The following is a 72089-nucleotide window of genomic DNA, read 5'->3' as shown; positions in this document are numbered from 1 at the left end:
GTGATTCGTTCTTTCGGAATGTTCGTAAGTTGTTTTTTGAACAAATTTTGATGTGATGAAACAGGTTGGTTTAAGAATATTTTCAATGGTGCAATTTTTGAACAATTTCGGTAATATGATGTTCAAAAATCACAATCTGATATCAAAATCGTCATTGTATTGCTCAAAATCGCCCGCCCGGGCGTTTTATAACCTCAAAATCGTCCGCCCGGGCGAAGTTTCTGGAATCAACAGTTCGTTTCTCAATTCACTCGGTGACGCATAACTTTTATGCGTCGTTCCTTAGTGACGCATAAAGAGTATGCGTCGTTCCTTGGTGACGCATAATCATTATGCGTCGTTCCTTGGTGACGCATAAATGTTATGCGCCACCGGGCGATTTACGTAACACACTCTTGAGTCCAGAAACTTGTGATTTTTGAACATTTTTGAAAATTGTTTAAACATATTTCGTTACACTTTGCCCGATGTGGTCGTATTGTGATGTTTGAACATTTTTGAGTGGGTGAAACACGTTTCGGGCATGTGGTGGTATTAAAAATACTTGTCGTAATAAAAAGCATACTAACTGTCAAAATAAAAAACATAACAATTGTCGACTAACATCTCACATATGTTGACACATACACGATAGGTATCACATCAGCCTCAAACACAAATACATAAACATAGTAGTTGATACATAAACATAACATACCACGACTTTACTGAACGGCACCGGCTGAGCAATTTCTTCGGTCATGCCCCTCTATCCCGCAATTTCTGCAACGGCGGGGAGCCCTCGGTTCATCTTCCTCATGGACATCCATTTGATTAAGTATCCTCCTTCTTCTAAAGCGGCCACGCGTTCTAGGAATCAACTGCTGAGGGGTGATGCACAATTTCCATGAAGGTGCAACCCAATACTCTTCGTGTCTTGGTGCATCAAATGAAACTTGAGTATAGTACTGGGATCTCCATGTACCTAGGTAGTACTTCTCATCTATGAGGTCCATCATAACATGACCTCTGTCTCTAGCAACCGCACAAGCATGCGAACAAGGGATTCTCCACATCTGCCACTTACCACAACTGCAACTCGATTCCAAATACCTGACTATTTGAACATTGTTGCCCTTTGACACTCCTTTTACGATTCTTCCTCGAGTTCGGACATGGTACTTCCCAACATCTCGGTCAATGACAGTGATGTAATGTTTTCGCCCCTTTGAGTCATTCTTAGCAAGTTTGTCCCTCGCCCATGGGGTTAATTCACCTTCGGTGTGTTCGATTGTTGTCTTCTTCTCCACCCACCATTTCACCGTCCTCCAAAATGTCAAATCAACCAACGCTCTAATCGGCAACTCTCTCACACCCCTCAAGACGTTATTGTAGCACTCCGACATGTTTGTTGTGGCCACCCCCCACCTAAGTCCACCATCGTAGCACAGTGACCAACATTCTTTTGTAATCCTATTTAACATTCGAACCGCACCACTGTTGACATCATATAGTGCTCGACGTCTTCTGGCAAATTTACGTTCCTGAGAACTTACCCCCAACTTCCATATAATGGCCTTCACATTGGGACCCTTGTGCTTCTTCAACACATTTGCCCTAACATGAAGCAAACAAAATTTGTGGTGTATCTGCGGGGCCCTTGTCATGATTTCAGACTCCATTGCATTCAAGAGTCCTTTATGCCTATCTGATATAATGCACACCTCCCGCTCGTATTTCACCACATGAGTTCTGACATGATCCATAAACCACGACCAACTGTCATTGGTTTCTTCATCCACCACAGCATATGCAATAGGCAAGCATGTCTTGTTAGCATCAAAACCACAAGCAACAAGCAACTTACCTTTAAATCTTCCTCGGAGGTGAGTCCCGTCAACTGTTAACACCGGTGCGGCCTTCTGGAACGCATGTATTGCAGGCCCAAATGCCCAGAAAACATAGTTGAACACCATTGTACGCCTCTGACTCAACAGATCGTTATGCTTCCACTCAACAATTGTGCCCATATTCTGTGACTGGAGTTCCAACATGTAGCTTGGCAACTGCCTAAACGATTCCTCCCATCTGCCGTATACAAACTCTATAGCCTTTCTCTTTGCATACCACGCCTTCTTATAACTGATTAACACACCAAATATGTCTTGAACATCAGCTATTATGGAGAAGACCTTGAAATCGGCACATTGTCGCACATGATGTCGAATCAACAGAGCTATCATTGGGGATGAAAAGTTAGCATGATCTCTATTAGCACGATGGCCTATACAAGTATGTCGATTCTTCCACTTCCTAACTTCCCACATATCGTCATGCGACCTTTGTGTAACCGAAACCTCCCACTTACATTCCCTCGCCTTTTCAGCGTCGGTGGTGCTGATGATGCCTGCCCCTGTTACTGTCGTTCCTGCTGTAAATTTGCATTCAGCATGCCACCTTCTTAGTTTGCTCTCGACAACCTTAAACTGTTTTTCATTCCACAAACTCCACATAGTAATAGCAGTCTTCACGTGTAGCTTGGAATCGAATTTTGTTCCCAACACAATCCGATGCGGCTCATTCTCATTCCAATACAAAAGGCTGTGTTCATTACCACCCACATCATCCGATACTCCAGAAGGACGACTTGGTAATTCACGAAAGAATCTAAACCCACTAGGATTGTATTCCGGAAGTGGTTGTTCACCTTGCATAACAGGTTTACATGGTACTATCTCATCATCAGAACTAGCACCGACATCATCAGCACCATCACTATCACTGAGATCGGGGTCTGCCTCTGTCTCAGATAGTGGCCTTGGCTCAGCAAGATCATCTGCAGCATCGACCTCATCATTCAATCCAACCCCAACATCAGCAACATCTACAACATCTAAAACATCTCGCTGCTCATTCATACTACGATCAAAGCTCATTTGGTCCACCCTCGCAGATGAACCAATACCACAGTCAAAACTCATTTGTTCAAACCTCGCAGATGCTCCAATACCATAATCAACAACTGGTGGGATTTCTGCACTCCTCACCGGTGAATACTCAACAAATAATTCAATACACCCACTTGAATTTTGAGCATTGTTGAACATAAACATCACACTGTCATCATTGCAAATCAGAGAACATGTATAACTCATACCGGAAGCAACGACTATACATTGTCTCCATAATAATTCAATTGTGTGTTGGTTCATATCTATTCCCATCGCATCACAGATCATTGCTACCAATTCAGAATAGGAAACACCTGAATTTAATATGATGGAGCTCCTCGGACGAGGTGGTTCATAACCAATACCCATATGTGGTAGTTGAACTACTCTACCACCCCAATACAAACTCACAAATACTTGCATGATTTCTGCATCAAAGACATTTAACACAACGACAATTAAGGACATTTTTCCTACAAGCCCTAATTTGTATAAATTGGGTCAAACTAACAAATGAAAGCACAATAAACATGAATAATGTCGAATGTAGCTAAATTGATTAACAAATTACCGGATCTTATGGAAAAATCGCCGAAAATCGCCTGAAAACGCCGGAAATCGCCGAGAGAGGAAATGAAAGTGTGTGTATGTTCGTCCTGTGATCTGCGTCTGCCTGGAGGGGGTTAAAAGCCGATTTAACGACGCATAATGTTTGTGCGTCGTTCAATAGCGACGCATAACCCTTGTGCGTCGTTCAATATCGACGCACAATCCTTATGCGTTGTTAAGCGACGCATAATCCTTGTGCGTCATTAATTAACGACGCATAAGGATTGTGCGTCGATATTGAACGACGCACAAACATTATGCGTCACTCCCTCAATTAGAATGAATCTATTCTCCTTCATTATTTTGGAATTCCATTAACTTCTTAGCACAAAAGAAGAAAGAGCTCTTCTTATGAGTGGGGTGTTGTAAATTACCAAACTTATTTTGATTTATTCTCATTTTGCAACCGATAAAATTTCAGCAATGACATTAATCTATACTAATCTAAAGTGACAGTCGGGTGAAATGACACTTTTGCCCTTTTTGAAGAGAAAATATGAAGTTATTTTGTTTACCCTTTCGGTCATTTTGAGAAATGGCAATCATTGGACAGAAAAAGTCAGCTGCTATTGATCAATAGTGGTTTCTCAAATAAGATTAAATTCTTCGATGATGCGAGAGATGGCTTTGAACAGGCTGATAGCGCGAGTTTTTACAGAGTCGAGATTGAGCTGCTGCTGAAGCGCCGGGTTCAGCCGCTCCACAACCTTCGCCGGCTGTTGCTGGTCTTGGCCTGCTGCCACCGCTGCCGCTTCCATAGCTGCCAGCCTGCCATTATATTTTATCGGAGCTCCGACGTTAGCGGTCGGTGTGAATTGAGAATTCCGCTTAAAAAAGCAGCCTTTGTGTTTAAAACTATACTTAATAGAATATCATGTCAATTTGTAAGGGGTAAATACATAATCTATAATCTATAAATATATAGAGGGCAGCTGTGTGCCTATTTACAAGAATGGGAAATATGCCTATTGGCTGAATTTATGGTCGAGTAAGAGAAGTTTTGAAACAATTAATAAAACGCCAAATTGAGTCTGGTGTGCTGTGAAATCTGGACAGAGATGAGAGAGACGACGGCGTCAGTGAGGCCGCGCGTCCTCGGCTGTCTTCTCCGGGCGGCGTGAAATCTGCGAGGGCTACAACTCTTGATTTGGGGGAAATGCGACGGAGTGTGTATGGGCAGTGTTATTGTCTTATGAGATGGTTGATATCCCATTATCAGTGTTTTAACTGGGTATAAATTGTATAGTAAATTCTTTGATGTTTATAGGTAATAAATTGTGATAACTTTTCGTAAATGGAAATATCCATATTTTTATACGATAAAAATAAATAAAATATATATATATATATTTTTATGGGATGGAGAGAGTAGGTAAATTTAATACTTTTATTGTGTATTAAAATTATTTGAAGTTTATATTAAATATAATTTTTCATTCATATTTAGCACATTTTATAAAATGGAAACATCATTATATCCACTTTATTAGTATATCTCTATTTTATTTTTTCTCCACTCAACGCACAAAATAAAAATGTATAAAATCTTGTGGTGCTTCACTAAGAGTGAGACGCACAAAATAAAAATGTTTATAAAATCTTGTGGTGAATGTTTCACTAAGAGTAAGACAGAGGAAGTATATATTTTTAGAATTGTATTCAATAAGTGAAAAATTATGAACTATTGATTTATTGTTATTTTCTAAGTTTGTGTTCCTATTTATGTATATATATGTTTTGTTGATCAAAACTGTTGAGCTATTTATTTATTTATTCAAATTATATGAGTTTTGTCCTCTTTGATCTTTAATTGCACATTTTCTTTATTTGTGTATATTTTATTCTAATAAACTCATACGTTTTGGTCCTTAGACCATCAGCAGTGGGGCGACCTAAGGCGCGCCCTATGGCGCGCTACGTCAGCATTTTTATCCTCCTCCTTCTCCACCTGCAGTGGGGCGCCCTAAGGCACGCCCTATGACGCGCCACATCATCATTTTGTTGTTTTGTTTAATTAATTTAACTGTTTTCAAATAACACGTAACGAGTAAAAAAAACGACTAAATAACAAGCGGCGAAGTTTTAATAAAAAAAAATTACACCATTCAACTAAAAAAAGAAAAAAACTAAGTCGGGCCAATTCCCAACTTCCTACGCAACTCATCGAGTAATGCACGGAGATACTCGGCTTGTTCGGGGTCGGTGCACTTCTTGAGGGCCTTGTGCGTCTGCAACATCGTCCTTGCCATCGACGCTGTAGCTAACGACGCAAACGCGGTGGACGTCTGTACCCGGCCAATGCGCCTCTCCGCTAAACGTAGGGCTATTGGGGCTTGAATCCATTTCGTAGTAATTATGTAAATGTAAGTTTCGAAGATGAAATCGTGTGAAATGAAATATTACAAATGAACGCTATTTATAAAAAAACGAAACCGCGTGCCATCGTCCGCGGCCTTCACAATGGGGCGGACGATCCGCGGCCATCGTCCGCGACCATCGTCCGCGACGTCCGCAATGGAGCGGACGATGGCGCGGACGATGGCCATCGTCCGCGGTTTAAGTCGCGCCCGAAGCATAGGCCGCGACTATCGTGGGGGCAGACGATGAATGGCGCGGACGATGCGCGCCATCGGGCGTGCCATCGTCCGCCCATTGCGGATGGTCTTAGTCACATTTCCTCTTTGTCATTTATTTTATTTTATTCTACTCCACTCAGATCATAAATTAAAGTTGTAAAATATCATTTGCCGAACGTGAAATGCTTCATTTATAGTGGGTTGGGAAGAGTATATTTCTTTGTTTGTTTTTATATACTCCCTACGTCCCGCACTACTCGCACGTATTTCCTTTTTGGGCGTCCCAAGTTACTTGCACTCTTTCCATTTTTAAGAAAAAATTTTCACCTATAGCCGTCATTTTTTACTTTCCTATACACTCATTCCTTAATCTCCGTGCCGAAAAGGAAATGAGCGAGTAGCTCGGGACGGAGGGAGTATAATTTTTTAAGCGTTTTATAGTGTTATGAATACTTATTGTAATTAACACATATTTTTAACCAAACATCATTATATCTTATTATACTTTTTTCTTAAACTACTTCCTTATTATTTTTCTTTAATATTTGAAATCTTATGTCTCGTGCATAGCACGGGTGATAACACTAGTTACTTAAAACCACCACTATATTGGTGATGATAATTTGGCGATTTTGTGCAATAGAGTGATCTCGAATTTCATTCCAACATCTCGACAACAATTTAAACACAAATAATTCAAATTCTTCGACAAAAGGAAATAAAACGAAAACAAGAATACGTGACACGTAACAAAAGCACACCAAAAACAATTAAGAAGCAAAAAAAAGGGCAAACAAATTTGGTGATAATTAGAAAGAGTAATTCTCATATCTAATGGTGCAGTCGACCAGGTCCACCTCGCCGCCGATTTTCGCGGCGCATATGTCCTTCACCGAAGCCCTGGCTGCAGCGAGGCAGTCGGCGCAGTCGTTGTAGGAGAGAGCCGACGAGCATGTGGCGTGGCCGTAGCAGACGTCCGTTATTGAAGGCGACCCAGTGTAGTAATCGTAGCCAGCGTTGGGAGTGACGTTCATCAAATCCGCAAGCACGTATTCGACGTTGTCGGCGTAAGCGTCGTTGGAAGAGTAGGAATTAACATTGCAACGCCATGAATTTATAGAGGTGTTTGGGCTGCTTTCTGCAACCATCAACACACCTACTAATAATGTAAACCCGATTATGGCGGCAAATGGCTTCATTCTCGAACTCGAACACGAACTTGACCTGTGATTCTGTTGTGATTGGTGGACAAGTGAATCATATGGTGTATATATGTAGGAATGGAGTTCATTGGTGATTGCTTCATTCCTTGATTTGTTCCACATTTTGTTTAATGTTTTTTGTCTCGAGTTATGTTACTTATGTATGAATTAATCACCGTTTATAGTTGGAGTTATTCTAATTTTGTGTCGACAAGTTTGCGTCTCTTCCAACTAATTAAAATATAGTCTCTTGTTTTGGGATGCAGTCTAACGACGGCAGAAACTTGTCTCAATCGGAATTTACAATGAAGGCTTCCGGCAATGTGCAAGCATGTATGTCAATTTGGGTTTGAGATCCTTGTTACATACTATTACTCCATATTTTAAACCAACCGTAATTGGTTCATCCGTGACAGATTAGGTGTTTTTTTACATACTTCAGTTGCTTTGTACTCGGCTTTAGCAGGTTTCTTTTACTAAAACAAAATAGTAAATGTAATATTGACACACTAATATGCGAGAGAGACATGAGTAATGAGAGATACGCCTTCCTTCTGCAAATAGAAGTCTCGTTTTTCTATTTTAGCTCATCCATGTATGAGAGTCGCAGTTCATTTCTATTATAAATGGTAAAAGTGTCTCAAATTCCACTAACTCATTCAACTCACATTCCATTTAAAACTAATATATACAATTGCGACCCATATTTCACTTCTTTATTTCCATCCACTTTTCTTACATTTCTTAAAACTCGTGTCGCCATGAAATGAGACTCCTAGTGGCGGACACGGAGAGTAATAACTATAGACATACACGATAATTGTCGTGACTAGTGAGAAGCAACATCGATGTGAAAAAAGTCAACAATGTCGGGAAAGCGACTATGGCACTATGCTATTATTAACATTCTTCCTTGATAACTAAGCATGCTAGTATTAATCATACAATTTTCTTTCGATATTTTTTCTATGCATCTTTAATTATCTCACTTCACGATGAAATTAAATTATATTCCATCTATCCCAAGTTATATGAGGTGTTTCCATTTTGAGCTGTTCCAAGTTATTTGAGTAATACTCTAGTTTTGGTTGTCCCAAGTTACTTGAGTCATTTCCTTTTATAACTAAAAACAAAAGGATGAAATCTCACCTTTTTTATCCTTTCTCTTACTTTACCATCTCTCTCTGCTACTTTATTTAACTTCATTGAACCCACTATACACAACTTTCTTAAATTCGATGCCGAAAGAATGTCCCTGGTAACATGGGATGGAGGGAGTAGATGTTAAAGAAATCACTAATTGATAGATTGTTTTTAGGTTATTTTCCAATAAAGACATAAAATTTTGAAGTTCTTGTATTTTTCTTGAACTTTTTTTTTCAATCCAAACACATGAGATTTCAATTTATTTGATTTTTCCCTGAAATAAAATGGGGGAGAAATCAAAATTGATGTGGTATACTCCCTCCGTCCCATAGAAATAGGCCTTTTAGAGTTGGCACGGGTTTTGATGTATAATTGGGAAAGTCGGAGAGAAGGAGGAAAAGTAGTTGAAATTGTGTAGTGGATGGTGGGACCCATAAATAAGAAAATAATAGAAAAGGGGAAAAGGGTTGTCATAAATGGATATGGACTATTTGTATGGGACGGACGAAAAAAGAAATATGGTATATTTCTATGGGACGGAGGGAGTATTAATTATTATATGTCATCAAAACTTTCGAAGTTTTCTTTATTTACCTCTGAACTTCAAATTTAGTCTCTGAAAAATGCATTTTACACTTTTTATATTCTTGAATTAGGAAAAATATTGTCTCAAGTTTATAATAGTATAAAAAATATCATGTAAAGGGTTTATGGTGTATATATAGGAATGGAGTTCATTGGTGTTTGCTCCATTCCTTGAGTTATTCCACATTTTGTTTAATGTTTTTTGTCTCGAGTTATGTTGCTTATTATGTATGAATGAATGACCATTTTTAGTTGGAGTTATTGTAATTTTGTGTCTCTTCCTATTAATGAAATTCTAATCTCTTGTTTTGTGATGCAGTGTAACAACGGCAGAAACATGTCTCAATACCGGAATTTACAATGAAGGCTTCCGGCAATATATGTCAATTTGTGTTTGAGATTAGTATGATAATAGGCCTCACATTCCATAACTCATTACACTCATATTTTATTTAAAAGTAATAAATACAAGTATGACCAATATACCACTAACTTTTTTCCACCACTTTCTTTAACATTTCTTAAAGTCCGTCCAAAAAAGAAATGAGACTCTTATTCGCGAACAGAGGGAGTATGTTGTTAGGATCGTTAAAATTAGATGCAATATTGACATACTAATATGCAAGAGAGCCATATGTAATGAGAGATAGCAACTATAGATACGTAAAATAATTGTCGATAGAAGCAGCATTGACGTTGAAAGAGTTGACAATGTCGGGAAAGCGGCTATGGCACATTGACACTCTTCCTTGATGACTAAGCATGCTATTAGGCCATCCACAATAGGAATAGCCCAGCAATAGCCCAGCCATAGCCTAGCCACAAACTCCTCCTGCCACATCATCAACACTAAAAATCCTCCTGCCACATCATAAATAGCCCAGCCATAGCCTAGCCACATCATAAATAGCCCAGCCACATCAATAGCCACATCACTAATAACAATTATATAAAAATGAAATAATTAACAATCACACAATATACGGAATTTAATTTACGAGACATATACGGGAAACATTAATAATACTATTAAAATTTTAAAACGTACAATAATTTAAAAAAAGTACAATAATTTAAAAAAATTACAATAATTAACAAAAAAGTACAATAATTTAAAAAAATTACAATAATTAACAAAAAAGTACAATAATTCACTCCTCTACTCCGTCGTCGTCTCCTCCGTCGTTGTCGGCACCATCGCCTCCGCCTCCGCCTCCGCCTCCGTCGCCACCATCGCTTCCGCCTCCGTCGCCGCCGCCTCTACTCCCGGCGGCTTCCCTCCATGCCGCCTCCGAATCCTCCTGCATGCTCAGGAGCAATGTTTGAAGCAAACTCTTCTCCACGGGGTCCACCGCCGCCCGCCATTCGGCCATCGTCTTGACCATCTGAGCGCGCGTTTGTTGACGCGCGAAGAATTTGAGATCCGCTGTGGATTGGCCAAGGGGGGATGCCGACTGGACCTCCTGGAAACCCCCGGCGACCCCCCTCGCCTCCCGTTGAGCCCGATTGTGCCCAACCGGGCGAGTTCGGTGAGCGAACGAACGAGGGGTCGGGACCTCCTGGGCCGTCTCGGGGAGGTCGTGGGAACCACCGCTGCTGCCACTGAAATTACCGGTATAGTTCAGTCGTTGCTTCTTCGGCCAGCCAGCCAGCGTCGACACCTACTCGGAACTTCTCGGAGTCGTTCAGCACAAGATAGCAGTTCCAGTAGGTGAAGTCCTTATACAACCCCTTCAGGAGGAAGGCTTTCTCCGCTATCCTCCTGCAGTCTTCCTCCGTTTGGCCACTGCTCATCATGAGGAGGGCGTTGGTGTACAAGCTCAAAAATCGAGAGACCGCAGCCCTGATTCGGTCCCACCCCTTCCGGCAATCCTCCCTGGTGCATCGCCTCCCCTCCGGGCAAAACCTCTGGTAGGCTGCTGCTATCTTGCCCCACAAGTGGACGATCCTCTGGTTGTTCGAAACGAGAGGATCGTTGCAACCACTCACCCACGCCTTGGACAACGCGACGTTCTCCGCGTCCATCCACCTCCTCCGTACCGAGCTGTCGTCCTCACCCGGCTGCGAGGACTCACCGACCCTCTTCCCCTTGCTTTTCTTCTTTGGGGCGCCATGACCCCGCCCTGCGCCCCCCGTTTGAACGGGAGCATTCGGAACACCGAGAAGATCTAACCCCAAGTCATCGAAGGAGAAAGTGTCAAATTGGGGCAACGGCTGCGCCTCCGTTGGGGTCGATGTGTGCGACGAACCAGTCGAAAAATTAAAACTGGGGCGATAGACGTCCCTCGGCGTCCCCTGTGTCGCCGGGGGATCCCTCCGTCGTCCACTGCGTCGCTGGTATCCCCCCTCCCCCCGGCGTCCCCTGTGTCGTCTGGGATCCCCCGTCGTCCACTGCGTCGCCGGTACCCCCCTTCCCGGCGTCCCTTGCGTCGCCTGTACCCCCCGGGCATCATCTGCATCCTGGGTGCCCACCCCGGCATCATCTGGGCACTGGGGGCCCACCTCGGCATCGCCGGTGTCACGCCCGCATTTCCTAAGGATAGGAAGTACGGTGGACCGCGACTAGGGGAGGAGTAAAGAAGCGGGGAAGAAAGGGGGAACGAGAATATTTGACCCGAAAACATTTAGTAAAAGGAAATTCAATTCAAAACAAAGTACTGTGACGACATTCTTGAGTTAAAGTATTCAGAGTTTTAAATGAAAACATCGTGACGGTTTACAAGCAGCGGAAAAGACCAAAAGACCGATGATGCCGGGTATGACGACACGGCACCATCCAAAAGGTAAAAACACCCTTTGGCTTTAACTGCTCAACATCCGTTCTCCCCATCGCCGCTCAACCTGCACATTAAGAAAACAACATGCAGGGCTGAGTACTTATTGCACTCAGTGGACACACGCCAAAAACATAGTTTGTCATGCCATAACAGTGTAACATTGGGGTTTTGAGTATAATGAAAATAACCCAAGTACACAAAATACATTTCATAAATTCGACTGCGCAGTCATTTTCCGATATTGCCACCCTTATTCCCTCAATCATACACTATCTGATCCAAACCATGACAAGGGGCGTGGCCACACCCCAGGTCATCTAGACCGGCCAACTTGCTCTCAGATGGCACCCAGTCTCGTGTACACTAGCCTGAGGGTTCGCAGCCCAACAGACCCGAATTCGATTAAACATATGTGGTAAACCACTTCAGATAGGTTTCAAAACGAAATAATTGGCAAGACAAACAGTTCACCTCCATAAACATTTCCGGAACAAAGTCCGTATTTAAAGATAACCCACATAAAAGTAGGGTAGAAAAGCCCACCTCGATTGCTTAGCTTTTAAAATAATTCTCTTCAACCACACTTTCCTCGTAAACGATCACCCTTTTGAAAGATAAATAACATCATGATTAGAGTCAGAAGAGACGAGACTTTAAACGACAATGCATGATTCCTACGTGGACGACTTCAACATCTAGCACGTTACACGTACATACACTTAACAACATATTACAAAACAAACACACAAAGTCACACGTTCGAAACACACCCCGCACGCAAACGACGTACCCAAAACGCGCACACGACACACGAACACAGCACTCCAAATCCTGGCATACCCTTACTGTGCAACGGCTCACTTGGCTCGGAAAAGGTTCGGAAAAAGCTCGGAAAAAGGATCGGCGTCTCGGCCTGGCTCGGTGTCTCGGCCGCCTGGCTCGGCACCTCGGCCGACCGTCTCGGCCGCCTGGCTCGGCACCTCGGCCGACCATCTCGGCCGCCTGGCTCGGCACCTCGGCCGCCTGGCTCGGCACCTCGGCCGACCGTCTCGGCCGCCTGGCTCGGCACCTCGGCCGACCGTCTCGGCCGCCTGGCTCGGCACCTCGGCCGCCTGTCTCGGCACAGCTCGGCACCTGTCTCGGCACAGCTCGGCACTTGTCTCGGCATAGCTCGGCACCTATCTCGGCACAGCTCGGCACCTGTCTCGGCACAGCTCGGCACCTCGGCCGACCATCTCGGCCGTCCGGCTCGGCACCTCGGCCGACCGTCTCGGCCGCCTGTTCGGCACCTCGGCCGACCATCTCGGCCGTCCGGCTCGGCACCTCGACCGACCGTCTCGGCCGCCTGCTCGGCACCTCGGCATCTTATGCTCGGCACCTCGGCCGTCTGTTCGGCACCTCGGCCGCTGGTTCCGTGTACACTCACTTTCCTTCAACTTCCGATTCTCAAACCCTATACGACATTCCCACCACGCATTCTACGTTCCAAAACACACCCAAACACCTGGGATCGTCCCTTCAAAACTTCCCACCAGCCTGCCCTAGGCCGGACCCTAGATCTCTCGGCCAACCCACACAAAACCCTTGAGCCAAACACAGATTTTCCCGAGCCATCTCTTGGCCAAACACACCCACATTCATCACAAAAACATATCACTCAGAAACACGCCAATTGCACATGAAAACAACTCCCAAAAACATACAACTCGCGAAACTGCGCAGTTTACTTGCAAAAAATCATAATAAAATCATACGACATCCAATGAAGCTGAAATTTACACACCACACAAAGGACACATTAACCTTTACACAGTTCAAAATTCGCACCCAACGGAGATCGTTTGCTAAGTTAAAAAGGGGTCGGAACCCACTGCCAGTTACTATCAAAAACATGTTCAACACAAGCACATAGCCACAAATCCTACTCAACATCTAACCCATCCAAAAACGTCCTATATGCATGAGTTTTCGAATTAAACAAGGGTTAGGGGTTACCTTCCCCGGATGGTTCAAACGAAACGCAAAAGCTTTACTTCCTTTTCCGACTCCGATTCACGACGAAGGAGGGTATCACCTTGAGGAATCCAAGAAGGTGATAAGAGGGAGTGAAAGGAAGAAGATAAAAACCGAGAGGGAGAAGGAGGGAGACTTACCAGTGAGAGAGAGCAACTTTGCGAGAGAGAGAGGGAGAGATTGAGAGAGTGACCGCAAAGAGAAAAGAAAAGGAAAGGGGAAGAAAAGGATCGGTTATGTGAGGGTGGAGGAAGTTGAGAACATCATGGGGTGATGGGGAAGGGATTTCGAAAAAAGGGGAGGGAGAGAGAGGTTTAAATCGATTAATTAGAATTTTAAAAAATAGCTGAATTAATAAAACCAAATTTTAATTTGTCTAGGTAGAAGATCCCATATCCACAACAATATATAAATCAAAAAATACTTCCACACCATATATTAAAACACAAAATCATAAAAAAATTCATTCTTAATTAAAAGAATAAAATTCCACAAATTTTCGGATATTACATTCCTCCCACCTTAACAAAAATTTCGTCCCGAAATTTGTTAGATCACTCAAACAGCTCTGGAAACCTCTCTCTCATCTTATCTTCTAATTCCCATGTTGCTTCTTCGATTCCATGATTCCTCCACCGTACTTTCACCGAAGCGATTGACTTATTCCTCAATTCTTGCACTCTTCGATCCACAATGGCCTCGGGCTTCTCCTCATAGCTTAGATCGGGATTTAGGACCATCATTTCTTCTTGGTGAACGATGTGTGTGGGGTCATACACATACTTCCTCAATTGTGACACATGGAAGACGTTGTGCACATTTCCGAAGCTTGGTGGTAGGGCCAATCTGTATGCTACCACGCCGACTCTATCCAAAATCTCGTATGGACCGATAAATCGGGGTCTCAGCTTTCCTTTCACTCCAAAACGAGTTATTCCCTTAGAAGGGGAAACTTTCAGAAAGACCTTTTCCCCGACCTCGAACTGTAACTCGGTCCTTCGAACATCCGCATAAGATTTCTGTCGATCTTGTGCCTCCTTGATCCTCCCACGGATTTGTCGGACAATCTCCATCATTTCTTCCACAGAGTCTGGTCCGAGAATTCTTCTCTCACCCACTTCATCCCAATAAAGTGGCGATCTACACTTCTTTCCATACAAGGCCTCATATGGAGCCATCTTGATAGTCGCCTGGTAACTATTATTGTAAGCGAACTCTACCAAGGGCAACACTTCTTCCCAACCCACGCCTCGATCTAGCACCACGGCTCGTAGCATGTCCTCCAATGCTTGTATCGTTCTCTCCGACTGCCCGTCGGTTTGCGGGTGGAACGCTGTACTGAAATTCAACTTAGTCCCCAACTCGCGCTGCAGGCTTGTCCAAAATCTAGAAGTGAATTTAGCATCACGATCAGATGTGATTGTCGCTGGGACTCCATGCAAGCGTATAATTTCCCGAACATATACCTTAGCCAACTGATCGGATCCATAAGTGGCACGAACCGGCACAAAATGGGCAGATTTGGTGAGGCGATCTATAATCACCCAAATCACCGTGTTCCCTCGCTGGGATTTTGGCAGTCCTACCACAAAGTCCATTGCAATATGTTCCCACTTCCATTCCGGAATCTCGAGGGGTTGCAATTTCCCATAGGGCCGTTGGTGTAGCGCCTTTACTTGTTGACATGCTAGGCATCTCTCCACAAATGCCGCAACATGCTTTTTCATACCGTTCCACCAAAACTGTCTTTTCAAGTCCTGATACATTTTGGTGCTCCCTGGATGAGCAGCGTATGGGGTTTCATGTGCTTCTCTCATGATTTCCATCCTCAGGCCTTCATCCTTAGGCACACACAACCTTCCCTTGTATGTGAGACCATTATCCGCTGCCTCACGAAAATTTCCGAGTTCACCCGTCCTCACTTCTGAGCGAATCTTTTCTAGTAACGTATCTCGCCGTTGAGCTTCTACAATTCTGGCTCTTAAGTCGGGTTCCATCACCAACGTGGCTACTATCCCTTCCACAGTCTCGGGCATTCTCACCACTTCCAAGCGCATCTTACTGAACTCTTGGATTATACTCTCTTCGATAGTAAGAAAGGTGGCCAGCTGAGATTGAGACTTCCTACTAAGAGCATCGGCCACTACGTTTGCTTTTCCCGGATGGTAATTTATACCACAATCGTAGTCCTTTACCAACTCGAGCCACCTACGTTGGCGCATGTTCAACTCCTTTTGCTCAAAGAAGTACTTTAGACTCTTATGGTCCGTGTATATCTCACAACGGACTCCATAAAGATGATGTCTCCAGATCTTCAAAGCATGTACCACAGCTGCCAGTTCCAAGTCATGCGTCGGATAATTCAGTTCATGGGGCTTCAATTGTCTCGATGCATATGCAATCACTTTCCCCTTCTGCATAAGCACACATCCCAGTCCCACCTTCGACGCATCCGTATATACCGCATAGTCAGTCTCTGGCTCCGGCACAGCTAGGATTGGTGCGGTGGTCAATTTCTCCTTCAACAACTGAAAGCTCGCCTCACATTCTGGCGTCCAAATCATCTTGACTCCCTTTTTCAGTTGTTGCGTCATTGGCCTTGCTATCTTCGAGAATCCCTCGATGAATCTTCGATAATAGCCCGCCAGTCCTAAAAAGCTTCGGATTTCGTTTTGTGTAGAAGGTGACTTCCACTCCTGCACCGCTTCTACCTTGGCCGGATCTACACGAATTCCATCTGAAGTTACTACATGTCCAAGAAAATTTACTTCCTTGAGCCAAAACTCGCATTTACTGAACTTGGCATATAGTTTCTCGTCCCTTAGAGTTGCTAGGACGGTTCTCAAGTGCTCTTTGTGCTCCTCCTCGTTCTTTGAGTAAACAAGCACGTCATCGATGAAAACCAGGACAAACCGATCCAGGAATGGATGGAACACGCGGTTCATAAGGTCCATGAACACTGCCGGGGCGTTCGTCAGTCCAAAAGGCATTACAACGAACTCATAATGACCATATCTTGTTCGAAAAGCTGTCTTGGGTACATCTTCTCGCCGAACCCTCAGCTGATGGTACCCAGACCTCAAATCCATCTTAGAGAAGACTCCTGCCCCTCGAAGTTGGTCAAACAAGTCGTCTATCCTTGGTAGTGGATACTTGTTCTTCAGCGTTAGTTTGTTTAGCTCCCGGTAGTCGATGCACATCCTCATCGTTCCATCCTTCTTCTTTACGAACAACACTGGTGCTCCCCATGGTGACACGCTAGGTCTAATGAATCCCAATTCCAAAAGCTCTTGCAGTTGCACCTTAAGCTCCTCCAACTCTTTTGGTGCCATTCTATAAGGTGCTTTTGATATTGGTGCCGATCCGGGCTCCAGATCGATCGTGAATTCTACTTGCCTGTCGGGTGGGGGTCCCGGCAATGCATCGGGGAAGACGTCGGGATATTCACTCACTATCGCCACATCTTCTATCTTCCTGTCTTTCTTCTCCTCCCCATTCAAATAAACAAGGTACGCTGGACATCCCTTCCTCATCATTGTAGTGGCTTGCAGCGCAGAGATAATGGACTTGCGTCGGCTCATTGGGACTCCGTGAAACTTCATCGGCTCTTTTCCGGGGGTTTCAAACGAAATTTTCCTTTCTCTACAATGAAGGGTAACGTGGTTCTCCGCTAACCAATCCATACCCAAGATTATGTCTACGCTACCCATCGTCATTACTTGCAAATTATAAGCCACTAAACTGAGTTCACCTATTCCAAAGTTCACACATGCACAAGATCGGGATATATCTATAGCCCCGCCTACCGGTGAGGTCACACTCATAGTGGGTTCGGTCTTAACAGTAGGTAATTCCAAAGTATCCACACAAGACGTTGATATAAAGGAATGCGACGCACCCGTATCAAACAAGACAACTATAGGCATATTTAGAAGTGTGCCCATACCTGCCAAGTTTCCTTGCTCAAAGGTTTCTTTCCCGTTTGCCGGCTGTTTCCCCTTCAAGGCGTAGGCCCTTGCTTGCGATGGTAATCCTTGGCGGCGTTGTTGCGGTGGAGGTGCAGGTAGTGCCTGGGATTGTGGACGGAAACCTAGCTGGTTCTGTCTCGTTCCCGTTCCCATGTGCTTGTTTGGGCAATTTCGGATGTAGTGGCCACTCCCACCACAGTTGAAGCACCTAGGGTCTCGACACTCCCCGGCGTGGTACTTGAAGCACCTTCCACATTGAGGGTTCCTCGGCGGAAAGTTTGCCCTCGGTTGGAAAGTATTCTGTCTCCCGCCATTGTAGGGTGGGTTCCTCATGTGTTGTGGCCTCTTACCACCATACTGAGCCTGGTCACCATCCCACCTCCTCTTCTCTTGGTGGCCCGGCTGAGCTTGTAGAGGTGTCGCGTTTGTTGTTGCCACAACTCTTGGCTTAGGGAGTGCATCTTCCACGTCCAGTGCACAAGTCAAGATCTCCGAGTAGGAGAGTTCTCCTTGACAGGCCAATGCGGCCTTTATCTCATCTCTGAGCCCGGCCCGGAACTTCACCGCCCATTTCTCATCGGTGTCCATCAACTCGGGCGCATATCGTGCCATCTGCGCGAGGGCTCGGTCATACTCGGTTACAGTCATTCGGCCTTGGCTTAGTGTGTGGAACTCTACCACCTTGGCCCGTCTGTACGTCTTTGGAACATACTTGTTATCGATCTCTACTTTAAACTCCTCCCATGTTAGCGCCTCCAGGCGGGCAGGATTCATAGTTCTTTGCCGAGTCTCCCACCAGTAATCGGCAGCACCTGACAGTTGAAAGGTAGCACCAGCAATGCGCTCCCTATCTGTGCACTCCATGACCCTGAAGATACGCTCGAGGCCGCGTATCCACTCTTCCGCTTTGGATGGGTCTCCTTGTCCGTCAAATTTCGGGGGATTCTGCCTTGAGAACGTAACTATGAATCTTTCTTGTTGAGGCGGGGGTGGAGGTGGTGGTGGTGGAGGTGGTGGTGGCGGTGGTGCCTCCACGTGGGGTTCTTGTCGTGGTTGGCGTGCACGTCTTGGCGGCATTCTGATTCAATATCCAAAGAGTGTTACTACAATTCTCATCCAAAATTACCACTTTCTCAAAATTTTCTTATAAAACCTTCATGTAGTATAAGATGCAACACATAGGATATAAATCAAAATCAAAATTCTCATTAAAAGAAAGAAGGCCAACATTGTTCCCAAGAGCAGATCGTACAGAAAGCAAAAACTGAAAAGACAACGAACTATTCTAATTCTAGACTACGACTCTATCATCCTCATCCATAGGCCCTTCCTCCGGGTCTTCGTCGTCGTCCTCCTCGGAGTTCCCTGGCAGAGCCTCCTCATAAACATCTTCATACCCTTGTTCACCCTCGTACATGCTCACATACTTGTCCTGATACACGACCCTCTCTTCCACCTCCTGTGGGGGCTGCTCCTCTCGAGAGTCCACCAGTGCACAATACACGGCTTTCCGAAAGCCAGCCATGTCACCCACCATGTCATCGGTAGCGGGCTCATGCCACGTGTACCTCCTCGCCGTTCTTTCGGCCCACTCCTTCCAGCTATCGGGAAGCAAATCTATTAGCTTCTCAATGCCGTCATGCTCTGTCACTCCGAACTCCTGAGCTGCCCTCCAGAGGGTGTCGAAGTGTGCCACGAACTCGATCAACGGTACGTGATCCTTCTTCCGGTACACTCTATAATCCCTGAGCACCCTCTGTGCCCTGAGTCTATCGCGATCACTCCGTCGCGGGGTTCGGAACATACGCGCCATCTATAGAAAAACAGAAACAACCGCCTCGCGTATAAAAACAGAGTACATAACCGAAGAAGAGAGAGAGAGAATGTGCACGTATCGCTGTTCTAACCCAAACCCGCTGGTGTTCAAAGGCCAAAAGCTCTTATCTATCATAGGTCCAAGAAGCACTAGTGAAATTCTATCACGTCTAAGTTCAAACATTCAAAAGGCCAACACATACTCACATAAAAGCTCACATCAACATTCACGTCATCATATCATCACACATCAGCCACATGCTTTCATATAAGTTCATCATACATCAACAGTTCATAACACCATAACAGTTCATAACTCAAATAATTTCCAACTTTTCCACATCACGTTGTACCCTTCCACATGTCTCAACATTTACTTAAACTTTACATAAAAATCATTTTCAACACCAAAATCACAATTTCCTCCACTTCCATATACTTTCCAAAATTTCGAAATTTTCATTACCTCATTTCAGGTTGAGTGCGATGAGTCGGATGTTGAGCCAATGACACTTTTGAAAACTTACTCCAGTCAGAAAAAGAATTTTTTTGGGTCCAGAGCAGAAAGAGAAAACCTAGGCTCTGATACCACTCTGTCACGCCCGCATTTCCTAAGGATAGGAAGTACGGTGGACCGCGACTAGGGGAGGAGTAAAGAAGCGGGGAAGAAAGGGGGAACGAGAATATTTGACCCGAAAACATTTAGTAAAAGGAAATTCAATTCAAAACAAAGTACTGTGACGACATTCTTGAGTTAAAGTATTCAGAGTTTTAAATGAAAACATCGTGACGGTTTACAAGCAGCGGAAAAGACCAAAAGACCGATGATGCCGGGTATGACGACACGGCACCATCCAAAAGGTAAAAACACCCTTTGGCTTTAACTGCTCAACATCCGTTCTCCCCATCGCCGCTCAACCTGCACATTAAGAAAACAACATGCAGGGCTGAGTACTTATTGCACTCAGTGGACACACGCCAAAAACATAGTTTGTCATGCCATAACAGTGTAACATTGGGGTTTTGAGTATAATGAAAATAACCCAAGTACACAAAATACATTTCATAAATTCGACTGCGCAGTCATTTTCCGATATTGCCACCCTTATTCCCTCAATCATACACTATCTGATCCAAACCATGACAAGGGGCGTGGCCACACCCCAGGTCATCTAGACCGGCCAACTTGCTCTCAGATGGCACCCAGTCTCGTGTACACTAGCCTGAGGGTTCGCAGCCCAACAGACCCGAATTCGATTAAACATATGTGGTAAACCACTTCAGATAGGTTTCAAAACGAAATAATTGGCAAGACAAACAGTTCACCTCCATAAACATTTCCGGAACAAAGTCCGTATTTAAAGATAACCCACATAAAAGTAGGGTAGAAAAGCCCACCTCGATTGCTTAGCTTTTAAAATAATTCTCTTCAACCACACTTTCCTCGTAAACGATCACCCTTTTGAAAGATAAATAACATCATGATTAGAGTCAGAAGAGACGAGACTTTAAACGACAATGCATGATTCCTACGTGGACGACTTCAACATCTAGCACGTTACACGTACATACACTTAACAACATATTACAAAACAAACACACAAAGTCACACGTTCGAAACACACCCCGCACGCAAACGACGTACCCAAAACGCGCACACGACACACGAACACAGCACTCCAAATCCTGGCATACCCTTACTGTGCAACGGCTCACTTGGCTCGGAAAAGGTTCGGAAAAAGCTCGGAAAAAGGATCGGCGTCTCGGCCTGGCTCGGTGTCTCGGCCGCCTGGCTCGGCACCTCGGCCGACCGTCTCGGCCGCCTGGCTCGGCACCTCGGCCGACCATCTCGGCCGCCTGGCTCGGCACCTCGGCCGCCTGGCTCGGCACCTCGGCCGACCGTCTCGGCCGCCTGGCTCGGCACCTCGGCCGACCGTCTCGGCCGCCTGGCTCGGCACCTCGGCCGCCTGTCTCGGCACAGCTCGGCACCTGTCTCGGCACAGCTCGGCACTTGTCTCGGCATAGCTCGGCACCTATCTCGGCACAGCTCGGCACCTGTCTCGGCACAGCTCGGCACCTCGGCCGACCATCTCGGCCGTCCGGCTCGGCACCTCGGCCGACCGTCTCGGCCGCCTGTTCGGCACCTCGGCCGACCATCTCGGCCGTCCGGCTCGGCACCTCGACCGACCGTCTCGGCCGCCTGCTCGGCACCTCGGCATCTTATGCTCGGCACCTCGGCCGTCTGTTCGGCACCTCGGCCGCTGGTTCCGTGTACACTCACTTTCCTTCAACTTCCGATTCTCAAACCCTATACGACATTCCCACCACGCATTCTACGTTCCAAAACACACCCAAACACCTGGGATCGTCCCTTCAAAACTTCCCACCAGCCTGCCCTAGGCCGGACCCTAGATCTCTCGGCCAACCCACACAAAACCCTTGAGCCAAACACAGATTTTCCCGAGCCATCTCTTGGCCAAACACACCCACATTCATCACAAAACATATCACTCAGAAACACGCCAATTGCACATGAAAACATCTCCCAAAAACATACAACTCGCGAAACTGCGCAGTTTACTTGCAAAAATCATAATAAAATCATACGACATCCAATGAAGCTGAAATTTACACACCACACAAAGGACACATTAACCTTTACACAGTTCAAAATTCGCACCCAACGGAGATCGTTTGCTAAGTTAAAAAGGGGTCGGAACCCACTGCCAGTTACTATCAAAAACATGTTCAACACAAGCACATAGCCACAAATCCTACTCAACATCTAACCCATCCAAAAACGTCCTATATGCATGAGTTTTCGAATTAAACAAGGGTTAGGGGTTACCTTCCCCGGATGGTTCAAACGAAACGCAAAAGCTTTACTTCCTTTTCCGACTCCGATTCACGACGAAGGAGGGTATCACCTTGAGGAATCCAAGAAGGTGATAAGAGGGAGTGAAAGGAAGAAGATAAAAACCGAGAGGGAGAAGGAGGGAGACTTACCAGTGAGAGAGAGCAACTTTGCGAGAGAGAGAGGGAGAGATTGAGAGAGTGACCGCAAAGAGAAAAGAAAAGGAAAGGGGAAGAAAAGGATCGGTTATGTGAGGGTGGAGGAAGTTGAGAACATCATGGGGTGATGGGGAAGGGATTTCGAAAAAAGGGGAGGGAGAGAGAGGTTTAAATCGATTAATTAGAATTTTAAAACATAGCTGAATTAATAAAACCAAATTTTAATTTGTCTAGGTAGAAGATCCCATATCCACAACAATATATAAATCAAAAAATACTTCCACACCATATATTAAAACACAAAATCATAAAAAAATTCATTCTTAATTAAAAGAATAAAATTCCACAAATTTTCGGATATTACAGCCGGAAACCCTCCCGGCGGACTATTCCCGGCTGGCATCCCGGGCATCATCTGCTGCCACGGGTACATGTTGTAGTATGGTGGCATCTGACTCCATCCACTTCCCACGGGGACCGGGGGAGTTTGAGCTTGAGACCCGCTACTCCCTGAAGTAGGCTCGTTGTTGAGATTCATTTACCGTTGTTGATCTTGTACATAAATTTAGATAGAGAGAGTACTCGTTAAAACAAGTGGTGCGAATGAAAATGACGTACAAGGCGCGTATATATAGTGTTTCGAAAGAAAAAAAATTCGCGCTAGGCGATCCGGACGCTGCAATAGCGCCGAGCGGATCGCCCAGCGCACCGCCTAGCGCCATGGAACCGCCGAGCGCTAGGCGGTTTTTAATTCCGGAAATGGCTGGGCGGTTGCAATAGATCGCCTAGCGCACCGCCTAGCGCCGGCGCTCGGCTAAGCGGTGCGCTAGGCGCTATTGTGGATGGCCTTAATGATTTGAAATCATATGGAGTAAAATTCTTTTGAAAATTTTTCTACACATCTTTAACTATAGAACTTCACAATGAAATTAAATTATACTCCATTTAATCTTAAATTACTTGAATTATTTTTCTTTACGGCTAAAAATAAAATATCAAATCTCACTTACTTTATTCTTTCTCTTGTTTTACCCTTCTTCTCTCTTCTATAGGAGTATTATTTTATCTCCATTTAATCTACTAAACACAACTTTCTTAAATTTCGTATAAGAAATAATGTCTAAAGTAATATGGGATGGAGGGAGAAACTCTCATAACCCGAAGCATCAGTGGTGTGTCATTGACTTAAGAGTGAATCGATCCTAACATCCTTGGTGAGGAATGAGAGATCGAGTGAATCCAACAATTGGGAAGTCAATAGGCTATCTTGACGAACTGACAGACCGATTAGGTAGAAGAAGGGAAGGGGAGGATTTGAGACTGTAGACGAATCAGATAGACCTTAAGCTTGTGGGGACGGCTGCCCAAAAGTTGCAACTAGTTCAAGCCTTGGTGTTTTTTCTTTAAGTGTTTATTTTCTTTTTGTAAGTCTGTAATATGTCTAGGTCTAGGATTTTTTGTCTTGTTTGTGTCCAGAGTCGGTCATAGGATAACCATGCATTGAAATTTGCCTTATTTCTTTTTCTTGTCTTTCATGCTTGAGGACAAGCATGGTTTAAGTGTGAGCAGTTTGATAAGGCTAATTTCATGCATTGGTCAGGGGATTAATTTCATGCATTTACGGGGTCTAACACATCCTTTTAAGCCAGGTGTGTAGTATAATCAGCCAGGCCAAGGAAGAAAGGAAGACAATTGCCTGGCGAGGGAAATTTGGCGATAAAGTGAACAATTTGAAGAAAAATTACCAGACGAAGGAGATCGCTAAAGCTGAAGGGCAGAATAGAGATTTCTACGAAGGCTTCTAGAATGATCACCTCCGCATCTATATAAAGGAGAGAGCATGCAAGACTGGGAGACTTTTTGGCACTTTTGTTTTGGCTCTCGGTTCACTCGCACACATTCCTACACACTTAGGTCTCGAAATTTGTGGGGTTGTGGGGTTCTCTTTCAATTTTGGTTGTTGTGTAACACCGTCCTCACGAAGGGCGAAGATACAATTTATCGCTTTTATTTCGTTTGTTGCTGCGAATTTCACCGAGCTTCGCTGTTCGAAGCTCGGCTTTGTTGACTGTCGTATTTTCGTTGATCTTATCTACGCAATTTCCATTTTCCGTTATGACGATGATACTTTCGAGTGTGGATGATGTTCGTTTCTAAGTTTATAGTTATTTACTTGAATGGATGCTTTTCGCACTTGATCTGTTGAATTGGAGTAGAATCGTGAATGGATTGTCGTTGATCGGAGCAGATTTGTTGAATCGGAGTCTATGGAGTTAATTTTGGTTGTAATTGGGTTCGGATTGCTTGGATCCGGAGTGGATTAAGCGTCCGACGTGTGGATCTGAAGCAGAGTTGTCTGATTGTGCATGAGTTTGATGTTTCATTTCTGTTTTCTGCTCACTTCGTCTAGTAGAAGTAGATCTGTTGGTTTCCGGTTAATCGTCAGTTTCCGACGTCCGAATTTGTAAGTCCTGTTTGAATCTAGTTATTTACTCTGTTCTCTCCATGTCCGCGTTTAAATCAACTAACGAGAAGCAGATTGTTGTTAGTTAAATTCATAGTTTGTTATTTGCAGCTTTTTCTTCCGTACCTTGCTGTTTTAGGGAGATGGTCCCCACTGCTTGCGTTCTTTCTGTCGAGCTAATTTAGGTAGTTGTTTACTAGGTCAAGGAAATTTGTTTGAGATATTGGAGTTAAGAATATGTTCCAAGCCTGCATGATGTTTATAGTTTCTTAGGGCTAGTGTTAGATTTAATTCCCGAGTCTAGTAATAGTTTACCTCAACCCAAATTTGCGTGGCAGCAACCATTTACCTTCCCAGAGTCTTCTGAATGCCTTCCTACGCGTCCATCTTCGTGGGATCGATCCCCGCTTCCCTGTACTAATACATAGTATAGCGGGTTGAGGGTTTTGAATGCGGAATTTGTGTGTCCGACGACTAAGACTTCTGAGATCCTCAGAGTTCCTAGACCTCGTGATCTAGCGGATTCTCTGGTTTGAGAAGCCTGACCTAGCACAAAAGCACACACGGTTCCATGCACTTTCATCTCTCTATCCTTTCTCCTTATTTTTTTCTTGTGATACTCCATTTGTCCCATAAAAATAGTCTTTTTTTATTAGTATTTTGGTTCGTCCTATAAAATAGTCATATTTCAATTTTAGCAAATTTTCTCTCATATAATGTGTGACTCATTCTCTACTAACAATACTTCAATCATTTTTTCTTTATATATCTCATACTTTACCAATTCGGCATTAAAACTCATACAGTCCGCAAAATCCTTCTTTTTTTTTTGGGACAGAGGGAATACTATTTGAAAAACAATATTTTTTTCACAATATTATTTTAAATTGAATTAAATTATATTTTTCAACACAAAAAGTTACGTTATATCTTTAAAAAAATTTAATGTCCACTACAAACAAAATCTCTATTTACTAATTATCATAATTCCGCTGGTAAAACTGGTTAGCAGCGAATTAACAACAGATCTGCACCGCTGCTAAATACTTTGTTGCTAAATTTTAGTGACACTTGAATCGTGCTACTAATATTTTAGTAATGAATTATCAACATAACGAGTCCGTTGATAAATGTTGGCATAAAAAATGGATAGAAAACTTTACCAACAAACTCAATTGGTTACTAACTGTTAGTAGCGGATTAACAATTCACCAAATCCGCTCCTAAAATTGTTGACATTAAAAAAGGGATCGAAAACTTTAGCAACAAACTTAGTCCGTTACAAAATTGTTAGCAAAGATTAGCAGCACACTTAATCCGTCCTAAAATTGTCGGCACTAAATAGGCATCGAAAACTTGAGTAATATACTCAACTCGCTACTAATTATTAGTAACGAATTAGCGACAATCTTAAATCGCCCCTAATGAAATGTTTTTAAAAAGATCACTGATTGGTATTCCGCTACTATGTTCACACAAGTTACGCATTATTGTTTCAATTATTTGTTTTCTTATCCAACTACAACAAACCAACAAATCAACAAATAAATAATATTAATTTGTAGAGAAAAATAATATAGTAATTGATAACTAATAATGTATTTTTCCAAAAAAAACATGAAGTCTGTAACCATTATAAGTTTAAATGATAATAGTGTGTAAATAAAAAATGGATGTCAATCTTCTAATTCTGCAGAATCATCACGACCAGACTGAGCAGCAGAGTGACTTAAGTGTTGGGGATGACTTGAGTGTTGGAATTGCTGGGGCATGTACTGCTCGATCCTATCTTTTATAGTCTTCACTTCTTGTGTTGTGCCATGAACGATTCATACACACTATCATTGACAGGAACACATTTTTCTGACACCTATTTATCAAAATATAATAAGACTAACATTATTACCAATGATAAATCAACTATAAGAATTTTTATATATATCACAGTTACCAACTTTGGAGCTTTTGCTACAGCATTCTATATCTGCTACTAATTTTCGTTGGTAAACCGACTGTTTTTTTGTAATGGTCACTTTAGTTTATCAAATGATATTATACTCCCTCCGTTTGCTATTAGAAGTCTCATTTGAGTTCGACATGAATTTCAAAAATTACTCTCTCTGTCCCTTCAAATTAGACCACATTTGCCATTTTGGGGTGTCCCTTAAAAATAGACCAATTCCATTAAAGAAACTTTTTCTCTCGAACAAGGTGGGTCTCATTTTTCACTAACAATACTTCAATCATTTTTTCTTTATGTCTCTCTTTTACCTTACCTATTATGCATTAAAACTCGTGCCTTTTCAAATGTTATCTATTTTTTAAGAACGGATGGAGTATAAAGAAAAGTGAGTGGAAAAAGATAGAATGCGAGACCCATTTTTATATATTAATTTAATAATAAAATGTTAGTGGAATTTGAGGTCTACCTACCATTCTTTATAGTCAAAGTGAACCAACACTCCTAATGGTGGATGTACTAAAATAATAAACCGGAACTCGTAATGGTGGAAGAAGGTGGGTACAAAATTATACACATCATATCACACTTGCACAACGTTAGAAATATTGAATTTTCAAACTCTATACTTATTAAAGAGCAAATTGCACAATATTTATATTTTTAAATTATAAAAAATTTAATTATCATATAAATAATACTCCCTACGTCCGCCATTAGGAATCTCATTTCTTGGCGGGCGATGCAGGTTATAAGAAATATTAACAAAAGTGGGTGAAAAAAAGTTAGTGGAATATGAGTCACACTTGTATATATTAGTTTTAAAAGAAATATGAGTGGAATTGGTTAGTGGAATGTGAGACCCTAATATTACCATTTATAGTGAAAGTGAACCGGGACTCTTATTGGCGAACGAACTTAAACGGGAAAACGAGATTCCTATTCGCGGACGGAGGAAGTACTTCATCACATGAAAAAAAGAGGAGAGATGAAAGAAAGAGAAAAGAGAGCTATATTTTTTTTTGGGTAGATGAATTTTAAATTTAAAGATTGTGCTCCGAATGACTCGAAAAGAGAGCCTTATGCATTAGTTTACTCCCCGCACACACACGAAAAGAGAGCTACATTAATAGGAGAGAAGGGGAAGAAAGAAAAAAAAAGTCAATTATGTCATTTTGAGGGCTAGAGATAAAAATGGAAAATTAAGGATGATATTTTTTTTGAAATTCAGTAACTCTGATTACAAAAGGTGCAAAGTGTATTTGAAGGACCAAATTTAAAGTTTATTCTTGAAAAAAATAAAAATATGCTGCTTCGCCTCCGATATCTCTTCTTCGACTCCTTCCACATCAAATCATTAATCATCCCTATCCCGCAGCTACACAATCAAACTAATTTGTGATCTGTACATTATTTTATTTCTTATTAAGTTGATTTTTTATTGGTAAGAAACTTTATGAAGGAAGTTATATTAGCAATGTCTTCTTTGGTCCACCTTAAAATGTCTGGCTCGATATTGCTTATTACTTTTCCGTCCCAAAACAATGTAAAATATTTATGTTTACGACACAAGATTATATGCTAAGTTATTTTACTCCATCCATGTGTTTATAGCGATGAGAAAATAAAGTAATAGTAGAATATAAAAGTGAAAGGAAAGTGGAAAGGTGAACGATGAGTAAGTGGAAAGTGAGACCCATATTTTTAGTACTAGTAGAAAAAGTAGTTCTCATATCTGAGGGCGAAGTCGACCATATGCACCATGGCGCCAATTTTGAAGGGGCATATCTCCTTAGCGGAGGCGGTGGCGGCGGAGAGGCAGTCGGAGCAATCGTTGTTGGTGAGGGCGGCGCTGCACGTGGCCAGGCCGTAGCAGATGTCGGTGTCGGCGGGCGACTGCGTGTTGTAATAGTAGCCTACGTTGGGCGTCACTGATACGAGCATAACTTCAATGTATTCCACATTAGCAGCGTAAGCATCGTTTGCCGAATACTCATCCGCATTGCAACGCCATTGCGTTATAGTCGTGTCTGCGCTGCTTTCTGCAACCATCAACAATATTCCCATCATTATTAGGGTTATTACACCAATTGTAATCTTAACTACTGATAACCCCATTCTCACTCTTTCTCTCTACCAATTTTGATGTAGTAAGTATTTGATTGGTGAAGAAGTGGTTGGTTTGGTATTACTATATATGGCTAGGAAGTGACGAGTTTATTCCATATTTTGTGTCAACAACTTAATTTGTGTATGTGTTTTTATAATGACGGCAGAATCTTGGTCCTGCAATTTCGTTTCGGAATTTACGATGACTAAATTAATTATTAACTTCCACTTTCAAGGCTTCAAAGTTAGTTAGGGTTTGAGATTTTCTAATGAAACACATCACATAGTCGAAGATTAATTATACTCTCTTCGTCCGCGAAAAATAATCTCATTCTGCCATTTTGGATTATTCATAAAAAATAATCACATTTCAAAAATGGAAACTTTTTTCCATACTTTTTTCCGTACTTTTTTTTACTTTACCAATTTTTCACTAAAACTCAAGTCATCCAAACCAAAGTGAAATCAAATTCTAAGGTACCCAAATTAGAATTAACCGAGGAAAAATTCAACTTGCATCAAATATTGTCTAAAGGTCTAAATGATTGAATAATTCAACTTGCATCAAATATTGTCTAAAGGTCTAAATGATTGAATGTACAATTTTGCCCTCTACCCATTTGAGGGTGACTTAGTCCGAAAAAAATGAGAAAAAGTCAATAGGACTTCGAAACGTGCATTAACTAGTGTAGGTACCGCAAATGTGTATCAATGAAAATATAAGTCCTAAATTTTTAGTTCACTCTAAAAAACCGATTTAGGGAGTTGAAAACAAGCATAGACTAGGGGTATAACATACCGAGAACACCATACCACATACTGTACCGAAAATTGCAGTATGGTAAAATATCATACCGATACCATACCGAATTTTCGGTAATTCGGTATAGTTAATTTTTGATACCGTTGTCTTACGTTTATTGCGGTATACCGAAATTTTTTTTTATTTTATACCTAAAAATCTCACAAAGGGAATATTGAATGTAAAAGACTTCTTGAGAGCATCTCCCCTTTGTGAGCTTTTTATGAATTCCTAATTTGATTAGGTTGTTTGATTCCTTCTCTAGATTAGATCAAGTGGAGGTATGCACCAATTGTTTGCGTATCGATAAGATAGTGGAGCGATTATGGAATTTTTAGTTTGTTGAAAGTTACCTACGGTTGCCTCCATTATTTTGGGCGAGGTCATGAGGTTCCATGTGTAATTTGTCATCCTATACTCTTCTTCATCCTCTAATCTTTCCATTCAATCTTTCTGGATTTAATTTTTGTGGCTTAATCAATCTTATTTTTTGTGCTAATTGAATATCAAATATAATTGAACATATCTTGTAAATATTAGATGGATCAATATCACTTTGCCTAGCGAGATATTACACTTATGTGTTAAGCAAACTTCTTCCCTTCGTGGAAAAGTGTATTTCTGTTATTTTGTTTGATTGTTTTATTTTTGTTTTTTGCTTTATGAGGAGACTCCATCTCTGACTCATTTTGCTTTTTCGCTTTTTTGTTTTTAGAGTTTAAACTGACGAAAACATGATGATTCCTTGAGAGCTTGATGCATGTTCGTGATTATAAATGCATGACGTAAATTTGTGAGATTAAACCTCTGAGCTTAAAATGTTGTATACTTGGTCCAAGATGAACACAAATGGAGCCGTTCGATGTCATAATTACTTGTAATTAAAGATCATGACCAATCTTATCTCTTGTTATGTAGCATTTTTCTCAAAAGCTTGACCTGTGATAATGTATCTTGGCTTGCCGCCTTCATAATATCAAAATTAGATTGCTATCTCATGACTAACCATCTCGCATTCACCTCTATGACTAATTTAATCCCATTGTAGCTTATCTCTCATAATATTGACTGTTATCCTATCCAACTAACCAAACGCCACCAAAGTAAACCATAATTATATGACATTTCCATTAAGGGTGCTTTCACACCAACACAACAAATGGAGACTCCACAGCTACTCAAAATGAGTGTAACTAATCAATTTTTTCTGTACATTCTCACCGTCGTTAATAGGTCAATGATTAGTCTCCAAAATTGCTCTCATCCTCTTAATTCAGCATGGTTAGGTCTGTGGTCAGCACTCTCACAAATTAACTTCTTGTCTCTGGTAGAATACGATGGACCATCTGCGAGTACCTGCAGTTGCACCATGAAGTCGCAGATAGAAAATAGTAATGCAAGGCAGCAGAGGTTGAGATCCAAACATACCAGGGCATCACACACAATTTGCTGTACTTATCCAGAATGTAAAGGATGCAAGCATCTCTTAAATTTGAGGCGCTGAACGCCTCCGATAACTCAAACATGAGGGATACATTTTCAACTGAAATATCCTAGACAGAGCAAATGGAGATATTATCGCAAACTGAAGAAATTCGGTCAAATCAGTCTTGAATTTCTTATGTGAACTTACCTGTGCAATGGCGTATTCGCACAGACGCTTCAGACCCTCCAATAAATACTGATCAGCAGCTCTTAGAAGATCCTGTGCTATTTCCAAGTTGACGTCTACAGATCCAGTGTATATGTATCTAAATCCAATAATAGATCAGTTTCGGGATCTATCTGTAGAAATGATAATTGATTCATAACTTGCGACAGGAATTTATCGAGGTAATTCAAAGTATTTACCTCATCATCAGCTCAAAGACATCCCATCTGATATTAGGGATCTCTCTGTCTTTGGCATCCCTCTCCTGCAACATTACATCATGGAGTAATTTTTTAACATTAACAAACCAAACAGACAAGGACTTGCTTGCTATTGAGTCTCACATCCACATAATATTCACACCGAGTGCACCTTTAAATTTGAATTTTGTTTCAAAGAGATGCTTAAGTTAAGTGCAAGCTACAAGCAAACAGAATTCAAGAAAGAAAGGGTACAAAAATGAATTGAATGTGTGGAGAATTAATTGAAGCGGAAATTTTAGTTGCACGGGGGTTTCCTTTAGAAAATATTCAACACCCCTTCCTCACCACAATGGCACCATGAGGTGGTGTGTCTAACCAATTGCTTTTTGACAAGTAGAAATATAAAAGGGCACACACATCCAATTAGAAATGCAATTATTTAGGAAACATTCATTATACCACTTTTATGGAAAATTGCATGATCTAAATATGGACAATACCAATATATTTTCAGCTCCTATATATATTTTCATATTTATATATACACACACTATAATATTAATAATAATATCCCATATGTACCGCAATAAAAATATAATCCTACAACATTTTGGTAGTAGTATTATTTTATGTGTATGATTTTATTTCTATTATTTATTTACATAAATAAATATAAGTATGTATATAAATGAAAATTCTACTACATAAATTTTAAAAAAAGTATGACCATAATGTAATTTTTCTATCTTTTTTTAGTGCATATAAACGATTATATATTCACTCAAATAAGTTAATATACAAATAAAATTAAATTATTGTCATGCTTTATATTTATATAATATATTTATTTATATATAAAATCAATGAGGAAAAAGATAATCATACCCATAAAAGAATACCCGTAAAGTGTTAGTGACATTTTATTTTTTTATCAACGGTACATATAAGTGATTCTTATTGTTATATTATGTGTAATAGTATATAATATGCAATATAACATATAGTAGTAATTTCCATATTTAGATACAATTTTGTATATAAGTGGTATATTGAAGGTTTCCTAAATAATTGTATGTCTAGTTGGATGTAGTCATTTTATATTTCTCTGTCATAAAATAATTGGTTGGACACACCACCTCATGGTGCCACTTTGGCGTGGAAGGACTACTGAATATTTTCTCGGTTTCCTGATTGATGGATAATAGAGGCAGTAATTTTGTTTAGAGTATTTGATTCTATAAAATTTCAGTTTCCCCATTGATAAAAATGTCAATGTACTTCTCATGAGACAAAAGTTTCACCCAAACCCATCAATGATATTTAGAGTTCGAACAATGAACCAGAGATAGGACATCTCAAATTACTAGTGCAATGTTATACTAATGGTCCATGATAAGTCGTATTCTAGGTCTTTGTTACGGGTCAGTATGATGTGCAAAATTGATTATATCTGCAAAACAGTTGCTCAAAGTGTGCAGGTTAAGTGTTCTAGCCAGTAGGGAAGTTTCGGAATGTTCAGGTGAAAAAGGGCGTCAGGACGATTACGTACTGACCAGTATACATGCAAAAATGGCTCGAGATGGAGAAGAAGAATAGCTGGGACTGATCAATCACAATTAAGGGCAAAGAAGTCATCTCACCGCAAGGTTTTACCCTAAAATCAAGGGTAAGCCTCCCTATAAAAGGAAGCCACTTGGAGAGAGAAAAGGGGACATCTATTTTCATCATCATCACTCTTAGGTAGAATTCTCTCGGTAGCTCAGTCTTTCAGCCCAGTCTAGAGTCTCGTTCCTCGCCACTGCCATGGTCACTTGAAGATTAAGAAGTTCCCAGAGTTCCAGACGTTCTCATCCAGTCAGCAAGATCGTAGTTAGAAGTTCCATCACCCGGCGTGGCAAAACACTTTTATTTCGCTTTCGTAGTTAAATTGCTTGTTTTTCCTTACGCTGGATCTTTGTTTGCTTTTGAATTTCACCGCCTAGAAGTACTTTGTTTGAAGATCCAAACATGTTTTATGTTATGAAGTTGTTTTCTGTTCAGTTTACTTCGCCGATCTCTTTTCCTTTTGCCTAGTTAGCTTAGATCTAGAGTTTCTGGTCGTTTTTAGTTTATTTCTTCGAGTTAGCATAATCTGTTTACTTTTATTTCATAGAGGTTTGTTTCATGCAAGGTGCAGTTATGTGTTTCCTGTTTTCTTTCATGCTGATCAGTAGGCGGGATTTCAGTTTCGATGTTTGATTTTCGATTTGGAATGTTTGATTGTAGATCTGTGTTCGTGAGTTATTAATCTGTGTTTTTATGGTGCTGAATCTGGTTTGTTTTCTGATTTTAGTTTGTGTTTGTTGAAGAAGATGATGTCCATATCCAAGTTTGGGACCACTTTGCTTTTCAGACGCTTTTTGCTTTTTGTCCTTCACCTTTAGTACACCCTGCAGATCTGTCAGCCTAGTCACCACAACTACCACTGCCTTCTGATATTCCGATTGGCCCAAAATAGAAACCCAGTACTTTTCGAATATTTTCTGTTACAAAAATGTCTCCCCATTTCACGTACACAGTTACATTCCAGATGTCTTTCCCACCTCCTAGTCAGTAGAGTACCACCTTTAAATTCCAGCCTAGATAAGTCTCAACCCAAAGCGTGGTAGCTAACCAAACCCTCCAGAATATTACCGCAATAGTTTTAGCGCACCATCTCTGTGGGATTCGACCCCTACCTTCACTATACTACCCAGTAGAAGAGGGTTGAGGATTCTTGAAAGCAGGTTCTAGGCTAGCGGGGATTCTTATACTGATCAGTAGGATATATCCTTGCTTGAGCGACACCTACGCACCCCTGTCCCTTTCAAATGGCGCCGTTGCCGGGGATGGATGGCGTTTTTTAGTTGCTATTGTGTGTGATACTTTGGTGTATATATTGTGTATAATTTTTCTTTTTCTTTTTATTGCAGTTTATGAGAAGTAGTTCGGCTCCTGACCAGTGGAGACCGAAGATACTTCAGCGAGGATCTATACTCGTAACCACTCGATCCGGCCTGTCGACGGCTTTGTCTGACTTAGGTTCGAGTAGTGACGAGGAGCAATACACCATAGAAGGGTCAATACCAAAAGAGATACCACTGTTGGAAGGCAACCCAAGGGAGATGGCTGCCAACGTAGATGATGATCCAGAGATCGGAACGCTGAACGCACATACTAAAGGAGAGCCCCCGCAAGCCATAGTCGTTACTCCAGGGCAAACCGCCTGCGATGTGAAGCCTCATGTGATCGCGATCCTGCCTACATACTGTGGGAAGAGCTATGAAGGGTCGTATGAGTTTCTTCATGAGTTTTGTAAAATTTATAGGGCGCAGAGGAGACCAGCAGGAGCAACTGAGGATGATTATAGGCTGAAGGCTTTGCCATTTGTGCTCAAGGGGGAAGCTAACACGTGCACATATGATTTCAAAAGAAAAGAAATTGAATTCTGTTTATCCACTTAATTTCTAACTCTTTGGCAAAAAGATAATGCAGAAAATGTCCACGCATTTCACACCCCAGAAACCACTACTGAATCCTTATGAATCCCATTTCTTGTTTAGTTCAAAATAATTGTTTGATGACAATAGTGATTCATTGTATCAGTCGATTGGCTGATATAACAACAATAACACAAAATAGCATAGTCACCTGAGGTATTGGGGAAGGAGGAGCTGCATCGATTGAAGAAAGTGAGCTTGCTTTATTAGCCAACCTGCATAATGCCATGGAACTATCTCTTTGATGCTTTGCGTCAGTTGATTCCAGTATTTGAAGAAGCAATGCAAGTCCTGTAGATATACGAGGAGAGTGAGGTGGGAAGAGAAAGTTGTAGTCAAGATCATCTGCCAGGCTCACAGCAGAAATCTTGATTTAGGTATATAGGTGATAATGACTTTATGGGATAGTTTTGCAAGTCTTGTACCATTGTTATCAACGAAAATGGTTTGGTGGTCATCTGGAGAACAAAGATGGGCAAGAGCAAGAGCCACACGTCTCTGAACATTTCTTTCTCCCATACGCATCAAGTATGATAAATGACTTAATACCTGCAATGGAAATTTATTAACCAAGTTACATGTCCATATTAAATTCGTACTGATAGACTCAAATGTGCAGCTTCAATATGTCTTATCTAAAGCACATACATTTTCAAATTATTCATGCTTAAATATTGTGCTATGTCCTACCAAAACCTACTTCTTATAAAATCTAGTCTGTGGAGTGAAGCATAAAAGGAAGAAATTTTCCCACAATCTACAAACTATAAGGTAGCTTACCCGGCCATTAATCTTCTCTTCGACTCTTTTCAGTGTCTTGGCTACACAATCTCTAGTAGGCTGCACAAATTTGACAAAGCAGAGATATATATCTGATTCAAAGAAGTTAACATTTGTCTAACCCAATTACAAATATATTTATAACAGGAATATTCAATTAGATTAGGATTGTACTTGGAAAATAAATTCACCATCTTGAAGTTTCTGAACACCCCCCACCCTAATAAGATCTGCAACATTATCCTACAACAAAGAGAATGGTGATCGAAACAGTAAGAAACAGTGTGACCAAGTAATAAATAGATACAAATGCCAAAAGCTTTATGAGCACAACCACTAAATAAATCATCTATTTTTCTATATACCTCATTATCTGCAAGGCCATAGAGAGCAAAAGCAGCATTATGTTGCAAAGAGCCATTTTTTGACTCAAGAAGCTTCAGTAATGGTGTTATTCCACCACTGTGGGCAATACCAGCTTGATTATGAGGATCCTGCATGGGTAACAAATAAAGTTAAGTGCAAACTGCAAAAGATTAAAATAATTTATATTACATACAAAAATATCAAAGAAGATAACCATTACGCTATTGTTGATGGTTTGAGACTAATGAAAATAAAAATGAGAAATGAGAAACGTTACCTGAGCTAACCTCCCTAGGGCAAATGCTGACATTTCCATCAATTGAGCATCTGGGGACTGGAGCATTTCTATGAGTGGAGGGACAGCACCTCTCTGAACAATGTGGACCTGCAGAGGTATCACTCAAGAATTTTTGAGTAATGCATAAATTAGTGACTAAAGAGACAGCTTCTTAGAAAATTCATTAGGATAAATTTTCATGTGAAATGGAAAGATTAGCATCTGTCAACCTTACAGTCTGAATCTGTTGCGGCAAGTTGCCCAAGAAGGAGAGCAGTTTCTCTTTGACTCTCTGAACAGCAGGAGCTGTTATTAATGGCTGTCAACTAAATCAGAAATTAAAATAAATTCAAAAAATCCACTAAGTGGACTTACATATATGGATCATAACTTGACAAAATAATTAGCATAATAATGCAGAGAACAGTAGGACCACAGACATCTAGCCAAAATTGGACTTGATAGAAGAAAACACGAAGCTACACAGGCATGTTTTGCCCAAGGAATCAGCTAAATGGATTGATGACACCACCTCTATTGCAAAATCATATTTCCTCCAGATGGGCTGACCAGACTGCGCTACACCTCGTCTCACCACCCCGGTCATATATTAATGAAAGTAATAATAGTTCCCGTTCCCTCTTAGTTGAGTCATTTTTCTATTTTGGGAAGTTCCCTCATAGTTGATTCATTTCCATATGTAATAGTAATAATTATCACTTTTTCTCGCTCTTACTTTACTCTATCTTACTTTATCCTCTCTACTTTATTCATTTCTACTCTATTCTCTCTATTTTTTTTTCTCTCTAAAGTTTTTATCTACCTACTTAACACACTAAACATCCCTTTCTTAAACTTCGTGCCAAAAAGTTCCGCCTCAACTATAAGGAACAGAGGGAGTAATAAATAAGACAATGCGTCAATTAGCAACATGAAATTTCAGTAAAGTAAGCCGAGTCCTTCTATGAGAAACCATATCATGAGCTATTATAAGTCAAGCTAACCAATAGAAACTTATATATCAATATAGGGCTCAAAATCAATTTAGCCTCCTCACTGCTTCACTCAAGTATGAGCTATTATAAGTCAAGCACCAACCAAAATAACAATACTTGGGAATATTAGACTCATTCTATAGTACAAGCCAAGCATTCTTCACACAAGACATGAGGGGAATTGTGTGAGTGTTTTATCAGGGATGAACATCTATTAGCCTGCACTTGATGATGCAGTTCCAAATCATGATTTTTATTCCACTAAGGAAATAACACTAACCATTGCATCTCTAAAAGTACAGTGAATAGAGAAAATGAATCTTCTGTTAATCTCAAAATTAGTTTCTGACACCACTTTATATGCATATCAATACACACTGCTTACTCTGAGCTATCAATAAGCTGTATTTTAAGAAATATTTTCTCAAGTCATTCCATACACCTTTTTATACTCATTGTTTCCAATAGTTTATAGTTATACAACAAAACCTGTCTTTCTATGCAAATGAAAGTATAGTGTTGTTTGTAAAGATAAGATATACTATAAAGCATGGCAGTACATCACACAAGCAGTCGAACAAGCAACAAATATTTGTCATGGTCGTGCGGAAATAAGCTAAAAACAGAAAAGACCAAAGACCAGTGTATTTCCCATAAACAGTCACTAATTCATTTTATAGAGAAAAGTGAAACTATCGACTCATTGAATCGAAGTAATCAATATCTTTGGAATATTACCTAATAAGGAATGTGCCAATTTTGGTCTAAAATCTTAATATCTCGAGTAAATTCATAAGCAATTAGCAAATAGAGTAACAATTTTGAAACAAATTAATTTTGCTTGATTCACACACACACACACACATAAACAAAAATATATAGAATGAGAAGTCTGAAGTAGTCAAGTTTACTTTAATGGCTAGGAGCCCCAGAGTGAAAGCACTTCCTTTCTCCACTTCATTCTCATATGACCTAGAGTGAAAGCACATCCACGATCTTCGCAGCGCTCCTCGTTGAGTTTTCTCTTCAAGCTTCGGCGCGAGGACGATTGCTCGCGGTGGTACTTCCCGGAGTTGTGCCTCTGTTTCTCCATGAGGAAAACAAACAAAAAACAAAAAACAAAAAATTGAAGTTAGTGAGAGATTAAAATGAATGTCAAGTAAGAAGTAGTTTTACCTGTGCTTGGGGGTATTAAAGGTATTGCAGTCTTTTTAACTACTAAGAGCATGCGCGTCCGTCGCCACCGCCGTCCGCGCCGCTGGCACGGACGCCATCCGCCGCCGATGCGCTCGCGCCGCTGGCACGGCGCTGCTCGATGTATCGAGCACGTTCGTGCCAGCGGACGCACACGTGACACGCTCCCATTCGTCAACGGCATAGCCGTTGTGTTTAAACAATTTTTATTATTTTTTTAAAAAAAACGGTATTTAATTATAAATAATGCTAAAAAATAAAAAAAAATTCCAAATCCCAAAAATATGGCCGTTTTTTCCCGTTTTTTCTGAATTTTTTTGATTTTTTTTTTATTTTTTTTTCCCAAAATCATCTATAAATACACACATTCATCACTCATTTATCACATCAATTCATCTCACATTCATCTCTCATTCATAATTCTTATACAAACTATCAACACATTCAACATTCACTCAAAACATCAAATGGATTTCACTCATCTCATGGCGGAAGCGGAGCGCGAAGAACAAGAATACTACGAACAACATCGTGCCGCTTACGAAGCATATGTCGCGGCGAATACCCCCGCTCATCCTCCTCAACGCACTAGATCAAATCGCCGCTACATCCATCGTGACCGGGAGGGAGCCCACGAAAGGCTCGTTGCCGACTACTTTGCCGACCATCCGCGGTTTCCGGCAGATTACTTCAGGCGCCGTTTTCGCATGTCAAAGCGCTTGTTCATGCGAATTGTCAACACATTGTCCGCACATGTTGAATTCTTCCAAACAGGTGTAGATGCAGCCGGCCGGCAAGTATCACGGCGTTGCAGAAGTGTACGTGTGCCATCCGACAACTCGCTACTGGGCAAACGGCCGACATCTTCGACGAGTATTTGCATATCGGTGAGTCCACTGGAATCCTTTGTTTAAAGAATTTTTGCGAGGGCATTCGTTCTGCTTTTGGGGATGAATTCCTTCGGGCACCCACCACCGATGATTGCCAACGGTTGCTTCGTCTTCATGAATCAGTCCATGGCTTTCCCGGAATGCTTGGCAGCATTGACTGCATGCATTGGAGGTGGAAGAATTGCCCGACTGCTTGGAGGGGGCAACACTTAAGCGGTCACAAAGGCGGCGGCCCAACACTTATCCTTGAGGCGGTCGCCGACTATCCCCTACGGAGAAGAGAGAGATAAAAGAAGATGAGAGAGACGTGTAAAATGGTGGAAGAAAAATGGATTTGGGCTTTTGTCATTTGGGCCTCTACTTGTTTTTTTTTTTTGAAAGTGGACCTATTAATTAAAATGAGATGTTTGGTTAGTTGGGCTCCAAATCTTTTTGTTGGGCTTCAAAATTTTAAATTTGGAGATAAAAGGTGGGGGAATGATTAGATGATTGGGCCGATAATTTAATCGTGAATAATGATTTAATTAAATTCAGGAATAATTTGAAGCACGAATAATACTACCCAAGTGCGAAGTAAATGTATTTACGAAGAGAAATAATTGCGATAAATTAAGTATGCGTTTAAATAATTTTAGGAAATTTATTTCCGACGTCATGGAAAATACGAGGAGCCAACGGAGGAAAGAACGAGCTTAAGCGGCCGACCGGCGTCGCACGCGACGCCTTGGGCGGCCGCCGAATAATCGAAAATGCACGAAAACCGAGAAAACGAATTAAAAGATTTTAATTAGAGTGCATGCATTCTAAAATGTCTTTGTTACCGAGATTGATGTGAACTTTATGTATTTTCCGAAAAGGTGGTTCGCATGGCTGCTAAAGTCGGAATGAGGAATTTTACGGAAATCCTAAGCTTTTGAGGTGGGCTTTATTACTTAAGTTCTTTTATTTTGAAATGATATGTTTATGGTGAAATAAGGGTGGTTTAAAATAGTATGTCATGCCGTTTTTATGTTTTTGAATTGCCCATCTGATTGTCTACTGGGATAATATCCTACTAGACTTTGATAGTTAACGAATTCGGGTCTGACTAGGGAGTGAGTCCCTACTCGGACTAGTGCACTGATAGGGATCGTGAGCCGTCCCCTAGGTCGGCCGGTCCAGTGATCGAGATTGTGGCCACAGTCTCGTTTCACATGATGGTTTAGATATGGTATATGATGGAGGATGATGATTGTTAGCGCTGACACTTTTAAGGGAATGATTTGGTATCTCTCGGTCTTTTTAAAGTAAAATCCGAGTTTCACTCTATGATGGCTTGACATAACTTAAATGATAAATGTATTTTGGGCATGAGTTCACTGGGTGCATCAAGTACTCAGCCCCTGCATATGTTTTCCCTATGTGCATGTTGAGCGAGATCGGGAGGCGGAGGATGTTGAGCAATGAGCCAAGAATTGTAATCAATAACGTTCTGGTTACTATTGTGTCTTCATACATAGTAGTAGCTAACTCTCAATTGCTTCCGCTACTCTACGTTTTAAGAATTTCTTCTATTTCCTTGGAATTGTCAAACCATGTCATTCACGTTATGTACCTTCGGGATTTGAAACTTTGATTGATAAATGTAAATTTCATCTTTTGATCGATATGTCGTACTCCTTTTGATTGTTCCCCCTTCTTCCCCGCTTCTTAAATCCCCCACGAGTCACGATTCCCCGTGCTTCCTATCCTTAGGAAGTGCGGTCGTGACAGAATGGTATCAGAGCAATTTTTCTTTCCGCTCTGGACTGAGAGTCCTTTATTCAATCTAGTCTAGACTCGTTTCGCTAGACTAAAAGAGTATTCATTGAAGGCTCAACATTCCGTCTCGCCGCACTCAACAAAAGAAAAGGTAAAATGTTTTGAAATGAGAAAGTTTTCGAGAAAGCAAGGTGGTAAAGTTTCTGAGAAAGAAGGATAGAAGAGTTTTTGAGAAAGAAAGATGAGAATAGTTTTAGAAAGAAAGATGATGAAGTTTGAAGAGAAACGATGGATTGTTGTTCTATATGAAAGATGAAAGTTGATGTTAAAGTAAGTTTTGAGTTTTAAAGTTGAAAGTGAGATGTAGAAATTTTGTTGAAAGTGCGAGAGTTTAAAGAAAATTTTTTTATTTCAAAAGTTTTAAATGTTAATGAAGTTCGAAAGTGTTTGCTTTGGAAAGTTAGAATGTTGTGTTTTATTTTTGGTTATCCTAAAGTATGAATGGTTTGATGTTGGATGTGATGATGATGAGGAAATATTTTTGAATCCCGACTTGGTGATGAGGAGACTACATGGGAACTCGAGGATAAAATGAAAGAGAAGTACTCGGAGTTGTTCGTTAGAGATGAGCAAATTTCGGGACGAAATTTCTGTTAAGGTGGGTAGAATGTAACACCCGTACTTTTTATGGAAGATGATGCACGTAAATCGAGAAATGATCGAAGAAATTATATTTGGAACAACACCAAATATAAGTCGTGACGTTAAGCGTTCTTTAATTTTGTGAAGAATAAAGATAACGAAAGTTAATAAAGTTTTGCGAATTTTAATTATCGAAAAAAAAGGCGAGAATATAAAGTACGTATATTTACATTTGGGCTTCTCAAATTAAATTAGAGTCCAATGAGTATATATAAAATGGCCTTGGGCCATAACAATATATACCTAACAATTAAATAATTATCAACTTGGGCTTTCAACTAAATGAACCCAAACTAATTTAAATGATATATGTTGAGCCCAATACAATTTCCAAAGATATGAGAGCAAGCCCAAAAGAAAAAAAAAAGTCTTCCTTCCTTCTTCTTCTCCAAGTAGTCTACGGTCTTTCACCATGGTGGCTCTTCACCTCCAACTCTCTTCACTTTCCATCTTCTCACAATTTATTTCTACAAAATCAAGAGTCACCCATATTATAACCTATGTTCATTCATCTTTCCACTACTCTTCTACTTCAACTTCAAACAAAACAAAATTTGAGAAGAGAGCCGAGAGTGAAGGAAGTGGGTTGCTACCATTCTTGCTCCTCCACCACCAAATTAAATCCTTCTTGAGGTATAATCTCTTTTCAAGCCTCAAAGCATGAATCTTTGTATATATATTTCTTACATCATTGCATAATCCACTTCCATAATCAAATCAAACAAAATAACAATCAACAATTGAAATTAATCGAACACCCGCCGTATGCAATCGAAAGTCCCAAAGAACGTAACTTGATAATAAAAATACACCTTGCGGGTCTTTTCGGAGTGTTTCCGAGCGGGTTCGGAGTGGTTTTGGGGAGGAGGAAGCGACGGCAGCGGCTCGACGGGGAGGGACGATGGCGCGACAGCAGCTATGCTGTCCGGCGACTCCGGCAGCAGCTCCCGTTGGCGAACAGCAGCAGCGACGGAACAGCCACGACGGCACTGTGCAGCGGCTAAGTAAGCCGGCGGCTGGACCCCCACCGCGACGGCGACGCTGACGGATCGAAGGCAACAGCGGGAGTACAACGACACTGAGCGACGCTCGGCGGCAACACTCCTCTCACCGGGCAGGCGGCTCCGACGCGAAAAGGGAGGGGCGGCGGAAATTTTAAATGAAGAAGAAGAAGAGAGGAAGAGGAGAAGAGAGAGATAAAAGAAGATGAGAGAGACGTGTAAAATGGTGGAAGAAAAAGGGATTTGGGCTTTTGTCATTTGGGCCTCTACTTTTTTTTTTTTTAAAGTGGACCTATTAATTAAAATGGGATGTTTGGTTAGTTGGGCTCCAAATCTTTTTGTTGGGCTTCAAAATTTTAAATTTGGAGATAAAAGGTGGGGGAATGATTAGATGATTGGGCCGATAATTTAATCGTGAATCATGATTTAATTAAATTCCGGAATAATTTGAAGCACGAATAATACTACCCAAGTGCGAAGTAAATGTATTTACGAAGAGAAATAATTGCGATAAATTAAGTATGCGTTTAAATAATTTTAGGAAATTTATTTCCGACGTCATGGAAAATACGAGGAGCCAACGGAGGAAAGAACGAGCTTAAGCGGCCGACCGGCGTCGCACGCGACGCCTTGGGCGGCCGCCGAATAATCGAAAATGCACGAAAACCGAGAAAACGAATTAAAAGATTTTAATTAGAGTGCATGCATTCTAAAATGTCTTCGTTACCGAGATTGATGTGAACTTTATGTATTTTCTGAAAAGGTGGTTCGCATGGCCGCTAAAGTCGGAATGAGGAATTTTACGGAAATCCTAAGCTTTTGAGGTGGGCTTTATTACTTAAGTTCTTTTATTTTGAAATGATATGTTTATGGTGAAATAAGGGTAGTTTAAAATAGTATGTCATGCCGTTTTTATGTTTTTGAATTGCCCATCTGATTGTCTACTGGGATAATATCCTACTAGACTTTGATAGTTAACGAATTCGGGTCTGACTAGGGAGTGAGTCCCTACTCGGACTAGTGCACTGATAGGGATCGTGAGCCGTCCCCTAGGTCGGCCGGTCCAGTGATCGAGATTGTGGCCACAGTCTCGTTTCACATGATGGTTCAGATATGGTATATGATGGAGGATGATGATTGTCAGTGCTGACATTTTTAAGGGAATGATTTTGGTGTCTCTCGGTCTTTTTAAAGTAAAATCCGAGTTTCACTCTATGATGGCTTGACATAACTTAAATGATAAATGTATTTCGGGCATGAGTTCACTGGGTGCATCAAGTACTCAGCCCCTGCATATGTTTTCCCTATGTGCAGGTTGAGCGAGATCGGGAGGCGGAGGATGTTGAGCAATGAGCCAAGAATTGTAATCAATAACGTTCTGGTTACTATTGTGTCTTCATACATAGTAGTAGCTAACTCTCAATTGCTTCCGCTACTCTACGTTTTAAGAATTTCTTCTATTTCCTTGGAATTGTCAAACCATGTCATTCACGTTATGTACCTTCGGGATTTGAAACTTTGATTGATAAATGTAAATTTCATCTTTTGATCGATATGTCGTACTCCTTTTGATTGTTCCCCCTTCTTCCCCGCTTCTTAAATCCCCCACGAGTCACGATTCCCCGTGCTTCCTATCCTTAGGAAGTACGGTCGTGACAGAGACAGAACTCTAGTTCTGTGAAGAACTGATTTTTTCGTCCACTCCCAGAGGGGAGCACGAAAATTATGAGTAAAAATCACCTTAATCTTCTTTCTAATCTCCTTTTATATAGAGTTATTATGGGCCAGATTAGGGATCCATGGAGGTTGGACTTGAGCCAAACCTGTTGGACTTTTACTAATTAAATTGAGCCCCAATTTAATACAAGTCCAACAGAATATTATTATCAGCCACTATAGTAAAATAATATTGACTGCCCGTCCAATCCCAAATTACGAGTAATCTTGACTTTACCTCTTTAATTTATTATTTCCCGTGTTTAAGATATAAATATCCATTAATTAATTTAAGCCTGCTATTTGACTTTAATTAACTAATATCTTTTTCCAAGAGTTGTCTAGTTCAAAATCTTTATTTATTATTCTAGAATAAATTCCAACCGGTCGGGTTTCTGAATAATAAAACCTTTTTCGAACACCTCTTGAGGATATTATCAAACTGGATTCACCCAGCACACGATTCATTGCAATAACAATACTAGCACCTCTAGACATTAATCACCACTACCTAAGATATCAGGATTCTTGGATTGTGAAAAATCCGCACCATTTGATAAATCAAAGTAGTGTATAATCAATATCGTATGCTCAATGTTATATCAACAATGATTAAGAAATAACAATCACCGAGACCTCGTCTTTCAGTAAATAGCACGAAAGACTTATCTCAACTGTTAGATCCTTCAGTGCTATACCACACCAGTATCGTTTATTTCCTAAGGTAAGGAAACATGCGGACTGACACTGCAACCTTTCATGATAGGTAGCCAAAGTCTATCTAGGTTGTGAAATTCTATTTCTCTTCTACAAAGGACCGACTGCGTCACCTTCTGTGAACGTCGTTCACGACCAGTCTACTATGCAGAAGAATTAGACTTATTTGCTTCTTATACATTTAAATGTTTGAGAAACATCTTATAAATGCATAAGCAAACACCAATGCGATAAAATTAATTCTTCTCGGCTTGGGTTAAAAGTGGATTGTAGAGTTTATTGTATACAAGCAATTCTATCCGTGCAACATGCTCGAAATATGCTTTTCAGTATACCAATCCTAACAATCTCCTACTTATACTCAAAATCATGCTTTCGAGTATACCCACTGCCAAAACTCTTCCACTTATACTCTAAGCAGGTCTCGAACCATGATACATCGAACTACCATACTTTTCACCTCATGTATAAATCATGTTACCATATAGGCATTTTGTAAAAATAATCTGCCTGCCTGGTTGTTCTCTGATGATATCTTGGTACCCATAATGTCTCGCTGCGCACTTTTCCTTAATTAATTTCATACTTCCGCTATATGTGATTGTTTAGCTTCATCAGCTCGTGTTTCCCTTGAGTTAGACATATGACTAGAGTAATTATAACAAAATATAATACTCATACACATACTCGGAATCACGGTCAAAGCTATTAGGAAGTTACTGAGATTAACAAATACCTTAGTAGTTTCTGATGAAACCACACTTGTAATTTTCATGATAGAGTCTGTGATGTAATCACATTCCTTCATGACTCAGTTTTCAACTCCTAACGTTAACACATAGTCAGAGGATAACTCGATCATCAATCAATTATAAAATCGAGTCGATGTAACCTAAAGGACATAACATGGATGTCTGGTAAACTAGAGCATACCGTTTAGTCTTCTTCAAGTACTATAGTACATTCTTTACCCAATCCAATGTCCTTGGCCATGGTTAAATGATATCATGCTTCTATGCCAACGGCAAAGCTAATATCTAACTTAATACACATCATAGCATATATGAGACTTCCAATTATGGAACTTGTCTCATTCTTCTTGATCTCATTCAATGTCGAAAAACACTTGACTAGAGACAAAATAATTCCGTCTAGAAAAAGAAAAACTTTTTCTTGTAATTTTCAATGCTAAAGTGTCTAAGTATTGTGTAGATGTAGGAATCTTTAAGAAAACATACATTCTTTTTCTAGCAATCTAATGACACAGATGCTTAGAATGTAACTAGATTATCTTAAATCCATCATCCTTAAACTGGGTAGACGACCAGTTTCCTACGCTAGATAACCCTCTTAGTTGTTTATCAACTTTTATAGATGTCATCATCGTAGAGTACCAAGAATACCAAATATAGTGCACTTTCAACTTTCTTGCCCTGTATTACATAACCATTAAGATGTTCCATGCAAATGATCTCCTCAAGACTTCTACTTAAAGAAAACTGTCTTGACAATCATAGTACATACATCCTAATTTATGTAGGCTACAATAGACAATATACAGATCGACTTAGGCAAAAATGGCACGCGAGAATATAATTCTCTCTGGGTATAACCCTTTGCCATTATTCTAGCCTTTTGAGATCCATACTTACACTTGCAGACTGAAATAGTCTATGGGTAGTATCGCAAGTCTTGCAAACATTCTTGTCTATTTAAGATTGTTATTCAGAATCTATCATTTTATCAAGAATGATTATCTGAATAAGTCATTGCGTCCTTGTAGTTACAGGGATTGTGTTCAAGTTGATCTAAGGCTGAGTCTTAAGACTCTTTTAGACCCATGAACTTATAATGTTCGCAAAGAACGCTCCCACTACGACACGACTCTTACAATCTTAGGTACAAACGTTGATTTTCTTAGTGCATATGTTTCTAATGGTATGACTTCTTGGTTAAGATAGAAAATAGATATTCTCATTATCTTGAGAATTATCATGTTTGTTAGGCTTGTAGTTCTCCTCATAATCTTCATCAAAGAATCTAGTATTCGTGTAAACAAACACATATCTTGCCGTGAAGATTATAGAACATGTACCTTTTCTATCATTTGAGACAACCTTAAAACATACCTCAGTACACAACTCCAATTACTTGGATTCATTTTCCAAACATGTGTTGGAATAACTCCACACCTTGTGATGTACTGGACTAGACTTGCCTCTAGTCCACAACTCGTGTGTTGTAGAAGGTACTGATGTTATGGTAGTTTCTTTAAGGTATAACTCATTGTTTCCAACGTATATCCCATCAATGATAAGGTGTTATTGAGTAAAACTGTTCACTTATCGAACTTGTCTTCGAGAGACTTCGATATCTTCTTATATGACTATCACATTCTTTAGAAGAATGCTTGGAGTAGTCAACTAGGATTTAACTCCCACTACTGATCTTAACTCATTTGCTCGTCTCCTATGGTGTAAACCATTGGGACTTACTAGTCTTTCTATGTTGCATCTCTATAAGTATTATGAATCCCTTGAACCACCAAAGGATTCTAACTTATAGTGCATCAACCAGACTTACTTGACCTTTAAGCTATTTAACAAACAAGTTGTTAAAATCTTGATAGTCACTTGATTTAGACAAAATTAGTTTGAACAATTACTAAGTATTTTCTTGGCCTTATGTTTAAGTACCATAAATACTTTATCATTCATTGTTTAAGAAGTTGAACTGTCGTGTTAAACTCAATCTTTTTGCAATTATATTGTTTAGATACTATGATGTATAATTTGTTTTTCTATGGTACTATGATAGATATTCGATCCACATTTCTCAATAATGCAAGCATTATAAAATGAAATTGAACATCGTAGAATCATAAATGAGTTTAGAAACTGAATATAAATTCATTCTAAACAAAACTGTACCAATAAAACAAAATCTCTAACATCAAACCAAAACAATAAAGTGAGCATAAATAAATAGCTGCCACTGCAACAACTGCCCAACTGGATTAAGATCCCTCCTTTAGAAGTTGCATTATTATCTAAGTCATTGTCCTTCTTTAGAAGAGGTCAATCCAACTTACAATGTATCTTCTCTTTGCATTTTCATCAAAATTTTTCTTGTCCTTCTTGCTTTCAGCAGACATTGATGACAATTCAGCTCTTCCCTCTTTCCATTACTAGTCTTCTGTTCAATTGAACTAAGACATAGGAAAGATGCAGCTTTAACGAATTTGTCATCTATCATGTTATCTTCCTCTATTACTAATAAAGTGAATATCATGTAGAAGGTTTCCAACTTTTAAGTAACAACCTTCATATAATCACTTCCTATTATATTTGGCTATGAACTGAGTGTAGAAACTATTTGAGTAACTGAATCAGAAGATTCCTCAAAACATTCTATCTCTTCTGGATATTCCAATAGAATCTGGACATCGTCCTTATTGGATATTCCTCTTTCATCAATATAAACCAAGACGTGTCTTACTACTTATAAGAAAGTAGTTTGACCTTCTATCTCAAAGAACTTGTCAGGTACATGCATGAAATGCATTCTTAAACTTTCTTTATAGAATTTTGTCAAGGAAATAGAGGACATGAATTGGTGAATACAAACTTTAAGTTTTCAGCAATGAGAATCTTATCCATTTTATATTTCCTGTCTACATAATTTTGGCCTTCGAGTTTGATTTTTTTAAGGTTCGCAGACATTATTAAGAATTTGGCTGAGAAGAAATAAAACTCTTTATCACAGAAATAAAACGATTTATCATATAATATGCTTGATACATAATTGCAAACAACCACAAAATAATTTATGTATCTTGCAACTACCAAAACCAAAATAAGTACGCCTCTAAGGAGGTCATACAAATTCGGATTCCAACAATTTCCTGGTCACAATATCGACGAATAGTCCAGAGATCACTAAGGTGGAATGGCCGCCAGATAATGCCTAAGCATTTACCATAAATATTTGCATCTAGGAATTTCATTTCTGTTTTGATACTCCTTCTAGGGAAGGTCGTACGCCACTAACAAAATTCCATAGCTATCTTATAAATATGCTTAAACATACGAACTTGTAATTTCGTAGGATTATGGCTCCCACTAGGGTGGGTCGCGATAATATTAGAAACAAGCTTCTAGTTTAAGCAACCTACTATAAAGAAGTCTAATCTTACGAACTTGCTATTTCGTAGGATTATTGCTCCCACTAAGGTGGGCCACGATAATATTAGAAACTGCTTCATATATAGACCAATTTATGGAGACCATATACAACACACTGTTGTAATTATCGCTTAGTCATTTTAAATATGGCTTTTGCATAATTATCACATAAGCAGATAAGGCAGATAATCCACTTAAAACATAGTAACACCAAATAAATAGATAAATCCATTTAATTCATGGTGATTATTCACACTGGATAATTATTGAAATTATTTAATAAATCTAGGGAGATTTAAATAAATAATTAATTCCTTATCTTATCTAAAATATGAATTTCGGATTTGATAAATTTAGCTTGGATAGTGACTATCCAAATTAATTTAGGATTTATCTAGATAGAGTTGAATCTATCTAAATCCTTTTTGAGATTATTTTAGATTTTATAAGAATAAAATCAAATTCTTAAATTCAAGATAAGACTGATATTGGATTATCATTATCAAAATCGTACTAGGATATTTCAGGATAGAAACAAATCTATCCAAATCCATAAGATAAAATCCAATCACTCTAAGATTTAAGAAAATCTTAAATTATTTAGAATAAGAAACTAGAATATATCATATCTATTAGTATTATTCTAGATAAAATTAACTTTATCAAAATCCAATTAGATTAGGATTATCTTGTATTATCTTTATCCAAATTTATCTATGATATTTTCTCAATATAAATAAATCTATTTATATCCATACAATTAGGATAAACTAGAATTAATATTAATTAATTCAACTAGGATTTAACTAGATAGAACTAAATCTATCTTAAATCCAAAAGATAATTACAATACTGGATTAACAATTATCTAAATCTTCTAAGATATATTCTAGATAGATATAAATCTATCAATATCTATAAGATAGAGATACATTTAATTATCTAAATCTACTAGGATATTTTCTAAATAGAATTAATTCTATAAATATCCACAAGATAAAGATAAACATGGATTTTAATTATCCAAATCTACTAAGATATATTCTAGATAGATATAGATCTATCAATATCTACAAGATATGGATAAATTTAATTAATATTTATCTTAGTCAATCAAGGATTTAACAAGATAGAATAAAATCTATCTAAATCCATATGACATAAATAAATTTAATTATTCATCTAAATTTATCTAGGATTTCTCTAGATATAATTAAATATATCTAAATCTATAAAATAAGGATAAAATCCAAATATAATTAAATATTTTTCTAGTCTATCTAGGATTCATTTTTATAAAAATTAATTTATATAAATCCATAAAACAAAAGAAAATAAATTAATTGTTATTATCCAAGTTTATCTAGGATTTATCAAAATATCTATCCAAATCCATAAAATAAGGATAAATTTCAACTAATCCATAATTTAATTTAAAAAATAAATTTTAGACCATCCAATTAAATTGATATATTCAAAACTTATTCTAAATTATATCTTGAAATTAACACCAAAACTAATCCCTAGGGTTTAGGAAACCCTAATTAATTTTGAATATGTCAACAAAATTAGTTCTTAGGATTTAGAAAACCCTAATTAATTTCGGAAAGTTGTGCCGACACACGAGCTCGGGAATTGCCACCAACGGGCTCCCACTCGATCCGTAGCAGCAGCTGTTCGGGCGCTGCTGCGACAACATCGTCTGTGCAGTTGTTGATGTTGCTGAGTCTTCAACCAGCTGCTGCACGAGACTGTCCAGCATGTATACTCGCCCAAGCTTGCGTCGCGTACAATTTGCAATTCACATATCACGAAGACACAAAATCTCCAAATTCATGCACGCATAAAATATTGGAGACTCCATCGATTATATGTAAATAATTGCAATCAAATCACGCCGCATACAATTGCAAACAATTCACGAACATGCAATTACCCAATTATATAAAAATAAACATATGTAATGATTCATAATCATGAGAATTGAATCTCCCAGAACATATTCACGTAAATTGATCCTCGCAATTTGGTGAGAATTGATTCTCGCAATATAATCATTGCGCAATTCTCTTTCCGCCGAAGCCGTGGCTGGCCAGTTCAGATCTTCGTATTCTTGGCGTTCTTCGTCATCGAATATTCATTCAAAAATAAACAACAAACACACAACGAAGAAATTCATGCGTTCAAGCAAATTGGCTCTGATACCAATTGTTGGGGTTTGGAGCCCCTTTCACAGCGGAAGTCATGCATCCACAAATAAATCATACATACAGATCTATTTGACCGATTATGGGATTAATTAACTACATATTAAACAATCAAAAAGCATGCTAGAACGCACATAAATCATGTAAAAGGAATTAAAACCTAAAACATGAATTTCCTACGGATTAGAATTACCGATCTGATTCTCTAAAGAATCGTCGATTGCTTGCGGCTTCTCCACGTGATGTTCTTCGTACTCAACCAAGAACCTCCTAATATGTATCCCGAACTCAGAATCCGACCTTTGAGTGGGAAAAGCTTGTTAGAATCGAAAAGGGCTTGATTAGAAAGGAGACAGAACTCTAGTTTTGTGAAGAACTGATTTTTTCATCCACTCCCAGAGGGGAGCGCGAAAATTATGAGTAAAAATCACCTTAATCTTCTTTCTAATCTCCTTTTGTATAGAGTTATTATGGGCCAGATTAGGGATCCATGGAGGTTGGACTTGAGCCAAACCTGTTGAACTTTTACTAATTAAATTGAGCCCCAATTTAATACAAGTCCAACAGAATATTATTATCAGCCACTATAGTAAAATAATATTGACTGCCCGTCCAATCCCAAATTACGAGTAATCCGGACTTTACCTCTTTAATTTATTATTTCTCATGTTTAAGATATAAATATCCATTAATTAATTTAAGCCTGCTATTTGACTTTAATTAATTAATATCTTTTTCCAAGAGTTGTCGAGTTCAAAATCTTTATTTATTATTCTGGAATAAATTCCAACCGGCCGGGTTTCTGAATAATAAAACCTTTTTCGAACACCTCTTGAGGATATTATCAAACTGGACTCACCCAGCACACGATCCATTGCAATAATAATACTAGCACCTCTAGACATTAATCACCACTACCCAAGATATCAGGATTTTTGGATTGTGAAAAATCCGCACCAGTTGATAAATCAAAGTAGTGCATAATCAATATCGTATGCTCAATGTTATATCAACAATGATTAAGAAATAACAATCACCGAGACCTCATCTTTCAGTAAATAGCAAGAAAGACTTATCTCAACTGTTAGATCCTTCAGTGCTATACCACACTAGTATTGTTTATTTCCTAAGGTAAGGAAATATGCGGACTGACACTGCAACCTTTCACGATAGGTAGCCAAAGTCTATCTAGGTTGTGAAATTCTATTTCTCTTCTACAAAGGACCGACTGCATCACCTTCTGTGAACGTCGTTCACGACTAGTCTACTATGCAGAAGAATTAGACTTATTTTCTTCTTATACATTTAAATGTTTGAGAAACATCTTATAAATGCATAAGGAAACACCAATGCGATAAAATTAATTCTTCTCGCGTTGGGTTAAAAGTGGATTGTAGAGTTTATTGTATACAAGCAATTCTATCCGTGCAACATGCTTGAAATATGCTTTTCAGTATACCAATCATAACACCCCGATGCATAACGGGAGAAAAAAGGTCCCCGATGGACCCCGACGGTCCATGGTGTATCCCGTCGTGTAGCATGTCCAGGTGTGTCGTGTCTCTTCAGCTCCCACTAGCTAGTGCACCAGTCAATAACCCCCAGCGGTTGCAGTCAAGCCATCATGGCACACATAATGTCTGTTGACTCCATCAATGCCCATGCGGGTGGACTTGGCCTATAAATAGGCAGTCACTCCATGCATTGCATATGTTTTTTGAACACACAACACAAGCACGTCATTTGCATAGCTCTCTCCCTCTCTCTGCATTGTCTTCCCGTCGTAGCTCTGCCATCGCCATCATCTAGTTCGCCAGAGCTTGTTCCATCTGCAGTGCTGCAACGAACAAGACGAAACCATTTTATCTTGGAGGACGACACGCCAAACCGAGAGCACACCGGGGCATATCTCGTCTTATGGAAAGAGGACTCCTCGACTCGGATTACATCTTTACGGTTTATTGTTTCGAATTCTTCTTTGTAATTTCAATTCAGTTTATTTCCGTTTAATTTCTCCATTCTTCATTGGGTTGTATTACGTCCGGTTAGTGTATCTTTGTATCTTTGGGGGTGTTTGACAAAGGTGATGGTTCCTCTGCCGAAAGAAGTTACAATCGGTCCTAACTCGGTTGATTGCATCTTTATTGGGTATCCAATTAATAGTAGTGCTTTTCGATTTATTGTCCACAAGTCTGAAATATCGACTGTGACCATGGGAACAACAATCGAGTCAAGAAATGCTGTATTTCTTGAAAATATATTTCCTCGCAAAGACAAGGAAAATATTGCACCCAATTCTGAGACGAGAACTGAGGATGAAGCTACTAGTTCTAAATCAGTGGATGAAGAGCCAGAATTCCGCAAGCGAACAAGGCATGATCCAAACAATGTGGTACTAAGACGTGGCAGCTGGGTCAGAACACCAAAGACATTTGGTCCTGACTATATTGCATTCATGTTGGATGAAAAACCAACATCGATAAAAGTAGCCTTTGATGGCCCAGACGGGCTGCGTTAAAGAGAAACTGTTTCAAAGCGAAATTGATTCAATTTTGCTACCACACTTGGGTGTTGGTTGATCTACCTGAATGTGCTAAACCTTTAGGATGCAAATGAGTCCTTAAAAGCAAGTTTAAGGCTGTTGGAACAATTGATAAGTATAAATGGTGATTTAAGATGAAATCTATATGGAATAAACTAAAAGTTTTGTAGTACCTGGACAAGAGAGAAAGGTTTCCAAATTGGTTAAGTCCCTCTATGGATAGAAACAAGCGTCGTTGCAATGACACTTGAAATTCGATAATGTGATATTATCAAATGGATTTAAAATCAACGAATGTGACAAATGTGTCTACATTAAGAACACTGATAATGGATACGTTATAGTGTGTCTCTATGTTGATGATATGTTAATTATGGGTAGTAACACCTAAGTGATTAACTATACGAAAACCATGTTAAAGAGAAACTTTGACATGAAGGATGTGGATCTAGCCGATGTGATTTTTGGAATGAAAAACTCTAATTCAAGTGAATCATCTTGACACAATCTCATTATATTGAGAAAGTACTAAAGAGATTCAACGCCTATGATGGCATCCCGGCCAAGAAGCCTATAGAGCTCAATGTTCACTTGAGCAAGAACAAGGGCGAGCCCGCTGCATAAGAAGATTAGGCATGGGGCATTGAGTGCATTATGCATTTGACTAATTGCACTAGACTTGACATTGCTTGCGTTGTGAACAAGTTGAGTCGTTACATGAGCAATCCAAGCAAGGAGCATTGGAAAGCTCTTGTAAGAGTTTTGAGGTACTTGAAATGTACTCAAAATCATGGGCTATAATTCTCCATATACCCCTCGGTACTTGAAGGGTACTGCGATGCAAACTGGATATGCGATAATAAAGACTCACTTTCAACAAGTGGATATGTCTATACTATTGGGGGTGGTGTTGTCTCGTGGAAATCCACGAAACAAACATGTATAGCCCGATCCACCATGGAATCTGAATTCTTAGCTTTATATAAAGCTGCGGAAGAAGCCGAATGGCTTAAAAACTTCATTGAAGATATTCCATGTTGATCAAAGCATGTGCCTACAGTGTTAATTCACTGTGATAGCCAAGTCGCTATTGGGATGGCAAACAGTGGCTTGTACAATGGTAAGTCTCGACACATTCGTCGACATAATACCGTGAGACATGTGATCACAACAGGGGTGATTACAATTGACTACATGAAGTCATTGGATAACCTAGCGGATCCGCTAACCAAAGGGCTATATCGTGATCAAATGAATAAATTGCTAGAGGGAAAGAGTTTGAAATCTACAAACTAAAGAATTGTCATAGTGGTAATCCAACCATGATGACTGGAGATCCCAAGAACTTGGTTCAATGGGAAAACTAAGCTATGAGAGTTCGTGTGAAACACTCATCTACATGTATTCCCTAGAGAGCAATAAAGTGTTGAAAAACTTGCTTAGTGGTGAGGTTAAGTCTATGACTTTTAATGATCCCTAAAAGGATCTCGTTGAGATGAAGTTCTCAAGGAGACAAAGTATGGCAAGATACTTAACGAGGAATCACCTATGAGTGTGTGAAGTGGGGCCGCTTAAAACAATACACTTATGAATCCAAAGTGGTGTCCAAGGCCTGAAATGGACACAAAACGTGAGAACGGATGAGGTTGAGGTGTTTAAGTGTTAACATCATTGTCTCGGTGCACGCCGTGGAGGAATAGTTCAAAGCATCGCGCTACTAGTCCGCCTGTGTATCCGATGGTGTTGACTATGGATGGTTCAAAGCCAAAACCTACCAATCCTTATGCTTACATACCTCTTGAGGGTTGAGCTTGTGTCTGCATACATATGCATTTGGCGATTTCCACTCATGTGGGGGATTGTTGGAATCGTGCTTGGTCAAATGATTTTTGACTAATAATAAATGTTACAAGACATTTAATTTTATGAAATTAAATGCAATAACGTCGATCTACGTTCCGAGTAGATGACCGTAGTATATTCATTTTCTCAAATCCGATTCCCGGTGAGTGATAAATAATATATTAAAGTTGGTCACAATAAAATTAGAAATGAGCTATGTGAAAAGACTAAGGGATATATTAACTAAGTGTTAATTATCCCACATCGGGGATGATAAACTTCTTTGATGAAGTATTTAATCAGATGAATTATCATGTGTAATAATTATCGTGGAATAAAACATGTGACAGAGCCCACACGCGAGCGCCGCGGCCGCCCGCCCGCGACCCACGCACCGTGACCCGTGACCCTTGACCCGTTTCCCGTGCACCGGGTGCCGGGTGCCTTATGCCTTGTGCCTTGGCAATTGGTCTTGGGGCTGTTCTTTGGAGCTGGTCGTTGAGCGTGGTTCGTGCCCCGCTTGTTCTTTTTAGACCACCCCAAACTCCACGTTATCCCCGACGGGTCCTGGTCCACGTCATGGTCCCGCTGGACCCCAACGCATGACGGGAGACAAAAGGTTCCCGCTGGACCCCGACGCACAACGGGAGACAAAAAGGCTCCCGCTGGACCCCGACTCACAACGGGAATCAAAAGGTCCCCGCTGGACCCCGACGCATAACGGGAGAAAAAAGGTCCCCGATGGACCCCGACGGTCAATGGTGTATCCCGTCGTGTAGCATGTCCAGGTGCGTCGTGTCTCTTCAGCTCCCACTAGCTAGTGCACCAGTCAATAACCCCCGGCGGTTGCAGTCAAGCCATCATGGCACACATAATGGTTGTTGACTCCATCAATGCCCCTGCGGGTGGACTTGGCCTATAAATAGGCAGTCACTCCATGCATTTCATATGTTTTTTGAACACACAACACAAGCATGTCATTTGCATAGCTCTCTCTCTCTCTGCATTGTCTTCCCGTCGAAGCTCTGCCCTCGCCATCATCTAGTTCGCCGGAGCTTGTTCCATCTGCGGTGCTGCAATGAACAAGACGAAGTTGTTTTATCTTTGGGGACGACACGCCAAACCGAGAGAACTACCGGGACATATCTCGTCTAACGGAAAGAGCACTCCTCGACTCGGCTTACATCTTTACGGTTTATTGTTTTAAATTCTTCTTTATAATTTCAATTCAGTTTATTTCCGTTTAATTTCTCCATTCTTCATTGGGTTGTATTACGCCCGGTTAGTGTATCTTTGTATCACAGTTAATCAATCATTTTATCCAACATTTTCCACCAACACACTTTTCTTTCTATCCCTCACTTACTTTCCAAATTTTGCATTAAAACTCGCACCGTCTTAAGAGTTTATATTTTAGGGGACGGATGGAGTATTTTTATTTTATCAAATTCATATCCTAAGTAGTCGTATTGTGTACAATTATCGACAAAAATGCTATGGAGCACCGCTCCGAGGCCGGTCGGACGTGACAAATCTTTAACATGTGAGTGGCCAAGGCACCGATGGAGCTTCCACAAAACCTGAAGATGAAGTGCAAAATGTGCCCACAAATGTTGATGATGAGTTAGATGAACAAAGTTTCTGCATCACTCTAACCAAAATGGGAGTTGAACGATGTTGGTGTTTTGAGTTTGTATACTAGAAATCACATTTCGAGTGATTGAATACTTTAAAAACTCTTATTTTATTTCCAAAGGAATAAAACAAATTATTTTTGTCGTAACGTTGTTATGTTTTACATTTAATGGATGTTTATTGCATGTTTAAATGTATAAGTAACTTAACAAAGTCTAAGTCTTTGTTTTAGTAGACCCGTTGTGGCGATGTCCACTTTAAGGTAACACGGTCAATTCTGAACAAAGAAAAATAAGAATTTCACAACCTAGATAGGCTTAGACTACCTATCGTGAAAGGTTGCAATGTCAGTCCGCATATTTCTAAACCTTACTGAAATAAGATGACATTGGTGTGGTAGATCACTGAACGGATCTAACACCGAGACAAGTCTTTATGTTATTTACTGAAAGACGAGGTCTTGATAAATGTTTACTTCTTAATCAATGTACGTTAGCATTGAGCATACGGTATTGATTTTGCACTACTTTGACTTATCAAATGGTGCGGGTTTTCGCAACCCAATAATCCTGATATATTGGGTAGTGGTAATTAATATCTAGCGGTGCTAGGATTGCTATTATGTTGAATCATGCGCGAGGTGAGTCTCGTTTGATAATGTGCTCAAGAGGGGCGCAAAATAAGGTTTTATTATTCGGAACCTAGCTAGTTGGAGTTTGATTACTCTATGAATAATAAATAAGCATTTCATGCTAAGTCTACACTTGGAATTAATAAGATGTTAATTAATTAAGTCTACAGCAGACAATAATTAATTAATGGACATTCATACTTTAAGCGCGGGATTTGAACAACAACACGGAAACCCGGATTACTTATAATTTCAGATTTGGATGGGCAGTGCAATATTACTTCTGTAGTGGCTGCTCGTAATATTCTAATATAAGTTTATATTAAATTAGAGTTCAATTTAATTAGTAAAAAGCTAATTGGGAGGAGGTCATATCCAAAACCTTTCATAGATCCCTATCTGAGCCCAAAAGGAACTTAATATAAATAGGAGAATAAATGAGACATAAAAGATACTTTATTTTTACACAAAATTTTCGTCCCACTCTCCTACACTGTGAGGGACAATTTTTCTAGTACTCGACGCATCACGTGGAGAAGTCGCGAGCAATCGTCGATTCTTTGGAGAATCATCAAGGAATTATTCCTACTCCGTAAAAAAACATGTTTTAGGTTTCGATTATACTTAAAGCATGTTTAATTCAAGTTATAAGCATGATACATGTGATAATTACGCGAATAGAATTTGTCTAAATAATCTACTAAATATATCACTTTTATTATCTGATTTATTTGATACATGCTTCCGCTGCCAACCCCTTCAATTGGTATCAGAGCCAGTCTTTGGCTCTGATTATTTGGATTTAAATTTCGCGAAATTTATGTATGCATGTGTTATTTGATTGCGAAGCATGTTCTTGTTTTTATTAGTTATTTTATATGCATGATGAACCCAAGAACTATCGAATCAAAGAACTTGAATTGTTTGAATATTCGAGACGTGCGTTCCATCGGCGCTTGCGCCGAGACGGATGCACTACGTATATTCAAGATAGGAATGTCGAAATAGTGGGAGTAAAGAGATGTGATCACATGGCGACACCCAAACGAGCAAGGGCACGCGCGCGTCGCCGGAGAGACCGTGAAACCCTAGCTTACTCCGGCGACTATGTCGTAATAGTGGGAGCAAGAGGCGTGCAATCACGGGGCGACGCGCAGATGAGCAAGGGCTCGTGCATGCCTCCGGCCGACACCGCGACACCTTAGGCGAGTCCCGCGATGGCGATCGACGAAGGGCGGATGGCGTAGCCACCGGAATACCCTAACCCTAGAAGGAACCCTAACCCTAATTACGCTCTAGGACGCGCGACGTTCGACTGAGAGCAGCGCCGCCTTGTGCGATGGTTGCTGGTCGACTGAGGACTGACGGCAGATGAGCAGTCTGCTCCGAGGCGACGCGGTAGCAGCTGCGCGGCTGGACGATGGAGATCGAGGATGCATAGCGATGTCTTTTTGTTGCGGGAGGGAGTCGACATCAGTCGTACATGACGCGACTAATGACCAGAACCTGGACGACATCACGCAGTTCCGGTGAGCAATTCGCCAATGAGATTTTTGTCGTTGTCGATTCGTGCAAACCTCGATCGACGAGATAATGATGAAAATATTATTTTATGATTTTTAATTCTTGAAATTAAAAGAAATCATTAAAATATTATTATTTAATGGTAAAATATATTTTTGGGAAGATTTCCCTAGATTTTAGGAATATTTTAATTATTGACTGTATCTATGGAAATAAATATATTCTATTTAATCCAAGATGATATGGACAAGAATAATTTAATAGTTTCCTAAATATTATATATATATCTAGAGTCCTAATTAGGATAGATATATAAGATTACATTAAATAATATAATTATTCTCTTCCTAATCTTGAATAAGGATTTAATTTAAATTTAATTTTACATGTATGTCTAAGATATAAATAATTTAATTTATTTTAGATACATCTTATAGAAGACATGAATAAGAATTAAATTTTAGTATGTTAATATAATTTCCTTAAATAAGATACTAAAGATTATAAAAGTTTTAATTATCCAGTGAATTAAATACCAACAAAATTTAATCAGGCCTTTACTGCCTTAAGGCTTAGGATAATTAATCAAAAACCATAACCAAAATATCTAAGCTATAATTACAGACTTTTGATTGGTCTGCCAATTTATGAAGCTAGTTTCTAATATTATCGTCACCCATTATGTGAGGACAATAATCCTACGAAATAGCGAGTTCATAAGGGCGGACTTCTCTAATGTAAATAGTATGAACTAGAAAGTGGTGTCTAATATTATCGCCACCCATTTGTGGGGACAATAATCCTAAGAAACTGCAAGATTCAGATGTTCAAACAGAATTTATGAGATAGATTGATTTCGTTATCAACACATGAGCATTGTTATAGGAGTGTGTTGTAGAAATGAAACTCTGTATTGCTAAATCTGGTGGTCTCTGGACTATTCGTCGGCATTGTAACCAGTAAAAATGTTAAAATTTTAATGCGGATTGATCTCTTATGGAGGGTACAAAATTTTGATTTTATAGTTGTAAGAGTTTGAAAAGTTTTATGGTTAATCTAATCAATTATCTTACATAAGTTTATGACAAATGGTTAAATCTTCTGTTTTGCAGTGCAAATTAATTCTTTAGAATGTCATTTAATCCTCTATCTGCAATTCTCAAAGAAAACAAACTCGAGGGCCAAAATTACACAGAATGGAAACAAAATTTGGACATCGTTCTCATAGCAGAAGAGTACAAGTTTGTGCTCACTACTCCATAGCCAGCGGTGCCAGCAGCTAATGCCTCACAGGCACTACGTGATGAACATAGGCGGTGGCATAAGGCGAATGAGATGGCTAAGTGATATATGTTGGCCTCCATGTCAACAGTGCTTAGACATCAGCATGCTGCCATGGCGAAAGCCGCCGCTATTATGCAAAATCTCACCAATCTTTTTGGTACTCAGAATCGAGCGGCTCAGTCTCAAGCCTTTCGGAGTATCATGGCGAAGACTATGAAGGAAGGAACATCTGTGCAGGACCATGTCCCAATCTAAGGATTATGCAGGACCATGGCGATGAGCCACCTCAATCAAATTGAGGTTTTGGGAGGGACAATCGATCCCGAGTCCCAAGTGGCTATCATTCTTCAAAGTCTAACCCCTAGCTTTCAGCAGTTCAAGCTCAACTTTGAGACGAACAAGAGGAACTACTCCTTGGCTGAATTTATGACTGGACTTCAATCGGCAGAGGATCTTATGATTCAAGCTAAGGAAGCGATGGTTAGTTTGACACATCATTCCTCTAGCCCTAGGCCTGGCACAGGAAAGAAGAAAGTGACGAACCAGGTTGCTGCTAAGGGTGCTAAGGGAAAGAAGAGGAAGGCAAACAAGAAGCAAACGGGAAAGTGCTTCAAGCGTGGACAAAAGGGGCATTGGAAGCCAGACTGTCCTAAAAAGGGCAAGGCTACAGGTATGCACCAAGCTCTAGTGGTTGAGTCATGTTTGGCTTCAACATGTACTCATACATGGGTTATTGACACAGGAGCTACTGATCATACTTGTTTTGATCCTGAATTAATGCAGGTGACAAAGCGGCTATATGATGGCAAGATCGAAGTCCAGCTGGGCGGTGCTACTAAAGTGGCAGCCATTGCAGTGGGAGACATTTATTTACGTTTTAGTAGTGATAGATTTTTTATTTTGAAAAATGTTTTGTTGATACCTTCGTTTAGAAGAAATTTAATTTCAGTTTCTAAATTGGTTTTTGATGAATATTTGATTTCTTTTAATGACAATTGTGTTATTAAGAAATATGGTTCTTATATTTGTCTTGGTATCATGGAAAATAATCTGTGCACAATCACTTCTACACAATTTAATGAACGTAAATCTGAACTCAATACAACATCGAAAATTTCAAGGAAAATGAAAGAACCTTCAAGTTAAAGGAACGAAACGTATTTATGGCACCTTAGACTTGGTCATGCCAACCAAAGAAGGATTCAAACTCTCGTGGACCAAGACCTTCTTAAAGGTCTAGAAACATATTCATTCTCCACGTGTGAATTCTGCTTAGAAGGCAAGATGACTAAGAGACCTTTTAGGGCAAAAGGTAATACGGCCAAGGGGGTACTTGAGCTCGTTCATACTGATGTGTGTGGACCAATGTCAACCGAAGTAAAAGGCGGTTTTCGATACTTCATCACCTTTATTGATGACTTCTCGAAAGTCGGATACGTCTATTTGATGCGCTACAAATTTGAATCTTTTGACAAGTTCAAGGAATTTAAGGCATATGTAGAGACGTGTCATGTTAAGAGTATCAAGAGCCTGCGATCTGATCGCGGAGGCGAATACCTAAGTGCTGAGTTTTTGGACTGCATATCAGTAGCGGGAATTGAATCCCAGTTGACTGCGCCGGGCACTGATACGCTTGGATTTTGCACGGTTTTAAGGCCATTATTTGGTCTGTTTTGAGTGTCAAAGTTACATTACACGTCCATTATTTGTAAGGTTGTCAAATCGGGTACCCGCAGGTACCCGACCTGAAATTTTCGGGTACCCGATCCTGAAAAACCCAAAATTTGCTACCCGATACCCGATCCCAAAATGATTTCGGGTACCCGGATACCCGATTCGGGTATCTAGTCCTGAAAAATTAGGTACCTGATCACGATTTTTTAAAAAAAAATCTTTGTTTTTTTTCATATTTTTCCCAAGTTCCAACCTGTTAAATACTTACAAATTCCAAATTCTATAAGTTCCTAATCCTAATAACAACGCAACATTCAAAGTTATAATTTTCCAATCACAATTCACAAGTTATAACAATATAAGTTATAACATACACTAACTATCAAAGATTCATAATTCAAAATATCACAAGTCAATGAAGTCATAATCTCCAATCCAATGATCCATTATCCATAAGTAACATAAGTTCAAGTGACATAACAATATAACATAAGTCTAATAGTCAATTTGGAGAAAAAATTAACATTCTTCATCCAAAATCCATCATTCATCGTTCTCCATCTAATCATCTTCATTGTGGCATAGTGGACCCAACGGCTGATGACCAACCTCTCGAACTCCAGTGGTGGCTAAGACTACATGGATAAATAATAAAACAACAACAAATAAGTATAATGTATAAATGAAATGAAACGTAATGAATATAACTTACCACTTTGAAACTCGTCAAGTCCAATGTTGGCTAATTCTTCAGACATATCTTCATTACATTTCTTTTCCTAGGTACTACTCTTTAACCAATCTGAAGCACAAACCAAAGCCTCGACCATACAAGGAGCTAATGAGCTTCTATACGGAGTGAGAACACGACCTCCCAAGCTAAATACAGACTCAGATGCAACACCGGAAATGGGAATAGTCAAAATATCCCTTGCCATCTCACTCAGAATGGGGTAACGTGGATTCTCCGACCACCACTTCAAGATGTCAAAGTGGTCCACGTCTTCCTTGTCCTCTATGTGATTGTTTTCAGTAAGATAAACATCGAGCTCATTTGCATTGTTGTTGGCCTGCCGATTACCTCTCAAGCCCACGAGACTAAGGGATCCTCTACGATCAGACCGCCCTTGACGGCGCATATTCTCATTGGCAGCATCTTTCCGATGTTGTGCAGGATTCCGAGCCTCTTTATGTGCCACATAATAGTCAAACAACTCATTCAATGCGTATGTAACATCTCTTACCAGGATTTCCCCTCGTGCATCTCCATAGATTGACTTGAAGCATGTCTCAACATGATTCATCTTTTGTCTCGAATCAAGCACGACAACAATGTATAAGACCCTGTTCATCCTTGGATTTAATTCCATGTCCTCAGCCCAATATTTTCCAATCTTCACCCTATTATTTAAGAAAAAAATGAAACTGAATAAAATTATTTTTACCAAAAAGTAATGTATTGTAGATTGTGGTTCAAAGAAACAATTTAAGTATTTACCTCATCTTCATGGCCATTGAACTTATTTCATGATCATCACTAACCTCCAATTCGGAGATGAGATCAAAGATATAACACATTTCAGTGAAAAAAATGTGTGAAGTTGGATATTTGGTGCCAGACATGAGGACAGTCAACTCGTAGAACTTCTGTAAGTATTCAATCATCTTCTTCACAATTATCCAATCTTGTCCCTCAAGAAATCCAATGAAGTCATCATTGTGCTTCTTTTGGCTCAAATCTTTTTTATAAGAAGGATACATTTGACTGTAGAGCTGGAATGCCTCTTCATAAGGTATAGCAGACTGAAGCATCAAGTAAGTCGAGTTCCAAAGAGTGGGGACATCCAAGCACAATGTCTTCTTGCAATCAATCCTGTCTGCAAGAATATTAACCACCTTGGCCCATTGTAAAATTCTTTGTGGTGAACTTGTGAGCCACTTGACGGCCTCCCTAACTCGGCGCACTGACGTGCCAATTTCTTCCAAACCATATTGAACAATCAAGTTGAGAATGTGACCTACACAACGCATATGAAGATACTTACCTTCCAAAACGTTACTATTAAACTTGTTCAAGTAAGACTTGACATCTCTAATAGCTCCATCATTTGCATATGCATTATCCATTGTGCAGCAAAAAAGAGACGTCAATCCCCAATCCTTCGGCGTTGTGATTATAGATTCACCAATGTCTGCCGCCTTATGACTTTCAATCAAGGAAAAACTTATTATCCTCTTATGCAATCTCCCCTCTTTGTCAATAAAGTGTGCACTAACACAAATGAAATTTGAGTTATTCACTCTCATCCAACAATCACTTGTGATTGATACTCTGCCCATGCCCTCTTTCTTGAAATACTTGGCCAAACCTTGTTTGCGCTCAAGGAACAACTTCACACAATCAGTTCTTATTGTTTGTCTTGAAGGAAGTTGTAGTTGTGGACAACTAGTTTGACATAATCTTCTAAAACCCTCGTACTCCACCATCCTGAATGGTTGCTCGTCAAGGATGATCATCTCGCACAGAACAAGTCTACTTGCCTTTTGATCAAACTTCCAACTAGTCAAAGATGAATTGCCACTCGTTTCATCTACGACATAATTCAACATAGTTTGACCTTTATTGTTGCCTTCCACTTGTGCCAATTTCTTCAAACAGGAAATGGTATGGTTTTTTAAACCATTAGTTCCACACCAACGCGGGTCAACTGCAATTAGAGTGTCACAACGTTTGCATTTTCCTTTCAACATCTCAGTAGGAGGATCGCCTAACATAACCTTCACTCTAATGTAATCCTTCCAATGAATAGATCTTGGCTCCTTCTTTATCTCTGTTTTTCTTTTCTTTGATCGTGATTGACTAACATCGACATCTACATCTTCCTCTTCTTTATCCTTTAATATGAAAGATTCTTCTAAATCTTGGTCATTTAGAACAATGTTGCTATCTTATTGCGTGTTCAAAGGTGATGGAGATATGTTTGGACAATTTGGTGATCTTCCACTTTGATTTCAGCCATCCTACAAGTTTGAAGTTACACATATCATATCAACAAGTTGCTTCATCAAATAAGTCCAAAACAGCCACAAATAAATTCCAAATGATGTCCAAAACAACCACACCACATTCAAGTCTAAAACAAACATAAATAAAGTCCAAAAGACCAAAACAAGTCCATCACAATCCACAACAGTCCAAAGTCCAAAAAATAGCCACAATTTGAATATATAATGTGCTAGAAAGACCAAAACAACCACATTATAATGATTAATATGTATAATTCAAGTCCAAAATATATATATGTAATATGGTTGTTTTAGAAAGTCCAAAACAACCACTTTTAGGTCCAAAACATATAATTAAAGTCCAAAACAACCACATTATAATGATTAATGTGTATAATTCAAGTGATCAAGTCCAAAACATATATATGTAATATGGTTGTTTTAGAAAGTCCAAAACAGCCACATTCAAGTCCAAAACATATATATGGCTGATTTACAAAGTGTATAATTAACGACATGTACACAAGCATAATAATGTGTATAATTCAAGCTCAAAACAGCTATAGGAATTGCTTGATTAGTTAATTAACTATGGTAATTTTAGAAAGTGTATAATTCAACAAATAAGCATAATGTAAACAAATAAGGATAATGTATGTATAACTTCTTCAATCTTCAGATGGCGTCGGCGGTGGCTGGGCGGCCACTGCTTGGGCGGCGCGGGCAGAGAGGGAGAGCCGGAGAGGGCTTGGCGGACTGCGTCTGCGTGAGGGAAAGGGAGGAATCGAGGAGAAGACGACAAGCTCGTCGGTGCAGGCGGTGGTGCTCGTCAGTGGGTCATGGGTGAGAGGTAGCCCGTAGCCGAGAGGGAGACAGAGTGAGAGTCAGACAGGGAGCTGGGAGCGGGAGGGAGTGTAAAATGTTAATGTGTAGGTCCCTAATTCCCTAAATTCAAATTGATTAATTGAGTCAAAGTCAATAAGTAAATAATAAATTGACAAATTAAATAAATCATTATTAAAATGATATATTTTTTCGGATTTTCGGGTATTACCTGATCAGGTATCGGGTAACCCGATACCTGAAAATCCCAATAACCCAATACCCGACCCCGACCCCGATCCGAAACCCGATTTTTCAGGTATCGGGTATCCAATTACCTGATTTTTTCGAGTTTGGGTATCGAGTATCCAATACCCGATATCCATTTTGACAAACCTAATTATTTGCATATTTTTTACATTTTGGTATTTTGACATCTTTTGGGAGAAATGTGCATATTTGAGCTTAAAAAGGGAGTCAGAACGCGAAGTAGGAAATCTGAAGTTTTTGGTAGCGTCCAGCGACCGTTGCAACACTGTCGACGACCGCCGGCGCTCAGCGGCCGCCATATCTGTAGCGGTCCATCCCGGGAAATTTGTGCATGGAATGAAGACACGCCCAGCGACCGCTGGGCAAGGTGTGGCGACCGCCACCCAAGAGTCAGAAGCCTCGGATCAATGCATGGCGACTGCTGACCAAGGTACAGCGGTCCGCCACAAAAGAGCGGCGAGCAGATTTGCCCTAATTCTCTCTCCAAGATTTACCATATTTTGCAACCATTTTCCTTATTTGAGAAGAGGCGATTTCTCCCCTATAAATAGCCCCTCAAGCTTCATCAAAATAATCCTCTTTTTGTAACATATTTTCCAGAGATTAAAAGTTAGAGTGCTTCATTGTGCAAGGAGATGAAGTAGGATTCAAGAACATCAAAGCTACAAGGATTCAACCTTTGGGTTTTGTTTGCTTTAGTTTTATGTTCCAATTGTTTTCCCTTCAATGTTCAATCTTTGTTTTTAGATTATTCTATCATGTGTAACTAAATTCATAGGATTCTAGGGATGTGTTAGTAACGACTTTGGTTATATAATTCTTTTTCTATTTAATATCTGTTTTGTTCTTACTTTGTTTCTTCCTTAAGTTGTTGGATAATGCTTCACGTTTGAGTGACACATTCTGTGATGAATTAATATAACTTGCTACATAATCGTGATAGGAGGTTGGCGAGTTAGATCCACTTAATAGACACTATAATTAGCTTCCTTTAAAACGGCACTGTTAATTGAGAGTGAAGACTTTTCAAGGGTCTTAGGAGCTTTTAGGAGTTACGTATTTAGGATTGACAACCCTAATGTTTATAACCAACGTTTGCATCGCTTGAGCTAAACTAGGTGACTCGTTCTATCAAAGTAAGAACTGTGCTAGGGTATTCTAGTTGGAATTTGTATAACCATAACTGTGAACGCACATCCCTGGAATTCCCTTATCTTTATACTTTTATATCTGTGATTTATTTGCAATTAGTTGTTTACTTGCTTTCAAATTGTTTTGTTTTAAAAAATCTTCAAATCTTGCGGTTTTTCCAAATAGTAATTGAGTTTTAGTAGATGGTAGCCAGTCTGTAATTGTTTTCCCAGTGATCGATATCCGGTACTGACCTTTAGCTATACTATTCCTACTTTGTATACGTGCAGGTATTTATAGTGCTAATAAAATATGCATCAAGTTTTTGGTGCCGTTGTCGGGAAATACATTCACTTTGTGATTGATATCTTCAAACGGACAATTTTACTACTTTGGATTTTAATTTTAGTTTAATTTGTTTTTATTTTTGTTTCTTTCAGGTTGTGTATGCGAACGCATTCTAGGAAGGACAGCTTAGAACCGCTCGATCTCGAACTTGAAAGGTCCCGAAGGAAAATAAGAAGTGAGCAAGGATCAATGGCAGATAGAGCAGAGCTTGAGAGGCTTCAAGTCATGGTTAAGATGTTGATGGATGAAAGAGAAGCAGAAAAGGCTGCCCGCGAGGCGCAGGAAAAGAAGGATAAGGAGATAGTACCCGTGATGCACATGTTCAATCAAGGGAATATGATTACTTACCCCGAGGGTCCTCGTGTTGATGCTAACAATTTTGAGCTGCGAATGACCCTTATACAAAGGGTCGAGCAATCTTCTTTTGCAGGTAGGGTCACGGAAGACTCCAACCGCCATCTCTCAAAGTTCGTGGAAATCGACAATACTCTGAAATTAAATGGTGTCAACGACGACGCCATATGGGTAAGACTTTTTCCCTTTTCTTTAATTGATTCTGTTAAAGTGTGGTTTGAGTGTATGCCCACAGAGCTAGTCTCCACATGGAAGGATATAGTGGTTGCCTTCCTCGATAAGTACTATCCGCCGAGTACGATTTTAAAGCTCAAGAGTGAGATCTTCCAATTCATGCAAGGCCATGACGAGCCCCTCTACAAGGCATTTGCTTGTTTCAAAGCCCTCCTCCGCAAGTGCCCCAACCACGGTTTCACCATGGACCATCAGGTAGGAATCATTTACAATGGATGTAATGAAAAGATTTGTGCTATGTTGGATTCAGGGGCGAATGGAAGATTCTTGCGGAAGACAGGACCGGATGCCATGGCGGTCATTGAGGAGTTCGCCACCAATAGCAGGGGGTGGTCAAAAGAAAGGCACAACTCGAGGAGAGTAGCATCCATAGATGAGGCCAAGGAGAGCTCCTTAACAAAGGAATTGGCCGAACTCAAAGTACGGGATAATCAAATGGATACATCGAGAAAAGAGGATCCGGTTCCAACTACCTCCGTCATCGCAGTCGCCAAACCCGACACTCCTACCCCTCCTATGGAAGATGTCAACTACGTGCAACAAGGAGACGGTTCCAACAGACCCTATAACAACAATTATCGCCCAAACCAGGGGGCGGTAATTTCAATAATTATAATGGGAACGGTCCTCATCCTAACCTTTCATACTCTAATAATAATTTCTTGCAACCCCCCGCAGGATTTAATGTTAGCAAATGTGGAGTGGTTGAGCCTATCAAGAAGGAGGAAAAGTATGATCAAGGCATCATGAAGATTTTGGAGGTGCTAGTGCAAGATAGGACAGCCAACGATACCAAGATTGGGGTTGTGGAAGCAAGGTTGAACAACCTCGAGGCCGGAATAACCACAATTGCCACTGCCGTCTCGAACATTCAAACTCAAATGGACCAAGTCCACAAAAAAAATTGAAGAGGACAAGGCAAAGGCAGCACGAGTGACGGACATAAACAAGAAGTGGGTCTTCAAGCAAAAGAAGGACGATGACAGTGCCTCCGGAGTGAAATCTAGGGACTGTCCGACAACCGGCGGACCGCGGCACACCCCGCAGCAGCCCGCCGCCGGACCATAGAATGGAATCAGCCCAACGCCTGGCGGACCGCCGCATACCCCGCAGCGGCCCGCCACTGAAGAGGCAGAGGCGCCCGCCAAAAAGGAGCTCGTGCGGTACAACGGGATTGTACTCTCCTTCCAGCCTATTCAAGCATTTTCTAAATATGTTTTGCAAGGTCCATACTAATATTCATCTCGTTGAATTGTTGCAGAAAATACGTAGGTACGCGAAGCTACTAAGGGAGGCAGTGATGAGAAAGAAAAAGCTTACAAAAGCCGACCTTAAGTTGCCTCACCATTGCAGCGAGATCGTCCAAAGGGAAAGGGCAGTGAAGCAATGGGATCCCGGTCAGTTCATAATTAGGTGTTCAATTAGAGAAGGAAAGGTGGACAAGGCCCTTTGCGATCTAGGGGCTAGCATCAATCTCATGCCGCTGAAATACTACGAGAAGCTCAACATCGGGCCTCTCAAGATGTCGGATGTAAGTATAAGGTTGGCCGATAACACGACAATCAAAACAGTGGGCATGATTGAGGATGTCTTGGTAAGGGTAGACGATTTTATCTTCCCTGCCGATTTCATTACTCTTGACATGAAAGTAGACAAAAATGTACCTCTAATCTTAGGCGGAGATTTTCTAGCCACATGCAAAGCTCTTATTGATGTGGATAGAGGCGAGATCACGATTAGAGATAATTACAGTTGCTCCACTTACAAGATAGAGAGTGAAATGCTTAAGTATGAAGAGGCGCAACAAGCTAGGATGGAGCATGAATGCAGGGCGGTCATGATGACCGACATGTCTAAGCCTTTTAGGCCATTAGAAGGGGAAGATTCTTCTAATCCTTCTATCTTTGTTGTACATACTGTTCCTCAAGTTCCTAAAAAGAACATACCTAAACTTGCTAAACCTCCCTTGCATGAGAAACCTAAGAGGAAGAAGAAAGGCAAGAAGAAGCCTCAAACTCAAGCCGATCCCGAAGTCTATGTGATCAAGAACTCGAACGGAAAGTACAAATGGTGGAAAAAGATTTGCAACAAAATGGTCCCGTTCGTAGTTTTCAGCACTAGGGTCGTTGATCCGCCCACTTAGATGGGCCAATTCAAGTCGAGCCAACAACTTAAAACAAAGGCACTTGTTGGGAGACAACCCAATTTGTTTTTCCTTTAATTTCCTTCGGTTTTGTTTCTTCCGTTTTTCCTTTAATTTTCGTGCATTTTTTGTGCATAATAAAAAAAATTAATGAGTAGCGACCGCCGCACAATCCACGGCGGTCGCTACCGGTTGTTCAGTGTACAGGAACAGGCCGGGCCGGAGAAACCGCATCCCCGAGAGCATCGACTTCCGCCTAGGCAACCACAACCACTCACTCACCATTGAGGAACTTTATGCGATGTTCCAATGCTTCGACCCCAACCCCGATGAAGAGGTCGACTATGATTACTCCGATGTTTGGGGTGCGATGACTACGGAGGGGGAAGATCATGAGTCGGGTACGCCAAGTCCTCATCCATCTGCAACCCCGTCTTGAGGTACCTCCACCGGGCTATGACCCAACTTATTTTCGCAAGGATTGATGGTGGGAGTGTTTCTCAAACCGAGCTCAACGTCATGTGGTGTCTTCTCACCAAA

At 40.1% G+C, this 72089-nt stretch overlaps 5 protein-coding genes and 1 long non-coding RNA gene across 7 annotated transcripts in view; 1 reads left to right on the top strand and 5 right to left on the bottom strand.

Moving 5' to 3' along the window:
* Positions 1–114, top strand: part of LOC121810608 — a 1549-nt gene extending 1435 nt beyond the window's left edge. Inside the window, exon 4 of the mRNA XM_042211367.1 lies at positions 65–114. Within this exon, the coding sequence (XP_042067301.1) occupies positions 65–114 (50 nt within the window). The remainder of the gene's footprint in view (positions 1–64) is intronic.
* Positions 115–704: 590 nt separating this feature from the next.
* On the bottom strand, positions 705–1385 carry LOC121810607. Its single transcript, XM_042211366.1, has one exon. It carries the CDS (start codon positions 1383–1385, stop codon positions 705–707), a length of 681 nt encoding a protein of 226 aa, XP_042067300.1.
* Positions 1386–6924: 5539 nt separating this feature from the next.
* LOC121810606 (antifungal protein ginkbilobin-like protein) lies at positions 6925–7314 on the bottom strand. The gene has a single exon (XM_042211365.1). It carries the CDS (start codon positions 7312–7314, stop codon positions 6925–6927), a length of 390 nt encoding a protein of 129 aa, XP_042067299.1.
* Positions 7315–28767: 21453 nt separating this feature from the next.
* On the bottom strand, positions 28768–29124 carry LOC121810604 (antifungal protein ginkbilobin-like protein). Its single transcript, XM_042211364.1, has one exon. It carries the CDS (start codon positions 29122–29124, stop codon positions 28768–28770), a length of 357 nt encoding a protein of 118 aa, XP_042067298.1.
* A 1948-nt stretch (positions 29125–31072) lies between these two features.
* Positions 31073–38922, bottom strand: LOC121741135 (ARM REPEAT PROTEIN INTERACTING WITH ABF2-like). Of its 2 annotated transcripts, none has more exons than XM_042133836.1 (12): positions 38670–38922; positions 36994–37089; positions 36764–36871; positions 36486–36614; positions 36295–36363; positions 36121–36180; positions 35766–35889; positions 35492–35631; positions 31820–31884; positions 31602–31719; positions 31397–31521; positions 31073–31324 (listed from the first exon to the last, which is right to left on the bottom strand). In XM_042133836.1, the coding sequence occupies exons 1-12, from the start codon at positions 38745–38747 to the stop codon at positions 31279–31281; spliced, it is 1158 nt and encodes a 385-aa protein (XP_041989770.1). In that variant the 5' UTR covers positions 38748–38922; the 3' UTR covers positions 31073–31278. The 2 variants fall into 2 exon arrangements, with proteins under 2 accessions (XP_041989770.1, XP_041989771.1); XM_042133837.1 differs by having other exon boundaries at positions 31073–31314.
* Positions 38923–42534: 3612 nt separating this feature from the next.
* Positions 42535–43443, bottom strand: LOC121741194. Its single transcript, XR_006037803.1, has 2 exons — positions 43097–43443; positions 42535–42751 (listed from the first exon to the last, which is right to left on the bottom strand). It is a non-coding gene; the product is annotated as an uncharacterized LOC121741194 (long non-coding RNA).
* Positions 43444–72089: the final 28646 nt, after the last annotated feature.

This window comes from Salvia splendens, chromosome 7 (genome assembly GCF_004379255.2).
Source record: "Salvia splendens isolate huo1 chromosome 7, SspV2, whole genome shotgun sequence".
Classification (NCBI taxonomy): Eukaryota; Viridiplantae; Streptophyta; class Magnoliopsida; order Lamiales; family Lamiaceae; genus Salvia; species Salvia splendens.
The sequence above is the reverse complement of the archived record's forward strand: the minus strand, read 5'-3'. Positions and strand labels throughout refer to the sequence as shown.

Coding starts and splice junctions, on each gene's coding strand:
- LOC121810607 (XM_042211366.1), bottom strand. CDS start 1,385: ATGTCGGAGTGCTACAATAACGTCTTGAGGGGTGTGAGAGAGTTGCCG.
- LOC121810604 (XM_042211364.1), bottom strand. CDS start 29,124: ATGGGAATATTGTTGATGGTTGCAGAAAGCAGCGCAGACACGACTATA.
- LOC121741135 (XM_042133836.1), bottom strand. CDS start 38,747: ATGTGCTTTCACTCTAGGTCATATGAGAATGAAGTGGAGAAAGGAAGT. Junction 36,364..36,485: donor ATGGCCTTGCAGATAATGAG/GTATATAGAAAA, acceptor TCTTTGTTGTAG/GATAATGTTGCAGATCTTAT. Junction 31,885..35,491: donor CTCCTTCCCCAATACCTCAG/GTGACTATGCTA, acceptor GTAATGTTGCAG/GAGAGGGATGCCAAAGACAG.
- LOC121810606 (XM_042211365.1), bottom strand. CDS start 7,314: ATGAAGCCATTTGCCGCCATAATCGGGTTTACATTATTAGTAGGTGTG.